The sequence below is a fragment of the Girardinichthys multiradiatus genome, chromosome 9 (assembly GCF_021462225.1).
Source record: "Girardinichthys multiradiatus isolate DD_20200921_A chromosome 9, DD_fGirMul_XY1, whole genome shotgun sequence".
NCBI lineage: Eukaryota > Metazoa > Chordata > Actinopteri > Cyprinodontiformes > Goodeidae > Girardinichthys > Girardinichthys multiradiatus.
In genome coordinates this window covers 5417962-5478909 of record NC_061802.1, presented here as the reverse complement: position 1 = coordinate 5478909, position 60948 = coordinate 5417962, and the positions used below count along the sequence as shown (strand labels likewise).

General features: G+C 39.2%; 3 protein-coding genes across 8 annotated transcripts; 1 reads left to right on the top strand and 2 right to left on the bottom strand.

Moving 5' to 3' along the window:
• Nucleotides 1-1107: 1107 nt before the first annotated feature.
• slc25a24 (solute carrier family 25 member 24) lies at nucleotides 1108-21623 on the bottom strand. 2 transcript variants are annotated; one of them, XM_047373929.1, is made up of 11 exons: nucleotides 21509-21623; nucleotides 21231-21397; nucleotides 18502-18628; nucleotides 18336-18423; nucleotides 10214-10325; nucleotides 6157-6315; nucleotides 5906-6058; nucleotides 5699-5806; nucleotides 3647-3814; nucleotides 3368-3518; nucleotides 1108-2034 (listed from the first exon to the last, which is right to left on the bottom strand). In XM_047373929.1, coding segments are annotated over exons 1-11 (1416 nt in total). In that variant the 5' UTR covers nucleotides 21510-21623; the 3' UTR covers nucleotides 1108-1852. The 2 variants fall into 2 exon arrangements, with proteins under 2 accessions (XP_047229885.1, XP_047229884.1); XM_047373928.1 differs by lacking the exon at nucleotides 21509-21623 and having other exon boundaries at nucleotides 21231-21410.
• A 66-nt stretch (nucleotides 21624-21689) lies between these two features.
• On the top strand, nucleotides 21690-46728 carry fam102bb (family with sequence similarity 102 member Bb). 5 transcript variants are annotated; one of them, XM_047373933.1, is made up of 11 exons: nucleotides 21690-21828; nucleotides 30611-30731; nucleotides 31017-31046; nucleotides 31684-31800; nucleotides 31943-31989; nucleotides 32715-32809; nucleotides 37871-37972; nucleotides 40167-40395; nucleotides 42643-42779; nucleotides 43080-43213; nucleotides 43652-46728. In XM_047373933.1, exons 2-11 carry the CDS (start codon nucleotides 30669-30671, stop codon nucleotides 43685-43687), a joined length of 990 nt encoding a protein of 329 aa, XP_047229889.1. In that variant the 5' UTR covers nucleotides 21690-21828; nucleotides 30611-30668; the 3' UTR covers nucleotides 43688-46728. The 5 variants fall into 5 exon arrangements, 3 of the variants coding, with proteins under 3 accessions (XP_047229889.1, XP_047229887.1, XP_047229888.1); XR_007039505.1 differs by lacking the exons at nucleotides 21690-21828; nucleotides 43652-46728 and adding exons at nucleotides 23651-23945; nucleotides 41269-41314 and having other exon boundaries at nucleotides 43080-43211; XR_007039504.1 differs by lacking the exons at nucleotides 21690-21828; nucleotides 43652-46728 and adding exons at nucleotides 23652-23945; nucleotides 41269-41314 and having other exon boundaries at nucleotides 43144-43217.
• Nucleotides 46729-46785: 57 nt separating this feature from the next.
• On the bottom strand, nucleotides 46786-59362 carry henmt1 (HEN methyltransferase 1). The gene is made up of 9 exons (XM_047373930.1): nucleotides 59206-59362; nucleotides 58870-58982; nucleotides 55626-55760; nucleotides 55355-55537; nucleotides 52269-52455; nucleotides 51593-51794; nucleotides 51403-51523; nucleotides 49735-49892; nucleotides 46786-47111 (listed from the first exon to the last, which is right to left on the bottom strand). Exons 1-9 carry the CDS (start codon nucleotides 59287-59289, stop codon nucleotides 47008-47010), a joined length of 1287 nt encoding a protein of 428 aa, XP_047229886.1. The 5' UTR covers nucleotides 59290-59362; the 3' UTR covers nucleotides 46786-47007.
• Nucleotides 59363-60948: the final 1586 nt, after the last annotated feature.

The window sequence follows — 60948 nt, the reverse complement described above, 5'->3', positions numbered from 1 at the left end:
CTTTTCTTTTATTGGTCGGATGAAATATGCTAATTTTGTGAGATAGGAATTTTGGGTTTTCATGAGCTGTATGCCAAAATCATCCGTATTAAGACAATAAAAGACCTGAAATATTTCAGTTAGTGTGCAATGAATCTAAAATATATGAATGTTAAATTTTCATCATTACATTATGGAAAATAATGAACTTTATCACAATATGCTAATATTTTGAGAAGGACCTGTACAGTGCCTTGCAAAATTATTTCCACCCCTTGTACGTTTTCACATTTTACATTACAACCACACACCTTGTTGTATTTTATTAACATTTTATGTGTTAGACAAACACAAATTAGTGCATCACTGTAAAGTGGAAGAAAAATTATAAATTATTTCTGGATTACCCTGCATGGTCTGCTTCCCTGTACCTGTTGGGAAAAAAAAAATATTCCCACAGCATGATGCTGTCACCACTATGGATTTCTTTTAATCCCCGTTTCCCTTGCTGGTCTTTTATAAAACCCAGATTTGTGGAGACAGATTGTCCCACCTGAGCTGTGGATCACTGCAACTCCTCCAAGGTTACAATGGTCCCTCTGGGCTGTTTCTCTGATTATTGCTCCCAATGGTGTCTTGATAGATGAAGCTGTCACCCTTTCTATTTTTGGATGACTGTTTAAACAATCCTGTGATATTTTCCAAGTGTGGGGTATTGTTTTATCACCCAAGCCTACTTTAATTTTAGTCCTGACCTTTCTGCTGTAATCCTTGGTCTTAATGATGCCGTTTCTTCACTAATGAACCTCCAAAGCCTTCACAAAAACAGCTGTAATCATACTGAGATAAAATGACACACGGACTCTAATAAGGATATTTCTGAAGACAGGCCGTTGCACTGGATTTTAATTTAGTAGTATCAGAATAAAGGGGACTTAATACAAATGAACACTACACATTTTATTTTTAAATGTAAAACATTTTAAACAGAATGCACCTTTTTGCTTCCACTTTTCAATTAGGAAATAATTGGCACTGGTCTGTCACATCAAACCCAATAAATCACAAAGTTTTGCACGGCACTGTATTTCAGGATTTATTTTAAGAATAAAACATAGTCACAAGTTATTTTATGTTAATCAGATGTTTTATTGTAAACATTAACATCTATGAACCAAATGTTGGGAATAAAGGCAAGAGAAAAACAGAAGATACAGAATCAACAGATCTGAGAAAAAAAAACACATAAGGCACATTTAGTTTCCTTTTACTAAAGGTGCAGCAATATCCTGAATTTTAACTCTTTAGTAAACAATAGTATGAAATCCACACCTAAAAGGACAACGTTTTTCACGTTAATATTTCTCAGATTTCTGAGTGACACCTTGCAAAGCTGTGTGGGTGTTTGCATTGTGACTTTTCTGTCTTTCACCACAGCAGGTGATGGCTCGGACTTCTGATAAGGGTCGAAACTGGCGGGTAAAAGTGCTTCTTGATTAAACGTGAAAGAAATGATTGATGCATGTATGTTACATGCCATGGGGCTGCATATAAAACTATGGGTTTTCCATTGAAATCGACAGTTAAATTAAAAACAAAAATATTCTTTGAGTGATTTAAAGCCATTTGACCCAAAGTGTGTCAGTGCACGTAGAGTCGTGGGTACATCGTAAACAACCCGCAAGTTGAAACTCTGTTAGTGCTGCAGGATTTTAAAGTGGTCTAGCCAAGTCCTGCTGTCACTTTAAAACCTGTATAGTTTCATCTGCATACATCCAGCCTATGGTGACCTCCAGGTAAACAACTTAATAAAGAAAGGGAAGTGTATTTCAATTAAAAACTTCAAACTGCTGCAGGTAGCGGGTTCTTCAGCTTACTTTTGGATACCCAAGCCAGAGCGCATGTTCTCGTACACCACGTAGCTGATGCTCACTGCCGGGATGACCTTCATGAAATTGGGGAGGATGCCACGGTAAAGTCCAAAGAAGCCGTCCTTCTCCAGGATTTTCTTCACCATGCGGCCCATTGGTAGTTGCTCAGAGCCCTCCAGAGAAGCTGAGAAGAGAGAGTTCATGTCATGATGGAGAACCAAGCTCAACAAGATTTTAAAAATACAGAGAAAAATACCTCCTATGTGTTATTTTACCCAATATATTTTATAAATCCAGAGGTCTTTATAAAAAAGTAGCATTTGTAAAATAATCCCACATCAAGCACTCCTGATTATGGTTCTCAGACTTATGTTCTTTTAGCATTTCAATCAAAAATATACACAAAACGAAATACATCAGTAAATGCAGAAATTTTAAAAAGTAAATAATATCAGTGCTAAATTTTTAAGATATAGGTAGATGTTAATTAGCCCAATGTAGTGCTGTTTAAATTGCTCAATGGAAAAAAATGATAATGCAAAGTAAAAATGATTTATATTTCTTATTATTCTTATTAGTTTATTCATTTTTCCAAGATGGAGGTGGATAATACAAAAACATACCTCAATATATTTCTGCTGTTTGCATGTACAAATTAGGAATGGGTAGGACATTTTTGTTCAGTCATCATCCTTATAAAACTGTTTAATCTTAGTTTCCAATTTTAAGATTAAAAAAAAAAAGCATAAGAAAACTCCATGAGAAACTCTAAATTCATTTTAGGAAACTAAAAGAAGAAGAGATACTTATTAACCTATTATCAGCACTGGATTTGTTGCACAACATGGCGTGATATTAAAACCCATTAAGAACCAGCTCTGTTCCATGACACTAAAAAAAAACCCGAGTTGAAGCTCAGGTTACTTCACTAAGACACTAATCCTTATTTGAAGCACAGTTTTTGGATCGTGAGAACATTTTGATCTTCTAGAAGCTTTCACAGATCCAAATTACTGGAAAGACAACCTCTTCAAGAAGGCTGCATATCCAGCATCATATGTCAGCTAACATCTATTAACTTGTAGCTTCTAATAATTTAATTAGCTAAATTTAAATTGCATTTTAAATAAAGCACTTTTTTGCTTTGTTACGGCGATTATATTAAGGTGTGAGAGTTTGTGATAAAAAAAAAGGGGTTTTAATCCTTTTAACATGTTAAACTGGCTGAAGATTTCCAACTGAACCACTGAAATTAAGTTGTGGATTCCGCTTCAGAGGTTTAGTGTACATGTTCTGGCAAGATAAAGATACATTTTCAGTTCCGATCAGGATCTAGTTTAATCCAACATCAGCTGCTGTTTCATTTTTCATAAATTTGCATGCTTCTGCAAAAATAAAAACCAACTGCTTAGTTGTGCCTAGTCTGGTTTTAGTACATCTTCCTCTCTGCAACAAGTTTTTCTACCCAAAAAAGAGATGCTGTGACAAACAGACACAGAGCAGAACAAGTTCCTTACCTTGTGCCTGCATGCGGGTGCGGATCAGTGCCAGGGGGTAACTGGCCAACTGACCACAGGTGCTGGAGATGGTACCGCACCCCAGTAGCACCAGAACACCTGGGTTTGCTGTGTCCTTGGCGTATTTCGACAGCCAGAGGTTCTTTAAAGTCTGTGAGGAGTGTTTGAGCAAAAATCACAGCTGTTTGTTATTTGTAGATTATGATTGTGCTTTGATTCACTCTCTAGTATTTAATGTCTTTGAATTTAGCCAGATAGGCAGAACTTATCCCCACACACCTCATACACTGCCAGATCTATCCCAGCGTAGGGGATAATGCCCAGAATATTGGGAATGTAGCCCTTGTAAAATGCCTTAACTCCCTCCCTCTTCAGGATTTTCTTGGCACAGTCGAACATCCCTGAGTACTGTCCCGTTTTTCTCAGCGTCAGTCGGGTTTTCATCACCTGAAGATACAGATCAAAGCAATCAATCAGCAAAGCAGCTCTTCTTTTAACCCCTTTGTCACAGCCAGCAGTTAGGGTAAACAATCCGAGCTGCTGAAACACGAGACGTCCAATTCAGTTTAATTCTTAAGCTTCAGTGTCTGATAAATGGAATGAATTCTCATTTTAGATTTAAAGAGACAATTCAGTGGTGTAATTTATTTATTTTTTCAACACCTTCTCTCCTGCAGGATGTCACAAAATGCACAATGAAGAAAAAGCTGCTATATTTTTTGGTTATTTTTCATTTTGCGTCAATATAGAATTCAAAAAAATGCTTTCCTTCTCTTTTCATAACGGTCTGTATAGAAATCAATGATCTATCTTTTTTTCACAAGAGTCATGCAGTGTTTGCGGCTCTAGACAGCCATTATGTAGCAGGATGGAGGGTAAAAAATGTCTTTCTGGATTGGAAAACATTTATTCTGACTCGAAAATCACATTAACGGAAAGCATCAGCCCGGCCGCAGGGTTTTCATAACAACTTGTCTTCAAATAATGGCAGAAGATCTCTGGTAATGATTAAAGGCATTCCAGTCCTATACCCTTTTGCTTCTTTACATACAACAAGTAAGCACCTTTTGATTTCGATTAAAAACAGATGAATAAAGACAAAAAAAACCAAAACAAGCAAAAATACAAACTGTGATACTCAAAAAGCAACATCAGTTAATTTATTCCTTCAGTGATGCCAGCAGAAGAAAGCTTGTTTATTGGATGGTAGATCTTATCAGGAATAAAAAAGTGCTACAGCAAAATAGCAAAAACAAAAACAGACCATGACATTTTGTTCTACAGGAGACAAACTATATCCGAGGTGATATCCCAATAAAGTTCATTGTGTTTGTATACAATATAGTCTTTAGGTTCTTTTGTTATTAGACATGTGACTTCTTTGTACCCAGGGACATACCTAACATACGTGTTAATATAATGACACACTGACACTGCCTCAGGGAACAACAGCTGATTTTGACATGTCACGTACCGTCTAGTGACACCTCTGACGAAGATGGAAGTCTCAGTTGAAACATGTCAGGTATGTCACTAGGGGCAAAAAACATGCATGTCTAAAACAAAAGAACTTAAAGACTATATCTGAGGTAAGTTAGATTGATTTGACAAAAAATGGTAGGCAAGTAGCTTTAAATAACTGAATAATTACCTCTTGTTTGGATAAATATTTATTCATATATAAATAAAATGTGGGCAAAAAAACAAAGTTAGGTGTTTGACTGTGATCTTGTCTTTGCAAATTTCTATGGGACTTCCACGTATTCTACTATATTAACGGCCAGGAACATAAAACTTGTCTACCTTTTGGACACTTTTCAAAGTTTTCTACGCAACTTTGAAAAAAAGACAATAATTCAATTTCAAAAAGCAAATAATGTTACAAATAAAAGTTTCTGTTCAAATTTAAAAGTATGTCTTCAGATTTCTGATTGAACGATCATCAGATTGAATTATTGTAGATGACATCGTTCAGTCACTGAAACCGTTTACTTTTACGTTGGTTGTTCAGCAGCTTAAGGTGAAAAGGCAGGGATGGGAACCTCTGAGATATAAGGGGTGATGGTTGGGGGGGCTGATTCATTGTCTCAGCTGTCATTTAAATATCTTGATGAGTCTTGTTCACATATAGCCAAAGAATAAAGATGGAAATGTAGATTGTAGATGACTTCAGCAAACCAACACAATTTGCAACGGTGATAAAAAGAAAAGATTGAGTCAAATTGTGGATCTTTTTTATTTACTGGTAATGTAAGAGCTGGAAATGTGCTCCTTCAGGCAAACGGATTCTTCATGTTTTCGCTATATTGGAAAAGTTACATCTTGGCCTACCTCCATGGGATAGATGGCAGTTTGTGCCGTGGCTCCGGCCATCGATCCCGCCATGAACCTCTCGTGGGTCTGGACTTTCCCTGGTTCACTGGCCAGCAGCTTCTTATACTGAGGAGACAGTCAAACATGTACATGACCCCAGGAAGTATTCAGACTAATCTAAAACATGCAAAAGGAAAGATTGTTTCAAATTCTAAAAGTAAATACCTGTTCATACGCCATGAACTTAATGGCCGTCTCTGGAGCGATCTTAAGGACGTTAGTACCATTTCCTCTCCACAGAGATGTCACCCCTCCTTCTTTTAACATCTGCTTAAAGCCTCCCACCAAGCTGATTTTGTTGCTCTTCGAACCATGCACCTGCAGAAAAAACAAATTGCAGTATTCAGCGAATCCCCTAACAGAAGCTGCACACTATGTGCACCAAGATCACAACCATAAAATAACTTTTGACCAACCTGCATGAAGACCTTCAGTCTGTCCAGCGGCGCGGTTCCTGTACGGGACACAGCTCCCGCTATGGCCCCCGCCATCAGCTGCTTCCACCACACACCTGTCGTCTTCTCCTCCTCTGTGAACTCATCTGGGATGGTCAAGCTGTCCCCAATATCCAGAACCTGGAGGCAACATATTCGCTCATTCATTTTTCTCATATGCTTTGTGGATAAGGTGAATATAGCCTACACCTGCTGTCATAAGGAGTAAGTCAAGATTTTCAGTCAAATAAAAGAGATTTTGAAAATGCTGGGTCAAAGTTTATGTGAAAGACACGAATAATAGCTTAAAGAAACTGGAAAAGAGAATTATGTCCCCATCCAAAAGCCTGCATAATTACAGCGTAATGCCGGAGCATTTGTTACATCACAGCAGGTCACTAATGATCTTATTCCAAAAGGGAAACAGGTTTTTTTCTTGTCAGTAATACTTTGCGTCATCTGCAGTTTAATGTCACTTGTTGCAAGTTTTCTGGGGAATTTATGGCTTCTCCTAGTCTCAGCAACACGTGGTCCCTCCAGCAACAGTTGTGTTTGGCTGCAGGGACCACATGTTGCTGCATGTCAGTATTACATGTTTGTCATTTGATGAAACAAAAAAAGACTTCTTTAAACAAGAGTAATATTACATAAACCATATATAATAAACTTCAATCTTCAAGACAGTATACATTTCTATTACTTCATGTATTTCAGCTGTAATTTGTTTTGCATCCTAACTGACCTAATATACTGAGCCCAAACCAAGAGAAAAAAAGCATATTAAAGCTTGTTCAATAATAATAATGTTTATCTTCAAAATGTTCTGAAGAAAATGTTTTAGGAAATGTATATTAATTTGCCACCAAAATTGCCATTTTGTATCATCTCATGTAAGATTGTTAACCAATTTTCATGTGAGAACCTACCACATCCACCTCATAGACCCCTCCTCCGTCTTCAAATTCGAGGAAAAACCAGTTAGTCTGTTGCTGCTGCTGAGGCTGCATTAGAGCCATGGCCATCCAAAGCCTTCAACACAGCTGCAGGGGCTCCACTTCACAAACTGAGGAGGATTCTTCACACAAGAACCTATGCTGACGTCTTGCAGAGCTAAATGCTGTATCCAGAGCGCCCAGCTGCAAGCACCTTGAACACTGGAGGTGGTGGAAACTTCTAAGTGCCATAAATGTTGCTGTCAGCGTCCTCACCAGTGCCTTAACCTAACTCTCTGCTTCTCACCCTGAGCTGCTCTAGACACTCTTCCTTTCAACCAAATCCCCATGATGGGCTAATCTGCAAATAGGTCAGACTGAAATTAGCTCATCTCAGCTGGGTTTAGAAAGCAGGAGGTAATTTATCCACAAAGGCTGAGCCAGCCAACAGAGAAGGCAAACGTCAGAGATTAGCCACAGCCTGGGACTGCTTCTAGAACCCAGAGAGCAATTCCTGTATATAAGCAAAATAAATTCAGGAGTGGAATATGTAAAATACATCAGGCCTGGGGGCAGGGATCGGTACCACGATAAATCAAGTTTTTAAAAGTCAGTTTCAAAATCGCTAACATATTTCCATCATAGGGTTAAATTAGATCCCACAAAAAGTGCTGGAATTGCCAGAATTTTCTCTGTCTGTAATCAAAATCAATTAACACAGTGTACCCCTCCCTCACCTGTTCCTGCACACTGCTGGTCAGCTGGCAGAAAGAAGGCTAAGATATTGTTTTCTTTCTTACACGAAAGTACATTTTCATAGAATCTTTCTTTATCCAGGCGAATAACAAAAACCTCGCCAAAAAACCGACAAACTATTTTACACCACAACACAAAAGAGCAACAACAAAAAAATTGTTGCCATTTCAACATAATAACAGTAAAAGCAACCCCCAGGCAGTCATTTTGTGGAAAAATAATGCCGCACATCACATCACTCTTATTAAATACGTTATTACAGATTTTTTGAAGTGAAGTTATTCTGTGTCTAGATTTGGCAATCAATGAGCAGCATGTCTGTTAAGCAGATGACTGGGAGCTGACCACCTGAGCTGGTCGGATGACTAATTAACCAGGTAATATCAGCTTGTCATACTCCCAGTGTTACTCATTGACAACCAGGATGGAATAACACATAATATTCTGTGCAATAAGCATTTGTGGACTAATTCTAATTTTGGATATTTGTTTTACAAATAAATGTTACAAGGATGCTTTAAATATAATAATCAACATGTGCTTATTTAGCAGCAGTAGGAATAACTGTTGCTATTCTAATTAAAACTTTTTTGTGTGTTTACATTACGATACCGTGGGATTTTGTAGTCATGGTAATCATGCGGTGAGAATCTCACACTGGTGCATGCCCAATGTGCATCTTGATTTTACTCTAAAATCTTTAAAATTAGACAAGAAAAACACAAATTTTGTTGTTTATACATCTGCAAACTTGCATTAGAAGCTTCATGTCCAACATAAAATATACAGGTGTTGGACAATGAAACTGAATCACCTGTCATTTTAGTGTGGGAAGTTTCATGGCTAAATTGGACCAGCCTGGTAGCCAGTCTTCATTGATTGCACATTGCACCAGTAAGAGCAGAGTGTGAAGGTTCAATTAGCAGGGTAAGAGCACAGTTTTGCTCAAAATATTGAAATGCACACAACATTATGGGTGACATACCAGAGTTCAAAAGAGGACAAATTGTTGGTGCACGTCTTGCTGGCGCATCTGTGACCAAGACAGCAAGTCTTTGTGATGTATCAAGAGCCACGGTATCCAGGGTAATGTCAGCATACCACCAAGAAGGACGAACCACATCCAACAGGATTAACTGTGGATGCAAGTGGAAGCTGTCTGAAAGGAATGTTCAGGTGCTAACCCGGATTGTATCCAAAAAACATAAAACCACGGCAGCCCAAATCACGGCAGAATTAAATGTGCACCTCAACTCTCCTATTTCCACCAGAACTGTCCGTCGGGAGCTCCACAGGGTCAATATACACGGCCGGGCTGCTATAGCCAAACCTTTGGTCACTCATGCCAATGCCAAACGCTGGTTTCAATGGTGCAAGGAGCACAAATCTTGGGCTGTGGACAATGTGAAGCATGTATTGTTCTCTGATGAGTCCACCTGTACTGTTTTCCCCACATCCAGGAGAGTTACGGTGTGGAGAAGACCCAAAGAAGTGTACCACCCAGACTGTTGCATGCCCAGAGTGAAGCATGGGGGTGGATCAGTGATGGTTTGGGCTGCCATATCATGGCATTCCCTTGGCCCAATACTTGTGCTAGATGGGCGCGTCACTGCCAAGGACTACCTAACCATTCTTGAGGACCATGTGCATCCAATGGTTCAAACATTGTATCCTGAAGGCGGTGCCGTGTATCAGGATGACAATGCACCAATACGCACAGCAAGACTGGTGAAAGATTGGTTTGATGAACATGAAAGTGAAGTTGAACATCTCCCATGGCCTGCACAGTCACCAGATCTAAATATTATTGAGCCACTTTGGGTGTTTTGGAGGAGCGAGTCAGGAAACGTTTTCCTCCACCAGTATCACGTAGTGACCTGGCCACTATCCTGCAAGAAGAATGGCTTAAAATCCCTCTGACCACTGTGCAGGACTTGTATATGTCATTCCCAAGACGAACTGATGCTGTATTGGCCGCAAAAGGAGGCCCTACACCATACTAATAAATTATTGTGGTCTAAAACCAGGTGTTTCAGTTTCATTGCCCAACCCCTGTATATATATATTTTTTTTTCAGTTTGTTTTTTGATGTCAAAAAAATCCAGTTTTATATGTTTTCCCTTTTATTTTATTTACATTTCTATGCAAAGGAATCCATTTCATTATTTCAGCCCTGTAAATACTCTGCTTTTTAATGTAAAGTTTATGTAAATGAAAACAGCAGATTTCACTGGCTCTATTCATGCGTAATTGCGTTATTGACTAAAAAAAAAGGTTAAAAATGCTCATTGTTTTGAATCTATTAACTAGATCTCTGAAATTTATTTGCCACCAGGTGCTCCTCCTCTTACCGTGCTGTGCTTCCAGTAGCGAATGATCTCCTGCAGGCTGGTTGCTGGGTTAAACAGGAAGTGTTCCCTCCATTCATTCCAGTCCACAGACATGGTGCCGTCAACATCAATACTGGAGCACAGAGAGAAACATTTTCATTTAAAGTCTTCATTTCTAGTGAGAAAAAGAACTTTGAGTGTAACAAAGAATGCAGTGCCGACTCCTTGACAAAAAACTACACAAGTATGAAATTGCTTCTTTATACTTTAGGTGGAATCTCTAATAAATAATTAATAATTGGCTGTAATTAACATATTTATGTGCCATATTTCTTATTAAATTCAATGACAGTTTACAAGAAATGGAAAAACTGCAGGGATATAAACACTTATGAAGTTTGTTGTGAGTAGTGATGGTTAAAAAGTCTAACAGCTGCTGGGAAGAAGGACCTGTGATAATGCTGCTTTGTGCACCAATGATGTAACAGTTAAGTAACTGAAGGAGCTCTCCAGTTCTGCCACAGCTTCATGCATGGGATGGGAAACATTGTCCAACTGCTATGTTAATTTTGCTACAGTTTCTACTAACTGCACTGGGTGGAGGAGGCATCCTAGAACAGAGCTGGCCTTTTGTTGAGCTTATCTAGCCGTTTCCTCTCAGCTGTAGATAAGCTGCTGCTCCAACTGCTCCAACATACTACACTATAGAAGATGACTGATGCTACCACGGAGTCAAAAAGGATCTTCAGGGGCGACACCTGCACTCAAAAAGACATCAGTTTCCTCAGAAATTAAATCTTTAAAGTATTTCATTGGGATTTTAGGTGATAGACCAAGATAATTGTGTAGTGGAAGGACAACACAAGGCACTGTTCTATCATTCAACTTGTTAGGAATAACCTTTATTAATATGCTTATAGCTGTTTTTCCCTTTTATACAATAGTGAAGTAAAGTATAAGTTCTAATGTTTCCATTTTGTTACAATAGGATAAGAAGCTCATAGACATACAGTACAAGGATAAATGGCCCAAGGTTTTTTATAAATTACCTGAAGCTGGGGCACTGGGTTTGATGGTGGAGCAGCCAGTATAACTGGTTTGATTAGAAAGCCACAGCACACAATCTAACAGATAGACACCACAATGGTGACACATAGTCTACTGATAATCACTGAGGGAGTGCACACCTATTGATTGCATCAGAGAACCAGATATAAAACTACATGTGACTTTCTATCGAGGCTCTTCATCATCCTCTAACAGACGGCGACGGTCCGAGACGGGAGCCTCAGCGCTGATCTCTGTAATCATTCCTCTGCCTTAATTTAGATTAAAAGAGCTAAAAGTTAGAAACTGGTTGAGATTCGTTCATTTTAAGAGTCTTTAGATATAATGGTGACTGTTTCCGGGGTTCCAAAGGACCGGAGGGGCTCCGAGGCGTCTGACCGCCAACAGGATGCGGTAGCTCGGACAAACTGATGATGGAAAGAATATGGCACTACTGCAAACCTGCAAAGACATGATTGCCCACCATAACTGGCAGGTCAGGCAAGGAGAGCATTAACCAGGGAAGCCGACAAGACGTGCAAGGAGGAGCTGCAGAGATCAACAATTCGTGTGAAAAGCCTTTGACAGGACAACTATTATTCATGAACTCAACAACTCTGGCATTCCTGAAGGAGTGGCAAAAAGAAAGTCATTGTTAAAAGAAAGACATAAGACGTCCCATTTAAGGTTTGCCTCAGGGAGACATAGCACACATGTGGAAGAAGGTGCTCTGGTCAGATTAAACCAACACTAATGTTTTTTCCCTTCATGTTTTTCACTATGTGTCAAAAAATTAACAGATCACCCTGAACAGACAATGTTCACAGACGCCCCCCATTCAATCTGGCTAAGCTTGAGCTTTTTCACATAAAAAGAATACTGAACATTTTAGTCTCTACATCTGCAAAAACCTGGCAGGTGGTTCTACAAAGTATTGACTCAGCGGGCTTGATAAAAATGTTTGCCACACTTTTCAGATTTTTATTTTGAAAAAACTAGTGAAAACCGTGTATCATTTTCCTTCTACTTGACAATTATGTGCTACAATGTGCTGGTCCATGACATAAAATCCCCCCAAAAATACACTGAAGTTGGTGGTCATAAAATGATAAAATGTGAAAAAGTTCAAGGGTTGTCAATACTTGTGACAGGGACTCTTATGGCTATCCGATCAAAGATCAGGTACAAGAAACTGTTTAAAAAAAAAACAGAAATACAGATGTTACAGCTAAGCTCAGTCCCCATCAACTCAGCTTCCATTTAAACTTGTAACATAAATAAAAGTCAAAGTAACTTCAACAAGCAACTCACGTTTAACTGTCAAGTAAACTATGAAATAATGCAGTAGGCCATGGTGATTTTCCTGTAACACTAATGAATTACTGCATCAGCCACAGCACTAACAATTACTTTTAAATACTGTTCAGTTTCTAGATTTGAGAAAAAAAGTGCATTACTTGTATAAAATCTAATTAACAGAGTACTGTGGCTAAACATGTAAATATATGTGATCCTACAACATGAAGACCTGAGATTTACCATCTTCTATCAAAACAGAAGAAAGTAAAAGAAAATCAAGCTCCCCTGTTTTTTTTTTTTTTTTACTTTCTTTGTGTCTGCCTAGTTGACTGACAACCCCCCATTGGTATGGTTTTCAAATCAAACATGTCTGACTCACACCAACACACACCCTGTTTTACTTGTCACCTCATGTTTTCTCTGTGTAACTACAGAGTCTTATAAAAATATTCACTTTTCACCATTTTTTCATGTTGAAACCACAAACTTCAATGTGTTTTACTGGGATCTTCTGAGATAGACCAAGAAACAATAATGGAGGAGGAAAAGGAAAGGTAAAAGTTATTTTTTTTTAAACTGAAAAGTGTGGTGTGCATTTGTATTCCTCCTCTTTCCCCCCTGATACCAGAGATATCCCAAGCTTTAAAGCTCACAGAGACCACCATCTGAACATGGACAGCATGAAGCATTGCTCCACACTTACCAGACGTGACAATGCAATGATGCCAACAAGGCCAGCACCAAGAGCAATAATCAGAGAAGTCGCCAAGAGTGCCAGGTTAACTCTGGTGGAGCTGCAGATGATCCACAGCTCAGGTGGAAGACACTTTTAACACCACGGCTCTTAGTCATGAAATCCACAAATTTGCCTTTTATAGAAGAATGGCAAGAAGAAAGCCATTGTTGAATGAAAGCCATACAGAGTTACCATTAAAGCTTGCCACAAGCCATGTAGAAGAAACAGCAAACATATGGGAGAAGTAGCTTCGGTCAAATGAAACCAGTACTAAACTTTATGGCCAACATGCAACTAAACACTGTACATCATTCTTAACATACCAATGCAAAGCAAGAGTGGCAACATCATGATGTGCGAAAGCTTTTCTTTAGATGGTCACAGTCAAAGGGTAGACAGATGAAGCTGAATAAAGGGCTGTGGAAGACAACAATCCTAACCATGCCGCACAGGTCCCCAACCCTGTGGAAAAGATTGAAGACACAAGCCTAAATCCAAATGAGAAGGTGTGTCAACTGATCTGGAGTTGAAACTGATTTGAAGTTTAACTGGGACATTTAAACACGTGAATACCGTTCCCAACCGTCCACCGTAGAGCATGATTGTAATGTTTCCCTGCTCCAGTGCACCTTCACGAGTGCTCTGTGAGATGTTAAAAGCTTAGGACCTCAGCATTCAGTAAAGCTCGGCATAAAGACATTAATGATTCATTCACTTAAAACATGTATGTGGGAACAGAGAAACATCTGAAATATGCTGAACCGTAAGCCCTAAAGACCAGGGTTGTGAACCACAGATCTAAACTGTTCTATTGCAGCTGCTTTACATTTAGTTTTCTTTTCCTGCTGAAAAATGAACCTATACCCTATTTTAAAGTCTTTTCAGCCTTTAATGGGCTTTCCTTCACGATCGCTCAGTATTTGGCTCCATCCCTCTTTCCACCGAGTGACCATCTTTTCCTGTGTCAGCTGATAAAAGTATTCCCAAATAATGATCCTGCCACTACCATGTCTAACCATGAGGAGGATGTGTTTAGAGCGGCCTGCAGTGTATTAAGCCTATGTATTAATTTGAATGTAGGCAAAAAAGAAACCAAAAAGTCCAAATTTGACCACAGCACCTTGTTCCACATGGTTGCTGTTCCTCCTACATGATCTGTAGGGGGTGTAGAATATAAACTATTTATGTGTGTAATATTAACTATCTCTGTGTGTAAATGGCATGTGTACATAGAGCATAGGGGGGGTCAAGCATAGGGAGTGAAGCATAGAAAGTGCAAGGTCCTTGGGGAGGGAAGTAGAGAGTCCAAAGTCATAAATTAGTGAAGGACAAGGAATCACTGATGGGGGAGAAGAAGACAGGGGAGAACAGCGCACAGAGAGGGCAAGGTCATAAATTGGGCCAGACACGATACGTTTGTTATAAGAGAAGAACCAGAAGATATGATGTTATATGGTTGCTGGGGAGATATCCACAGATAGAATGATTGTGTATGTGTACTGCATAGCAGCGAGGGGTAAATAAAGGTATTTGTGGCCCCTCCAAAACGGACAACACACAGACGTTTCTAGGTACCAGTGTAAGTGTGTGTCCCCTCTCTGAATTCAGATTGGTTTTTTTATAAACTTGTGGAAGCGTACAACTGATCTCTGACTGAGGATTGTCCTTTGGGTGCCAAATAAAAGAGTTGGGGAGAGGTGAGGAGTAATGTAAGAGTTAACTGACGGCCAGTAAAGTTTTCCTACCTCAACAGGGGACACATCAGCAAAGGGCCTAAGGCTTTCTTTCAACAACAACTTCCTTACTGCTACTCTTCCATATTTATGATGTGCATGATTAATAGTTGCCATATCAACAGATTACAACACCTGAGCAGGGGATTTCTGTTGGGACCCAGCCATGGATTTCAACGTTAAAACTACGGTACACACTTTTCTGAAACTTTCAAAATAAATTGCATTTAACTGACTTCCAGCAACTGAGGAAAGGGGGGTAGCAGCAGACTTCCCATGATGCCACTGTCTGAATAAGAGCACCCCCTCTCCAACAAGCCGATCTCTTCCACACGGCCTTCGAAAGGGACTGGATAGGGAAGACAAGCGCGCTGATGTCTCTTTGCTGGCAAACAGACATAAACTCTTCAACTGGATCCAAGGATGTCATACGATCATCGATCATATACACAAGTTAAGTATGAGTGAATAACTGTTTGTGTACCCAGTATTCATTCATAAAAACGTGAATTAAGGTACACGCCTGGCTTGACTTTCTCTCTGAGGCCTGCAGAAGAAAACTGTGTCCCAGAGAAGTCCCTGCTGAGACGCTGTCTCTTCAAGCCGAGTGAAGCGGTTTTCCTTGCCTGAGAGGAGGACAAACGAGTGGCGGCATTACGGCAGTTAACATGCAGTGTGGTCAGTGGACAGAATGAGCCGTCTTCCAGCCAGAGCTACGGAGGTTAGCTGGAAGCTAACCCTTTGTTCACAGAGCTCTCTTCAAACATCATCGTCGCCCGGACAGCTTTTCCTCAGCACAGTTCATACGAGGTTAGGTTAGGGCAGAGCAGAATAATATAGAAGTGATTTAGATTGAAATGATCTAAACGTTTTTCATTTGATGAAGTTTGGTTTTGTTTGTGTTGAACTCAGCTATCTTGGTGCTAGCAGGCTATCTGCAGCACACATGTTCAGTTTTGTGTTTTTAAAGTTAAGACAAACTTTATTAAAGGGTGATTTTAAACAGACGATTGATCATAATGCGCCGTCCGCACTCATGCATTTTAACCCTGTTATTGACGGTATTTTTAAGGTGTGTGTTTGAATCTGGTGCTAAGCTATCAGCTCCTTTGTTAGCTTCACTGCTAACAGCTAAGGACACATGCTTGCTGCTAAATAATATTTACCCAGAAAGGTTTAGTTTACAATCCAGTAAATGTGTCCCTAACATCATTTTACTAAATTTGATAACTAAGTAAACACCATTAAGCCCCATTTCTCCAGAAAGATTTGGCTCTTTTCCAAAATATTCCCTTAATAATATTTCTTCAAATATTATTTCAATAAATAAAGGCAGCTAATTAGACACCGTTGAGAATTCATCCAGAAGGTTGGTTTTATTCAGCAGATCATTCTTAAAACATTATTTTATTAAAATAATATTTTATCTGATCTTGCATTGTGAATGGTTGTCTAAAGGTATGTTGATTTTTGCCTAAGTTAGTTCCAAGACTAACTTAACTTCATTTCCAGATTCTTCAAGATAATCATTGGTTCTCAGACATAAACATTACATGGTAATGTTGCATCACTCTTTTTGTCATGATTTTCAATCATCTCTCATCAACTTGTTTATATTGTACATAGCCCATTAGTCTTCCCTATTCTTTAATTCTGCTTGGTAGTTAGTTGGATTGTTTTAGCATAGTAAAGAGTTTGTTGATTGAAATATGTTTGACTTTGAGTTGACTTATTTTTGTTAATAAATTCTTGTATTTTAAGAAATTGTGTGAATTCATTCCATATATGTGCAGAGTTCATGCTGTTCAATAATGTCAGAGCTCGTCTCACACCTTTCGATTTTGTCCAAATACCATCACCTTACTGGGCTGGTATTCACAGGACAACCCTTAACAGACTGAAATATTATTTGATAAAATATTAAAATTAAATAATATTCTCAGATTCATAATCCTAACATTTCTGTTGCTCCTCCAGAGGTCCATGGACCTCTTGGCTGCTTCTTTAATTAGTGTTCTCCTTGACCCGGCTGTTGGTTTATGTGGACAGCCTTATCTTGGTAGGTTTGCAGTTGTGCCGTATATGTTCTGTATGTCTCTATATGTTCTGATGATGGCTTGAACAGAGCTCTGTGAGATGTTAAAATCTTTATTGTTTTAAAACCTAACCCTTCTTTAAACCTCTCTTCCACTTTCTCCCTGACCTTTCTGCTGCATTCCCTGGTCTCCATGATGCCGTTTGTTCACCAATGTTCTCTAACGCACCTCTGAGCCCTTCACAGAAGAGCTGGATTTATACTGACATTAAAATACACACAGATGGACTCTGTTTATTATTATCTTAACTTCTGAAGACAACTGGTTGCACAGTATTTTATTTAGCTGTGTCAGAGTAAAAGGGGCCCTGAACTCAACAGTATACCACATTTTAGATCTTTATTAAATAAATATTTGTATAAAAAAAGCAACATAGCATTTATTTCACTTTACAATAATGCACTAATTATCACAACTAAATACATTGAAGTGGTTGTGGTTATAGGAAGACAAAATGTGAAAGTAATTGTGCTACAGATTATGGATCAGTGGGGAGAGTACCAGTAGTTGTCTTGAAATGGGAAAAAAGTCTGTTTTGATTCTAGCTTCCTCCTCTGCCACGAGTCAATGTGTCCCTGGGCAAGGCACTGAAGCCCAAGTTGACCACCAATCTGTGAATAAAGGTGTGCGTGTGTGAGTGCGGCTGGTTGAATGCATTTTAAGAGGGAGGTATGACTAGAAAAGCTCTACTGTCCAAATTTGCTGACTCAACCAGCAAATTTGGTTGCCCAAACAGAAAGTGATAGAACACGAGTTGTTTTGTACCTGGTAAGCAAACAGAAGTCAGCAGAAATCAGCTCATGTTACTCTAGAATTGTTTTTCACAAATATGAATCTTCTATATGCATTTATTGCTTTAAAATCCAACTTAAATCTGTATGCAAGTCATTATTATATATTTTTTGTGTTTTTAGGCATTAACAAAGTTGATCAAACCTGACATCATCATTAATAATTCACTAAAGCTATGTGTTTATATAACTACCCTCAACAATGTGTTTTTATGTCAGTCTTCTTTCTCAAACCTCTCACCAGCTATTTATCATGTGACAATCCCACCACCACTCCCTGGTTATCAGCCCCTCACACTGGTCCCCACCTTCCACGTCTTCTGCTTTCTTTAAACTTTCATTACAAGTTGAACTTTTTTTGCATCTAGAAATTCCCAAAAGGCCGTAACAGATCCGCTTAAACAACCAAGACCACAAGATTAAAGGTACAAGCTGAAATACCTCTGAAGGATCTTCTCTGCGTCCTCCTTGCTGATGTCCAGACCCAGATCAGTGAAGGACTGTTTTATCTCCATGTAGTCTATCTGACCTGTACGAATAAATGAACACAGTGAAGCAGATAAACAAACAAAGCTAAAAATCTCAACTTTGTGACTTTTCTCTGTACCATCTTTGTTTTTGTCCAAGCTCTTGAAAGTCAAACGCAGCTTCTTCTCATGGTCCTTCAGGTACTTGGTGAACTCCTTGAAGTCCAGCCTATCATCATGGTCCCTGTCGCCGGAGGAAACGATTTTCTACATAGGAAAAAAACAACACAGAATATGACCAGTCCACATTCTTCACAGGCCTTTCCGGACGTGTTTGCTGGGTTTCTGACCTCCTTGCTGGGTGAAGGGAGAGCTTTGACCTCTGAAGAGAATTGAGGTGACGCTACCATCGCTCACACAAGGAGCAGCTACCCTACTCTGCCAGTTGGGGGCAGAATAAGGCAAAGATAAGCTTCCTGACTGTTTCTGAGCTCAGTTCCTCTGTGCACTCCTCTGTGCTTTGGACTCGTAGATCAGGAACATGCTGACTTCATGTGGCTTTACCTAAATTAAATATTTTCTACTTCTTATTTTCTTACATCAACATTGATTTTCTACATACTTTTCAGAAATCTTAGGAAATAATCCTTTAAATGAAATTTCTTAAAGTCCTGGGACAATATGAAAGCAACCAGTGTGGAAATTTATTACTGCTTATCATATCACTGACAGCTATTTTGTTTATTTTACAGCGCTGAGTCACACACAACAGTGGCCTCTCCCTAACTTAAACCTTGAAAATTCACTTCTGACTGACTAAAAAGGGATCCTTCCTCTCACAGCCAACAGCACTTCGGGAGATTTTATCTGCAGCTTGAACTGTAAAGACAGATTTCCTGAAGACTTTTTTTCAGTCCATTGCTGTGCTTTTTACCAGCCTGGAGCTGTGGCTTTTTGTGCAGAGAAACCTGAGAGACCCGATATCTAGATGGTTCTGATTGTTGAGATAAACATGTTTTTTCTGATTTGTTTTTTTTAAAGCAATAATAAATGTACAAGAATGCAAAACAGATTGAAAGGTTCTGAAAATACCTCATGTTTACTGCAGATATGGTTAGCTATGCATTCCTGTTTGTTAATTTTACTCTGCACTTTGCTTGCTTTAGATGAAGACTCTGCTTAGCTTAAGGCTGTTGTGCACACACACCCCTCAGATTAGACCTTTCATCTACATTATCTGCTTTTTCTAGGTCACTTCAAAATGTTCTAGCTGTGATTTTACATCAAGCCAAAAATAACCTTTTATTCCACACAGGCTGTGGCCAAAAATCTCAAGCCTGACAATATATGGTGAAGAAACCTTCATGTAAATAATGTTAGTTTGCGAACATAGAAACTCAGGTTCCTTTCCTGGGTTCCTGACTTTGGATCCTGGTAAGACTGACCCAGGTTCCAGCTCTGTCTCAGGAACCCATCAAGAAACCCTACATTTTTTTTCATTTTTCTTTTGATGTGATACTTAAATTTTACCATCACCGTTTTAAAATATTTGGCTATATTTTTATTTTAAATGCAATTTTTTCAATCTCGGTTTGTTCAATTTTCCTGAAAACAGAATAATAGAATAACATTTTGTATGACTAGTTGTATAAAAAATTTCCCTTGCATGATCGGATGTGAACCTGGCTTGAACATCTTGTCAAATCGAATGCTTCTGTTTTAAATCACACCACCACTTTCATGCATTTGTTCCTAAATACCTGCCCGTCTCAGAGATCCTTAGAAAACAGAACCACTGTTGGTGCAGAAAAGCTGGCTATCCCTATAGCTGAGAGGGACAGAGATGGTAAATCTCAACTGCCTGAGGAAAAAACACAAGTTGGTTCCATAAAAGTGAGTATCTGATCCAGTTAAGCGCTCTTTTCCTGTTCGATTAGGGTGTTTCAGGTGTTAAAAACTGATGGATCGAGGTGATTCAGAGACTTTGAATTTATCTTCCATTTCCTTTTTTTTCCTTCTCAGATTAACATAAATTATAACTAATAATTAGGCCACAAACCCATTTCCTTTGACCCGAAAGAGATTGATAAACTCCTTTTAAAAGTTAGAACAATCATTTAGATTGTTCATAATGTATTGCCAGTATGCTAACATAATGCAATAAACTATTTATAGTAGAGATGCACCAATCAGGGATTGCATTTTCCCTTGATCGGATCAAAAATTAAAAAAGCCTGGGAGATTCTGGCTCCTATTCTGTAAAAGGACCTACATTAACAGTTTCCATCGTTTTGTCTATATATGCATCAACCGACATTATAAATTCTGATCAGTTTCTTGAGCAAAAATAGTTGCTTGACTAAAAATAACTACCTGTCTCAAACAGCCTGCAGAACATCTTTTTCTTTTATTATGTGGTATAGTCATTCTAATATATATATATATATATATATATATATATATATATATATATATATATATATATCTGTCTAAATTGGAATCGGCAGGTCAGACCTAAAAGAAAACCAGAAGTCCGTATCGGCCTGGAAAAGACCTATCAGTTCATCTCTAGAATGATGTAGTAGTTTTAAAAGTAAATTAATTAAAACTGATCAAACTAAAAGTGCATGTAATATAATTTTTTCATTAGGGTAACATCTAAATACTTTAAAATATACATTAATGTTTTATGTTTCTTAATATTTTTCATAAAGAAAAAATAAGTTTTTTCTTTTCTTTTAGAATAACTAAAATGACAAATTGTTAGAAGAATTAGACAAAAACATCTAATATTGATGTTATCGTAAAATATTGTACACTGAAACGTTTCATAGGATATTATTCTGAGGTGTACACATTGCTGCTCTACCTGAGCAGCCGCATTCCCGGTTTGGATGCCCATTGCAGCCAGGCCTGCCCTGAGCTCGGAAACATCCACTTTCCCATCCTTGTTGGTGTCCAGCTTGGCGAACAGCTCCTCGTAGGTCTTTGATGGCTCCCTGGCGCACTGACAGTCCGTAAAAAACAGCTTCCTCACTGCTGAATACATGGTTTAAACGTACAGTAAAAAAAAAAAAAAAAAAACCAATGAGGCCTGCACAGCTCCACACACTCAAACTAAGCAGTTACAGCGATTAGGAAACGAACTCAAATCGACTCCTGTGGTTTCCACTTCTGGTTTCAAGCAGAAATATAGTTCCCGTCTGACTTCCACAAGATGTCCGCGGTGCAACCTGAAGAAGACGTCGCGGCAGATCTTCACAGGACGCTGGAGTGGGAAACCCAGAAAGAAGACAAATTAAAATGTTCATATAAAAAAAGACGTGAGCGGATGAGGTAGGCTGGCCTGGAGAAGGGTGGAGAAACACTTAACTGGAAAGGCCTCCTTCTTTTACTACGTGAACATATGACAGAGACACACCCATCTGAAAACCAGCAACTCCGCTGTTACAGCATGATTTCTACAGGTAAACTCAAAACGTCTTCAATCATGCTCTGATTTTAAACTTTATAGTTGATTTGACACCCAACATAACAGCCACACATTGTTGTGGTATGTGTGCAATATCACCGACACCGATAGTCGGCTCTATAGTACAAAGTTGATAAGACCGATCCGCTTCAGATCAGTGTGTTATACCCAAAAGAATCCGGCAGGTGTCGGTAACTCGAGTGGACAATGAAGCCCAATCGGCAGTTATTTTAGAAAAACCTGCATTCGCCTTAATAAAATATCTTATTAACAATATCCATACTCAAAACGACGTATTTATTTATGTATTTATTTGATGGGATGGAAAATATGAGAGCATTGTAGTGCCTACTTTGAACCACGAGGTGGAGACAAAGTACTAGACCGTGCGAGCCGGTTTCGCTTTGTTCATATTTGGCTCATGAGTGCTGCTGTTTTCCGGCTGACCGCCAGGGGATGTTCATTAAGAGGCGGGCTTTATTTTGAAACTCATTTTGTTTAAAGTTGTCACCGTTGTGTTTCCGTTTAGTTAAGCGGTACTTCAAAGTCAAAGAACACACGGTTAGAATAAATTATGAAAATAGTTTCGGAATAAACACGTAATTGAAACCTAAAAATATATTTTTTATATATTTTTTTAGCCGTGCAAATATAATATGTAGTATAAATCTCTCAAGCAGAACTTAATTTTGTAACCACTAAAATGAGCTGAAAGTTTTAGGTCAAAACTTATAGCTGTTTGTTAGAAGAAAACAAAAAAAGATAAAAAGAGATTTTATTTTTCTGCATCACTGTTTAGTCATTCTACAAAATCAACAAAAGAATGACTTAAAACGAGAAAAAAATGTATTTTTGGAATGGCCTTGCCAGTGTCCAAAACTGAATCTGACATTAAAATCTGTGGGGTCATTTTGGGCAAACATTGCCTAGTGAGGACTATGGGATGGATGGATGGATATATGGATGGATAGATAGGGTTAAACAAAGTAATAATACAGTTGTGGTAATTAGGAAAGGAAATCATAGAGTAATTTATGAAAAAAAGTGTAAAAATTGAATTTTGTATGCAAAAATTCAAGTTATAATTACCAAGTTGTACTGAAGAGCAACAAAATTTGTTTCAACATCTGTGATCAATCCACATGTTAATAGTCAGTCAGTCATTTTCTACCGCTTATTCCATAGTGGGTCGTGGGGAGCTGGTGCCTATCTCCAGCAGTCTATGGGCGAGAGGCGGGTACACCCTGGACAGGTCGCCAGTCCATTGCAGGGCAACACACAAACAACCACACACACACTCATTCATACACCTAAGGGCAATTTAGAGTTACCAATTAACCTAACAGGCATGTCTTTGGACTGTGGGAGGAAGCCGGAGTACCCGGTGAGAACCCACACATGCACGGGGAGAACATGCAAACTCCATGCAGAAAGACCCCCGGCCGGGAATTGAACCCAGGACCTTCTTGCTGCAAGGCAACAGTGCTACCAACTGCGCCACCGTGCAGCCCCATGTTAATAGTGTGCAGCCCCATGTTAATAGTGACAAGTGAAAATCGGATTTTGCATTCTAAGATCAAGTGATGAGGTAAAATGTGAGCCCGTCTTGATAAAATCAAGCATTTTACATTGTGAAGTTTTTGATGAAGAGAAAGTTAAAAGAGACATACATTTGAAAAACTAACATATTCGCATATTCTTCATTTCGACAAGTGAAAGTGTAAAAGTCAGCAGAAAGTGCTGGTGGTAAGGTTGGGACATTTTTCTCACACGCTTTTATTTTGAAAGCGGCAGCCGGAAGCCCATCTGTTTGGGCCTTGAGCTCGTGCCACCGACGGTCTGTTGTCATCCGTAGCTTCACCATCCTCACACAACAACACCAGTGAACCCGAAGCAGCGCACACAATGGGGCTGTAATGTTAAGACGCCTGGGATCAGAGCATCTCCTCGCAACCACAGACTGTGTATGGATTTAATGATGATGAAGAAGAAGAAATTCAAGTTCAGGGTGGATTTTGAGCTGGATGAGCTGTCGTCGGTCCCCGTCGTTAACGGCGTCCTTTTCTGTAAAGTCAGGCTGCTGGATGGCGGCTTCTCCGAGGAGTCTTCAAGGTAAATAAATGAATACTTTAAATGGAGACGCTGTAGTTAAACCTGTAGTCATTAGTAAGCATTTCCCTCCGTGGCTTTAAACCCGTCAGAAACGTTAAGAGATAGTTAGCTAAAAAGCTACAAGACTAATGTTATAAATGAGCCATTTAGTCAATTGAAATGTTTGTTTTTGGTAATAGTTGTAACATTTGTCAAAAACGACCCCCTTGTAACATATTTATGTTAAATCCCACCAAATGTGTAGACAAGAAAAACGCGGGAGCTGTCATTTTATCCCCGATTTAATAGTAGATTGGTGCTCTAACTTGAACTAACTCTGCCTCAGAAACCATCAAGCCAAAAACCTCTTTTAGCTTTAAGTCATGAAGTTAATTTGTCTGTCTATATCAGAGAACAAAGTTCGCACAGTGTTCCAGTCATTCACGGCACCATAATGGTGTCTAAATGAATATCCTACAGTAATTATTATACACTTGTTTGCAGTCTAGCTGGAAGTGAAGCACACTTTTAAGGGTCCTCTTGGACCAATTGCGTTTAATCTACAACTGTTACATAGCTTCCATAAGAGTCTCAACCATAAAATTGTATTAAATACACCGGAGCCCTTTTTGTAATAGGTATGTTAAAAAAATCTCTCAACATGGCCCAAAGATTGTGGATCTATGCTTAAAATATTAATAAAAATGTGCTGGCGGTGCTGACATATCAGATGTATTGATGCATCAATTAGTTGGCTAATGTTTCCTTAATCAGCAGGTCAAACTCTGACTTTTTATTCCCTGATCATTAAAAGCATCAAAACTGTAAACTTTTTTTCAGTCTATAAACACATCAACAGTCAGGATGTTTGTTTGATGCACGTTTCTTTGAAAATTAGTAAAAATCAGATAAAGGTTTGTGAGATATGCTTTCATGCATAAATGATGATAATCTGAATAATATTTTCATTTTCCTCTGTTTTATACCGCTGCCAATAGACTCCAGCTCAATTCATCGCTTCACCAATGGCTACTCCCATTTCGCACCCAGAACCATCAGTTTATTTCCCACGGTAGTTAAGGAGCCTAATGAAATATCGAGATAAATAAGCATAAAAATGCTCAAATCAAACAGATAACATAACTTTTAAATGTAAGTCATAATATACCTTCCTAAGTGCTTGAGGAAAAGGCAGCTGGGCTTCTTTTCTTGTTTCTTGAAGATGTTCCGGCTGTCTATGTGATGATTTAAACTAAATTAATTGAATAAATGTCTGTCTTGTAAACACAAAATTTTGTACATGAAAAAAAATCCTTTTAATCTATATTTGGTGAGGTTTCCTAATTTGTTCGATTTTTTTCTGTGGAGAACCTGTGTGTAACAATTTAAAAAAAAACGATGATGTCATAGCCCTGGGGTTGCCACTAAAATTTCACTCGACACCGATACTAAGAAAAATGCTCCATACTCAAGGTTTTTTTTTTTTTTTATTACAATAAGACAATATTTCCTTAATTAGGGAAAAACAATAAATAGGTGGCATTTTAGGCTTTGTTTAGAAAAATCTATCATTTAAAAGTGTCACTTATCTGTTTGGCAAAACAGTAGACAAGATTACAGATAACAAAATAACATTTAGTATAAGTGTTACTACCCTTTATGGAACAGTCTACCTTTGATTCAGCCATGTAATTATTTTATTTTATGTTATTATAATTGCCTATTTTTCCTGTGCCACTGCATGCCTCCATTTTCCTGTCAATTTGATGTTAACACAATTAAATGTTACTACTGAGGGCAAAATAAAGGATCATTCCATACTAAAATAATTTGTGTTTGAAAACCAACATGGATCTGGTGCATACAGAACATTTTTTACAGTGCATCTGGTCCATGCAAATGTATTCAGCAGCAGCCTTGTACAATTTCAGTTTTTGTGGCGATTTTGCACAATATTTTCTTTAGTGATCAACTAAAGCAACAGGGTAAGAAAGGCCAAACACTTCTGATGCATTGAGTTGGGTGTAGCCCTGGTAAAAAGAAAGCCCACTCTCTCTGTCAGCTCCAGAGTGAGATGGTCCTTTTTAAAAGTTGTTCGAATCAAACCTTGAGGTGTATGAAGATACACACCACAGCGATGATTGCTTCTTTAACACAAACAGTCCCCGATAAATCCAAAATGAACAATTTTGTTTAAAACGAACTAATGCCTCATTAACACAATTTTTACCATGATTGTACCCGTCTACCTTGATCATCCCATGTTTGGTCTAAGTTGTGACTGAGCATGGCTCTGATGAGATTAGATAATATCCTTTCCCATCAGGAAGATGAAACAATAAATTAGTTTTAGTCAAAAAATGTTCATGTGCTTTTACTCAGAGAAAACAGTTCAAGTAGCTTCTTTAACTTGTAACTAACGTTCTACAGTGCAGACCAAAAGTTTGGACACACCTTCTCATTCAAAGAGTTTTCTTTATTTTCATGACTATGAATATTGTAGCTTCACACTGAAGGCATCAAAACTATGAATTAACACATGTGGAATTATATACTGAACAAAAAAGTGTGAAACAAATGAAAATATGTCTTATATTCTAGGTTCTTCAAAGTAGCCACCTTTTGCTTTGATTACTGCTCCTCACACTCTTGGCATTCTGTTGATGAGCTTCAAGAGGTCGTCACCTGAAATGGTTTTCCAACAGTCTTGAAGGAGTTCCCAGAGATGCTTAGCACTTGTTGGCCCTTTTGCCTTCACTCTGCGGTCCAGCTCACCCCAAATCATCTCAATTGGATTCAGGTCCGGTGACTGTGGAGGCAAGGTCATCTGGCGCAGCACCCCATCATTCTCCTTCTTGGTCAAATAGCCCTTACACAGCCTGGAGGTGTGTTTGGGGTCATTGTCCTGTTGAAAAATAAATGATGGTCCAACTAAACACAAACCGGATGGAATAGCATGCCACTGCAAGATGCTGTGGTAGCCATGCTGGTTCAGTAGGCCTTCAATTTTGAATAAATCCCCAACAGGGTCACCAGCAAAGCACCCCCACACCATCACACCTCCTCCTCCATGCTTCACGGTGGGAACCAGGCATGTAGACTCCATCCGTTCACCTCTTCTGCGCCGCACAAAGACACGGTGGTTGGAACCAAAGATCTCAAACTTGGACTCATCAGACCAAAGCACAGATTTCCACTGGTCTAATGTCCATTCCTTGTGTTCTTTAGCCCAAACAAGTCTCTTCTGCTTGTTGCCTGTCCTCAGCAGTGGTTTCCTAGCAGCTATTTTACCATGAAGGCCTGATTCACACAGTCTCCTCTTAACAGTTGATCTAGAGATGTGTCTGCTGCTAGAACTCTGTGAGGCATTGACCTGTTCTCTAATCTGAGCTGCTGTTAACCTGCGATTTCTGAGGCTGGTAACTCAGATGAACTTATCGCCCGCAGCAGAGGTGACTCTTGGTCTTCCTTTCCTGGGGCGGTCCTCATGTTTCTTTGTAGCGCTTGATGGTTTTTGCGACGGCACTTGGGGACACTTTAAAAGTTTTCCCAACTGTTCAGACTGACTGACCTTCATTTCTTAAAGTAATAATGGCCACTTGTTTTTCTTTACTTAGCTGCTTTTTTCTTGCCATAATACAAATTCTAACAGTCTATTCAGTAGGACTATCAGCTGTGTACTGTATCCACCTCCTGCACAACACAACTGATGGTCCCAACCCCATTTATAAGGCTTGAAATCCCACTTATTAAACCTGACAGGGCACACCTGTGAAGTGAAAACCATTTCAGGTGACTACCTCTTGAAGCTCATCAACAGAATACCAAGAGTGTGCGGAGCAGTAATCAAAGTAAAAGGTGGCTACTTTGAAGAACCTAGAATATAAGACATATTTTCAGTTGTTTCACACTTTTTTGTTCAGTATATAATTCCACATGTGTTAATTCATAGTTTTGATGTCTTCAGTGTGAAACTACAATATTCATAGTCATGAAAATAAAGAAAACTCTTTGAATGAGAAGGTGTGTCCAAACGTTTGGTCTGTACTGTATGTGTGCAAAGTTTGCTATTAATGTTCATTTGAAATACATTTTCATTTACAGATATTTCCAGTGATTGCTATGAGCACCACTAGTTAATTCCTGAGGATCAGTGTCATTTTCTCATTGGTTTAACAGCGGGAAACCTATCCTGAGTATTTTGTTTTTGACAGTCATTGTATCACATGCTGCAAATATGTGTGATCTTGGAAAGGAACAGTGAAATAAGGATGTTTATGTACATCAACTATGACCTAATGAAAAAAAAATGAACGTAAAAAGTAGAGTAGCTGACTTTGCTCCGTCAGGGTCATGGGACATTTAAAAAGCAACTGTAAAGCTGTGAACAAAATATCATCCTGTGTTAACAAACTGTAAAACTAAAGTGCTAGATGACATCCCAGCCAGAAGAATGACCTATATCCTTTCTTCACTCTAACCCTGGAGTAACTGACTCATGTTTATGCTCTTATTCCTGACCTGATGGCGTAAGCAGAGTCCAGTGGGTGACGCTGTCTAGTAAATGAAATCGGTTTTAACGCTGACCAGGAGGAGAAGCATTGTTTTGCGCGGCGGCTTTAAGGATAATATGGTTAATGATGCAATATCCCCCCGAACCTTTGCACAAAAAGTGGTTTGAATAAAAAAAGCAGGATCATTTGTGCTGGATAATTTATTCAGGACGTTAATAGGGTTGTGGTTTTAAAGCTTACCCTTATATGTAGATGTTTACTTTGTTCGCCTTTATTTCTGTTGGTGCAGCTTACATCGGTTGTTTTTTTCCTCCTTATATTTAATTAGATGCACCAATCATGCTTTTCCTGCCCAATCCTGATTTCTGAACGTATTTCTTTTTTTTGTAGATCTGACCTGATGATTGCTGTTTTTATTTTTAAGTCTAAGGGCTATAAAGGAGAAAACACGTCTGCAGGTTCCTTGATAGAGGTCGTTTTCATTCCAGCAGAAAATTAAAGAAGTCATCTCTATATTTATGCAACAAAACTTTAACTTTACCTAATTTCTATTAAGCTTTTGTAGGACATTTGTAGACCAAATATATTATGAATTCATAGTTTTAATGCATGCAATAGGGGGAAACATTTTTTCCGGTATTTGAGTGAAATACTGACTGGAAAAATTGTCTGATTCCAATCTCTGACCCATTGGTTCATAATTTGCAATCAAGGTCTGATTTCATGAAATTGCTGCTCAAACACAACATGAAATGTAGACTATATGCTGTTTTTATGTGTTTCTGTTTTAAAGTGAAACCATTTGGCTGTAGTTGTCTTTAAATAGAGAACAGCTGTAGTTAATTAAGACATCTGAACCATGCAAAGAAACAAGGGGGGATGGCCTCTGCTCGTGCTTTAACCCAGACCTACTCACACTGGCTAATAGGATTTTTGCTGCGCAGAGAAACGCTTCCAGCCGTAGAGCATGAATCATGAACACGAGCCAGAATTCCCGAAGCACACGATGTCCAGGCAGCTGGGAGTCCCCTCTCCGACTCTGAGAGTTCACTCTCAGAAAACTATTCACCTCGGGTTGAAGTCAGCATATTAGTCACACATCTGCTGTTTTTTATTTGTAGTTAGGCATTGATGCTGTGCAGAGCACAAGCTGGTATCCTCAGTCACATTTAACCGTCTTCATGAGGATCTGCACACAGTGCCAATTCTAAACCTTAGTTTCAGAATATCTTTAACTCCATTTTTTGTGCCTTCTACAAGCTGCGTTTCTTTGAAAATTTCCCACACTCAAGGCAGCAACCTTTACCGTGGTTAGTCTTTAGATCCAGCACCATACGAGATAATTTACGGCTTGTAGGCTGTATGAACAGATTGGAGTTGGTGATGTGAGTGGGAGAGGAGAGGAGAGGAGAGGAGAGGAGAGGAGAGGAGAGGAGAGGAGAGGAGAGGAGAGGAGAGGAGAGGAGAGGAGAGGAGAGGAGAGCCATCTGTGGTATAGTAATTCTGCCCACGCACACAGTCTTTCTCTTTCACTTCATCTCATCCGTTTTCCTGAGAGCCGACTGAAACTCACGTGCAGCCTAACCTCATAACAGACCCGGGAGCCATTTTTCTGCCATTTCAGCACAAGGATTCACATTACATGAATCAATAACCCAAAACAAGACAACAAATAATCAGCTTGTTTATCAAGAAAAATTAGAGGATAATTATATCAGCTTGTATTGGCTGGAACCAGTGCCTTTTAAACAGGCGATATATGTGGGAAATGTGGATCTTGTTTTCAACTTTGTGTTAGTGGGTTTATTTGTTGTCTAGGAGGGGAAATCAAATTCTCTAACAGCAAATGAATCGAATCGAAATCAGCAGGTTAGACCTTTAAAAGAAAAAAAAAAAATAGGTATTGGCCAAAAAACATGACTGGTGCATCTGTAATTTGCACAAAGTTATTTCAGCAAAAACAGCAAAACCTTTTTTATCCATGTTTCTATTCAAATTATCTTTGTACTGTACAAATCTGTCTTCATAAAATGTTGCTGCACCAATCATCTGTGGCTTCCTCAACATTCAGTTGGAGTTTGGCCTTTAAGATGCAGCACGCAACCCATGCACAAACTATCTGACCTTACAGTGCTTAAAGGCGATCTAATTCCTTGTGACTTCCTGTTACAGGGAGCCAGTACAGGCCAACTGCGTTCGATGGAGGAAGCGCTTCTCTTTCCCGTGCAAGATGAGCGCCAGTGCAGGGACAGGTGTACTGGACCCCTGCATATGCCGCGTGTCTGTGAGAAAGGTGTAGTATTTCGCACCGTTGAATGTTTTAAAAGTTCTGTGTGGGTTGTGTTGAGCTGAAACCTCAGAGTTTGATGTGAAACCTGATGTAACATTTGCTAAATGGAGAACTTAGTGATTTATTTGTTACTTTTAATATTCGTCATCTGACATTTCAGGGATAGGAATTAACAGTTTCTAACACTCAATAAACTAGTTTCTAACAGCATCTTTGTGTTAGAAACTAGCTGATAAACTGTTGTATATTTTCATTGTCCTTAAATATCTTTCTGCTTCCCTTCTTCAGGAGCTGAAGGGCGGAAAGGCGTATGCAAAGGTAATTCTTATCTACTTACAGGGTGCTCCAGAAATATTGGCACCTCCAGTAAAGACGTTTACCAATATAAACTGCTGTATAGAGACTTCAGTGATCACAGTTTAATAGCAGACAGCTTTAGATGTTGTTTCTTTTACTTTCTTTACAGTCGTCACAGTGTGGGTCTTGGCAGGATAAACGTGGCTCTTTGTCCGGCCTTATTTGTAACAGTTCTACTTTTTTGGTTGTTTTTTGGTCTTTTATCATTGCTTACTGTAGCTATGAGAAAGTGTGTGCGAGTAGCTATTGTCTTGTTGCCATCTACAGGCTTATGAAGATCAACACTTAGCGGCTTTTCTTCAGTGTTATGTGCCCTTGTCTTTCCGATTTGGAGCAGCAGCTAAAAAATATGCTGGCCTCTGTTTCCATTGTTTTCACACAGCAGGATAACAGGAAGTGTTGGCTATTTAAAATTTCCTCTAGGATGGCAGTCGACTTATTAAGGAAAAATGAGCCTTAATATTTCTTTTACTCTGTTCTGTTCATGTCTCTGTGTGCATCTAAATGTTGTCATAGCGCTGACGGGGAAAACAATCAGTCCTTTCAGACAGGACAGGGAAATCAAGACATCACCCTGTTTTGTTTTTGTCTCCTTCAGCTCGGTTTTGCAGACCTAAATTTAGCAGAGTTTGCCGGCTCAGGAAACACAACTCGGAGGTGTCTTCTGGAAGGCTACGATACCAAAAATACTCGGCAGGATAACTCTATTCTCAAGGTAATGTTCGTGCACCAACAGGAGAATCAATTAGTTCCCCTGGATGTAAGGAAGACAATCCTGATGTTAACTTACGACTTTGAATACAAGGTGATAAGAATTACTGCAAGTGAAACAATTGACCTTTTAATATTCTCATTAGGTTATCATCGGTACACAGCTCATGTCAGGGGATCCCTGTTTCAAAACGTAAGTTTAATGAACATGTTTCTACTGTCCAATTATAAATGTGATGGCTAGTCAGGGTCGACTCCACTAGTCTGCTTTAATAAGGGATTAACCCTGTAATCATAATTATTTTAGATAATCACTTTATTTTTTGCTTCATGATTATACAAGTATCTCGATCTTCTTTAACATTTTAAAAACTGACTGAAACCAAACAGAAATGCCACATTCCTGTATTTTATCACTATGGGTAACTTGTTGATAATCTCTTCATATTGCAGCCTGATCTGCTGGGGACATGTTACATCTGTTATGTGCAGTCAGGGACAGTCTAATCCTTGTTGAATTTTAATGAATGGTTTTTATTTTCAGTTATCCTTGGCAGCTTTAAATGATTAATAGGCTTATAGTATAATAGTGACTTAAAAATGAACAGAGCAGAACATTAAATGATTGATGAAAATACTTGGTTATATTTACAACTGCTGTTTTAAATAGCATTTAGAAAGAAATGTTTCTCTACCTATGGGTACATTTTGACCTAAATTTGTCCATACTTGCGTATAACTCTGAGCTTCATGGTTTGTGATCTATTGTGTCTTGCTTAAAAATAATCCACACTCAAAAGCTTATATCGGGCATCTTTGCTTTGGTTTCTTTTTTTTTTTTTTGAAACAACTGAAATAATGGATTCATTGAAACAGAAAGGAGGAAATAAAGCCACATTGTCCCTCTACTGTCATCAGGCCTCCTTCCACAGCCACAGTGATTGGGATCCAGAGTGATGGAGAGAGCCTGCTGGAGGAGAGGAGGGGAGGAGACTCACAGAAAGGCTACTCTGGTGAGACTAATCACTCCACATCATCACACTCCTCAACTTCTCGACATCATCCATTTTTGTTTGTTGAAACATCCGCAGGTATATTTTACAGTCCCTTAAAAACGTAGTTGAGCTCTTTCATGTTTTGTTATGTAACAACCATAAACGTCAGCTGCCTTTACACAGATACCCCTAAATAAAACCCAGTTCAACAAACTGCTTTTAGAAGTCACCCAATCAGTAAATAGTGTGCCAGTGTGTGACTTCATTTTGATTTAAATCCAGTTGTTCTGTGAAGGCCTTAGAGGTTGTTCAGAGAACTTTGGTGAACACAGCAGAGAGGACCGGGATGAAGTTGTGGAGATGTTTAAGGCAGGATTAGGTTATAACACAGTGTCTCGAGCTTTGGACATCTCAGTCAGCTAAATGGAAGGAGTAGGGCACAAATGCAAGCCTACCAAGACATGGCTGTCCATCTAAACCGACAGGCCGGACAAGTAGAGTATTTATTTAGTGGAGAAGCCTAGAGGTTCACGGTAACTCTGGAGGAGTTGCAGAAATTTGCTGCTCAGGTGGGTGAACCTGTGAGTCGTGCTCTCCACAAGTCCTGGCCTTTATAGAAAGGTGGCAAGAAAAAAGCCGCAAGAAGTCCAGTTCACAGCTTGCAACACGGCCTGTAGGGCAAATTAGACTAAAATGGAGCATTTATATACATAAGTGTATGTGGAGAAAAATGAAAACTGCACATCACCCTGAACAAATGTATCCCACAGGGAAATATGGAGAAGGCAGCATCATGCTGGAGCAATGTTTCCCTTCAGTAGGAACATGGAAGCTGGCCAGGAGTGATGGGAAGATGGATCGAACTAAAAACTGACCGTTCCGGGCTGCAAGACTTAAAACTGGGGCGAAGGTTAGATGTGCAAAGTCTGTAGAGACATACCCTAACGGATGTAAAGCCGGTTCCACAGAGTTCACTCAGGTGGACTGAATACGTAAACTTACTTTTCAAGTTTGTATATTTGTAAAAATGTTTAAAAGTATGGACCTTTTTTCTTCCACTTCACAGTTATATGCAACTTTGTGTTGGTCTATCACAGAAAATCATGATGAAAAGGACTGAAGTTCAAGGCTGCAAAGAGAAAATATGGAAATGTTCATGTTGTATGAATACTTTTGCAGGTTTAACCGTGTGCCACATCATGCAGTACTTAAGTCTTCTATCTGCATGACATAAAAAAACACATTTGGTTAGTTAAGGTAGTCCGATTGAGTCATTTAGACACAGGTCACTTAATCCAACACAGCAGGGCTAAGTCTTAATTCTGCACATGATCTGCTTTACAGAGCAACCTACAAAATTGTGTCAGTGAATAAGAGGACTGCCTAAACTGATAATCCATGGATTTCCCTCCAGTCATCAGCTGCAGCGCCGGAGCATTTTATCACAGCAGCTGAACCAAATGGTTCTGTGTAGCAAACCATCTGGCGGGTCAAGTCTGACTTTATTGTGCTCTGTTGCTGTAGATTCACTTAAGACATTTTCCTAAAGCAGCAATTAATAAATCTATAACTAACTGAAACTGTTTTGGTCAAACGTAATATTTCATGTGAGGTTTTGTCTGGCATGAACGTTTCTTTTCCCCCAAACTTTCTTCAGCAGATGACATTATAAGACATTAAAAGTGTCCTATCTTATTTGTGAGAGGATTTATACTTTTCCTACCCTGAAAACATCTATGTATTTGTGTTATTTTAGTGGTTGTTTCTGCAGCTTTATGCAATTTTGCTTTTTATCCCTCATTCCTGTTTACATCATACTCTGTCCCCTTCTGCAAGCCGTCTCTTACTCTCGTCCCTTTAGCTCTGTGTGTCTTCATGTGTGAACACATTGCAGGGTTGAATGCTTGCAACTAGAAGAGTTCCTTCATGTTTAATTCAAACGAAACTCTTTCAGATTAACCACAATCTGTTCTGACCTGTGGGCTTTCACATGGTTAAAAATAGGACTGTGTTCATGTCTGTACGGGTCGGGGCGTGGGGTGGGGGGGGTTCTGTGTGTTGGTCTAATGATGATGCCCTTTTATTTCCATTTATCTGCTGGTGGGTGTGTGTGCAACATCATTGCAGTACACACCATAGTTTTCACTTTGGGGGTTTTGACTAAAATAATAAATATTTTAAATATTAAATGTCTTTATGCTGGGAAACAATAATCTTCCAAAGAATCCAGCCTTTAATCTGAGTATAAATATTTAGTGGAAAACAATCCCATGTATGACAGCCATTAACCAACAGGACAGAACCGGATCATGACCCACTTTCAGTTTTCTGGTCTAACAGAACTTTTATTTCAAATGTCCTGGTATTTTAGAGTTCATGATGCCACAGACCATGGAATCTGCATCACAGATCCTTCACTATACTCAACAGTGGGCGTGAGGTGCCTTTTCACTTCCTTTGTTTTAACCAAAACCTCCTTGGTTCCAGTTAAAGCCCCAGTATCATTTAGCAACTCCACATCTGAATGTTTGTGATGGTGGGACAGGAAATGCTTTTCTTCTGGCTTTCCTTCCAAAAACCGAGTTGGTATGTAGATGATGTCTGATCGTTGTCATGGAGACTTGTGACCCCCAAGATGCCACTCTGCAGCACAAAATCCCAAAACAGTGTAATATATCATTGCTTTTGGTCTATATTTGTATCCTAGGTGGAACCAAATTTACATCTCATGCACATTTTATTTAATATTAGTCTCTGTAGTCATTTTGATCATATTCTGTGGCTAGGATGGATCAGAAATGAGTACATGAGAACTGCCAGGCAGGAGGCCTAGAGGAACGCCAAAGAGGAGATGTATGGATTGAGTGAAAGAAGACATGAAGGTAGGGGATGTGATAAAAGATGCAGAAGATGGGGTTAGATGGAGACAGCTGACTCACTGTGGCGACCGCCCAAAGAAAAATAAGTTATTTTGATATTAGTCTAGTTTCAGCTGATTACATTTTAGTCAATGAAATTTTGAGAACATTTTGTCAACTAAAGTATTAAGTTATAAAGCAATGCGTTTTGCTTTAATCTTTAGAGAAAATCAACTTTAAAAAGAAAGTCTTCATTTTGTGTTTCAAAACAACATTAGATCACTGGCTATTTTTCTAGCTTGTACCACCTTTCCAGATGACTAAAATATTAATTTTCATCAAAGTTATAGTGATTCTGCAGGAGTTTCTATTTAGCTTTTGTTTGTAAATAAAGTTTATTGGAAACTAAGGTATGAATTGGCAAGAATGTGGCGATACAATATGTGTCACGATACGATTTATCCTGATATATCCCAATACATTAACAAAGACAATATATTGTGATTTGTAAAAAACCTCATCTGTACATAAATACACCTTCCACACAAAGAATACTGTATGAAATACATTTATTTGTTAGAACAATGTCACTGCAAATGTGACATACAAACAAGTTTTTAAGCAACAATCTCTAGTGCTTGCAGGATTTTCTTTTTAAATAAAACATAAATTACTTTGTCAATCTGCCTCTTAAAGCAACTATTATAAACATAAGTGTAAAACATTTGTTGAATTTAACAAATGACTATGCCTGAACATAAATGAGGGAAACAACCAATTAAACGTTTTCATGAGTACTGTTATTACATCAGTGCTTATCTATTTTTTTATTTTTTTATCTTAAGATTCTTGTGTGAGAACTCAAGCTGATCTATGTGTCCAGCCTTTAGAACACTTCTTTTAGCAGACACAATGTCTCCTGCAGTGGAGAAAACTCTCCGCAGAGACAACTGCACCAGGGATGCAGAGGAAACACTTTGCTACTCTACCTATATAAGGGTAATCTGCAGTATGCTTCCTCCACCAGTCGAGAGGGTCACCATTAAGAGGCAAATGAGTTTCATCCCTAAACCTTCCAACCTCAGTTGTTGCAATCTCAGGTTCCACTTTTTTGCAGCAGCGTCCTTTGAAAAGGGAAACGTATCAAGCAGGTCAACCAAAGCAAATGATGCTTGTGGTCTATTCAATGGTGGCTGAAGGTTGGTCTCTGGTTGATTGTCTTCATTATCTTGCTCTTTGTCCTCCACTCCTCCTTGCTGCTGAAAATCAAAAACAAGCTAGGATTAATCATCAGTAATTGTAAGATATAAACAAAATGTTTAAATCAATCAGTATTGCACTATTTTGCTTTGGTATCTCAGCCACCACAGCTTCAGTCAGTCTTCTGTAGATGTCAGCAGCCTCTGCCTCAGAGAGGAGAGGTAGATTCTTGAACCGAGGGTCAACAGCTGTCGCCATGTACAGGGTCCTACTTATTTGTAAAGCAATGTCTGTGATGTGTTGTCAGGAGGTTATGGCGTAACGGGCCTCTAATTCGTTCACCATACTCTGAAAGCCTTCGTTCTCCACCACACTAAGAGGCCGCAATATAGGACAGTCTGTGTCTTATTGATGTTGCACGAATCAAGCCTGGTGAAAACTTCACTGCATTAGCTTGTTTAAGACTCATTTGAGACGTGGAGTTAGCAGCTTCTTTTACATCCATTACCATCGTGCTCACTGTGGGGGTAAAATAAACATGTCTCCTCGTCCGGCCTAGTGGCCAATAGCTAAAGGAAATGGGCTTCTAGTCACACATGATTGTTTCAGGGTAAAAAGGGGGGTGCTGTGTTGCAGACTTCTGCTTGGTTTTTGCTGCTTGTTTCTTTCCAATGCCATTTCTCCACTCATTTGGGGGTCAATACAAGTGAGTAGCTATTTAGCTCTAGTCATTCTTCGTCATTTGCACATTTGCCAACTGAGGCCTGAGCCAACACTCAGGGGTTGATATGATGAAGGCATGAAGAGGAGTTCTCTGGTTGTTTCTTTTGAAAGTTGCTCAGTCCTTGTTGAAGGTAGGTTTATTTCTGTAGCACTTTGCTTACACAAGGTAACTCATCATGCTTAGTAAGTTAAGTTGGAGATGATCTGGTCCAATGCTTGGACTGAATAATTTGACTGAATAGATGTTTTATTGTAAAGCATTCAGTTTTCACCATCTACTTTGTCCTTTGTCATCCAGGTGAAAGCCGAGAAGGGAAGTGTCCTGTTATGTCAGACGATCTGGGGGGCTGTGGCCACTCTCGAACATCCAGCTATGCCAGCCAGCAGTCCAAACTTTCAGGTAGAGAGATCTCACATTCTGAAAACCATATCTTTTCTTTATCTCCTGTTGTTTAGTGAGGCAAATAAAACAAAATGTAACCTTCAGTTCTGGGAGGATAGAGGCAGTGAAATCAATTTCCAGGGACACTCCACGGGTCCTGTTCAAAGCAGGGGGCTCAAGTTTCCACCACAGGCGGATCAAATGACACTAATAAATGATTAGAGGAAGTGGAGATGCAGAGATAAGCTGTAATGGCTCCCTTCTGAAGGGTTGAAATGTGTTTTTTTCCTGCCTCGTGCATCTGTATAAGATTTATTCAAACCTCAGATTGGTTTGCAGGAAGTCGTCTCTTTCATCTCAGCGGTCTGATGCTCTCCAACGTTTTTCGCTTTTAACTGGCTTCCTGCAGACACGAATAACTCATGAGTTTGAAGCCTTTGTTGCTAAATTATTGATCATTACAAGTGCAAAATCAGCTACTTTTATGTGCTGCTTCATACATATAGCCAGATCAGTCATTTACAATATCATTGAGAAAGTTTAGTAACTCAAGTTAAAACGCTGTAGTCTGGTTCCAGGTTTTCTACCTAAGGAAACCCCGTGACTGACTTTGCAGCAATCCCTTCTTCAGGATGAACATGTCGCGACAGCAGACAGTTGATTGCACCGAGTCATTAACTTCCCAGCAATCCCTCATACTTGGCATGATGGGTTGGGGCTCCTTTTGCATGAATTACTGCATCATCAACATGACATGGGATGAAGAGATCAGCTTGTGGCACTGCTGAAATGTTAAAGAAGCCCAGGCTGCTTTAACAGTGTCTTCCAGCTCTTCTGCATTGTTAGGTCCAGAATCTCTCATCTTCCTCTTGATAATACTCCAATACTACACTAGATTCTTAAGGCATTAAGGTCAGGCCAGTTTGCTGGCCAATTAAACACTCTTCTTCCACACACTGGAACCTTGATTTCCAATTCATATTGAATTTTAGTTTTCGTCTAAGAGGACTTTGGACCTCTGAGAAGGAAGTTTTTTTTTTTTTCTTCTAAGCCCAAGTAAGACACATTTGACATTGTTTCTGGTACAGGAATGGCTTAACACATGGAAGTTAACAGTAGCAAACCATGGCTAGATGACCAAGGCTCTCAGGCTCTCTCTTGTATGTAATAAAAAACAAAATCAAAGGGAGATTCTTGGTAAACACCATTATTTACCCAGAAACTGTTTAATCCAACACAAAATAGCAATAAGAAGACACAGAAGGCCAGCTACCTAAACTGCACAACATAACCAAGAACCGGACACTTGGAGAGACAAAATGACCAGCAGTGAAACAGCAGTTTATCAAATCCAAAGAACATTTTGTAGGAACTCTGGTCAGTTTGGTTTATTTAAAGCAAAGATAAACATCACACATTAATTTACCAGAGACTTGGTGAGTAGTAAAAGCTTATTATTGTAAAATGAATTGTGAAATAAGCAAGTCAGAGTTGCAGAGACCAAACTAACAGTAGCACACAATGATTACCATTTGATGACAAAGGAAAGTGATAAAAACCTTGTCCCTTCATTTTATCTATGAACCAATAAGCATCTCTGTAAGCCTCTTGATGGCCACTGGGTTCACAGCTGCTTTTTTTACAGACATGTAATGCAGACTGCTTTCTGTAGCATCCAGACAAACAGTACTTTTAGCTATAAAACGTTTGGGGTCCTGCTGGTTCACCTCTGGTTGTAACCCATGTCGTGGATACATACGTGTCTGGTGGCTCTTGAAGCACTGACTGTAGCTGCAGTCCAGACTGTGTGGATCTCCCCATCTAACTGTTGAATGGGCTTTGCTTCAGAATTCTCTCAAGGCTGCAACTATTTCCACAAAAAAATGTTTTCCTCTACTCAACTGTCCTTTAGTATGCATCCATACAGCACTTTTGCCTAGTTTTCTGGGAAACAGAATTTTTGGGGTTTAACTGCAAGTTGTAACCAGCCAAATTAGCAGAAATAAATGCTTGACATATCTCACTGCGTGTAATAAATCTGTCAGTTACTTTAACTGAATTACTGAAATAAATTCGCTCTTCACTTGCTCTGATTTATTGAAATTCACTTGTAAATACAAAATGTTTAGGGAGACAAGGTTTAGAAAATGTCCAAAGGATCCCCCTAGGCAAAATACTACGGTGCACTCACATAAAGGTTTGTCTCTCTAAGGCTACAGCACAGGTCACTCCCGCTCGTCCAGCATGTCGGAGTCCTGCCACCGGAGAAATCACTCTGTGGGCAGTGCCTCAACAGGAATCGGAAGTATCCCAGAGCCGAGCGAGGAGCGAGAGTCCAAACCCTGTCCTGCTCTGCCCGAACACCCAGCTCCTGCAGCCACCGCAAGCAATACACCGGGAACGCCAGTGCGGAGTGCCTCATCCTGCGAGCGGCTGAACAGGTCAGTTTATCGCTAGCTTTCCATGTGGAGGAGCGCAGAGATATACAGAGATGATTTACCAAAAATAACTGAAAATATTGGAACTGTTGGGTTTTATTAAGAAACTTTGATGAAAGCGGAACCAAAAAAGCTAAACAACTCGTCTAAAAGAGTGATTTTTGTGCAAGTTAACATTTCTTCTGAAACATCACACCTTACAGCTCCGCAGCAAAGCAGCGGAAGCTTATCTGTGGTTTCATTATGTGTCACAGAGCTCTCAAAAATCACCACTGGTTGCTATGAAACCTCAGTGACAACCAGGCAACATGAAACAGGAAGTGACAGGATGTGCTGCATTAAACCAGTCACAGTCTGGTTTCAATCCATGCGTCACTTCAAACTTTGGTTCCAGACGAAGATTAAATTTACCTTAATCTGATAGTGATAGTTGTGGTGGTACCAAAGATTACCATAAACTCAAAAGTATGTCCCAAGAACGTGGTCACAGACATAGAAATGTAGCAGTTAAAAAAAAAAAGAGAAGTGGTAACAACCAAAACATTTTCATGTTTTTAAAATACATTTTGCCATTTTAAAATCTCTCATCTGACTGAAATGTGCCAGTTTATGGCCGAGGAAGCTGAGTTGGTTGTACCTTCTTCCTCAAAGTGATGTTTCTATCCAGCCCTGACTTCTGTTTACTGCAGGGTGGTTTATACCACAGCCTGCTGTCAGTACTACATGTCCTGGTTTATTAGCCAGTTATTGCAGACAGACCAGGTTTGTAGTTTTTATAGGGCAAACTTTCAAACGTTGACCTCAAATTCATATTTTAACACCATTTGTTAAAAATGCACAGCCTGTGGAGGTTAAATATGATTCTTCTTTTTGCAGTGTGTCTTCAGCAAAGCACAGTGAAATCACAGAAAATGGATCTCAGGTTTGTGTTTTATGCACAACAGAGTGAACAGTCTGGAAAAGTTGGGAATTTCATTTATAGTTCTGGAGGATTGAAAAATATTTATATTACCAGACATATTACCTAGAAGATGGAGTGAATGTAACACACATAAATGTTGACTGCATCTATTTGCCCATCTGCTTGTAGTATCTGAGACTTTTCCAGGCCTCATCCTTAAAGCCCGAGCTTATTTTCTGACTTGGAAAGCATGTAGTTACCCTCGTGGTGTGTATGGGTGAGAATAGTGTCCTGCTTAGAATATCTTTCTAAGTGAAGATGGTGTCCTTCTAGTTTCTTTCCCCGGGCTTTCTCTGATGAGTGCCCAGGTCGATACCATGCATAACTGCACTAATTCAACCTCGTCTTTCTCGTTAGTAAAAACTCTGTATATACTGTTGTGGGAAAAAAACATTTATCAAAGGAGATCCATGATTGTTACTCAATCAGCTTTATTAATTTAGCCTTATAAAGAAGCCCGTTTCAAGCATCAGACGTGTTACTGAGCCGAGCTGAATCTGTTCTGACCAGCCTGAAAGAAAATACCTCCTTATATCAGTATTGTAAAAACCACATGTGCCATCCAGACCCATTGGGGATGTACATCTGACTGTTATATCTGACGCTTATTTAATGTCACACAACCTCACTGAGATATGACATATTTCTCCTACAACTAAGGTAAGCATAACCGATAATAGCTAAACTAACCCTTTTAACACCTTTAGGGTTAAAAAGGTGCATCAGATAATTGGGTAAAAACACTGACTTGAACCACTTCCTATATGAGCAGCAGTAGGCAGCGCCAGTGGAAACTGGGATGTCAAAACCAAGTTGGTTTACTGAATGAAAGCTATGTTTCTCAGTATCACAGCATTTAAACAGATACTGAAAACAAATGTATAACATGGTTTATTAAAGAAAACAAAACACTCATCAAATGCAGAAGCAGTTTTCAAAAGCTTATTGCATCGAATATTATACTTTTTTTGTTGATCCGGGTTTTGGTGTCCATCTCCAGCAGTCATTGGGCAAGAGGCGGGGCACCCACTGGACGGGTCGCCAGTCCATCACAGGACAAACAACCATACACACACGCACACTCACACCGTAAAACCAACAGCCAAAGAAAACCCGTCACTCAACACTTTCTCTGGTCTCTTAATAAAAAAGGACATCAAACCGCTAAAACAGTATGACTGAAAATGTTAGCCTCATTTTTTCACACCTTGATGACGGTAACCACCTAATGCAAACTGTTTTACACGTTTGTGTTTGTGGTAAATAACATCTTTTATCCATCTCCACAGACATCCTATAAAACAGGACTCCATGGAGTCTCAGCTAAAGAGAATGGACGACACGAGGGTGGACGCCGATGATGTCGTGGAAAAGATTTTACAAAGTCAAGATTTTACGCCTAGCTTACTGGACTCCAGTGCTGAAGGTAAAAAAACATAATTAGTGTAATTATTCACGTAAATCAGATTTTTATGTTGCTGTAAGAAAGAATAAAGACATTTTACAGCCCTATTCGGGGGTACTACAATCTATTGGGTGCACAGCCAGTTTGCATAACAATAAATTAGCTTACTCCTCTGTTACCCCATGAGTCAGTTTGTGTCTGCTTTGAGGACAGCATTGTGTTTCTTTCCAAGGTCTCATTCAGCACAAAGCTAAGAAAAGAGCTGTTGTCAATACGTGATTATTTTTAGATTGCCTAGCAACTGGCTGCTCCTCATGACAGGAATTATACAGGAGGCTGTGGGTGCCTCTTGCACTGACTGTTACCACATCTGTGTCTGCTTCAGAGGAAGGCCTGCGTCTGTTTGTTGGGCCAGGAGGAAGTACAGCCCTCGGAAGCCATCATCTTCCCACCAGGTGAGCTTCGGGAACTGCCATTTTCTTAATCTTTATGTTTTATCATCAAGGTTCATCTTCAAACAATGTTAGCTGAATTGCTGATGATCTAAATTGATCTAAAGAGTCATTTCCTTGCGGGATTATTTGTTGTTAATAAAAGGTCATGTTGTATTTTGCCAATTTGACCTCATGTTCATACTGTTGTCACTAAATATGAAAATGTTCTGATGAAATCAATTTATGATTGCTTTTTTTCCCCTTTTCTTATAACAAAACTTTAAAATACATATTTTATTGGTCGGATTAATCAGTTTGCTAATTATAAAACTATTTTTCGAAGATTGGGTGCAATCTAAACATGATGATACATTGTTTGCAAAGCTAGATCACTTTTTGGGGGGATTTTCAATAAAGATAGAAATTGTGAAAGTTAATTAGGTCTTTTTATGTCCTCAGGGTTGGTGCTGGAGCGTACGAGCAGGTGGTGATTAAACGTTAGCGCTGTGATGGAATGAAGCGCATCACACTTTTAAAAAATGGTTTCCATTGGTATCTCAACTCCCACAGCACACACACCGTCCCTGATCGGCACTGTCAAGCCGGATCACTAATTTTTGTCAATATAACTAGAGCGCCCCCTTCTGTTTATTTGTGCCACATAAAATACTGTAATTCCTCAGATAATATATTCAGCAGCAAGAAGTGGTGAGATATCAGTTCAGTATAAAAACACACAGAGCTGTAGATTAAGAAATGTAAATCATTGTTTAACAAATAACTCCAGCAAATTAAAAGATGCATTTACTGTTTTATATTATTTCAGTTTCCGGAGAATCCTTTTACTCTGTTTGGGCGTAGGTATTCCTTTATGTTAATGCATTTAACATGAACTCAGATATGTTTTCTGACTTGTATGTTGATGACAGGAGGTGGAGGTCCTGTGTGCACCTTCAATGTGAGCTAAAATGAAAAGTGTTTTCGATACATTCCTGTAGTCTGCTTGTTTGGGATCCTTTAAAATAGGATGTCCTCTTGAAATTTGCCTATAAGCAGCTAAAAAGCTGAAGTTGGCACTGATAACTGTGTTTTCAAGGCGAGAATATTTTACTACAGAAACATGATGTAAGCTATTTTATGTGTGAATGTGGACTATGAGTGGGTGAGTATGTGTGGGAGCACGTTTGTTGATAGTGGCTGTGCTCCTCTTGAATGAATGAATGAATGAATGAAGGGATTGTAAGTAATCCTACGTTGAGACTGGCAGGGGAGCATAACTCGGTTTGTTTACTAAACTAGATGTTTTCTTTTTTAAGAATAAACAGCTTGTCTACTTGATTTTTAGGTAACTTTTATAGCCATAAACCCCCTGGTCAGAAATTGAACAGCCTAATTTACATTCCAATTATCTCCAATTAGCAACTCATTAATTACATTTTCCCACTTTACCTCATTAAATGAAATTGTAGCTAAACCGTGTGAGAATTAAGAGCCAAGGCTAAAAAGATGTGCATCTTTACTTAACAGCTGAGCTGCATTAATCCACGTTGGCAGGAAATGACATTAGTAAGGAAGTTAAAGTTCATGTTTGACTGATTTAACCGTTCGACTCTTGTGAATCAGATGCATATCCTGCAGTTTGCTTCTAAACAAGCTGAAGAGCAAAAAAAAAAAAAACTAGTTAAGTGATCCACTGCCAAGACGAAAATGCTTTATGTCACCTGCAGTTATGTGCAAACAGGTACATATTAGGAAATTTAAATATGATAAAAATTTGCATTTATTTAAGTAACTTAGTACAGTGAAAAGTCATTTGGGTCCATTACATAAATGTTAGATGTTTTACGTGTCTACAGCTATTGAAAACCCAAAATTCAGTTTCTAATGAAATTAAAGTATTCTTTAAAACCAATAAACAGGATTTTAAATAAATGTTATGGTCCCTACAGTCATTGTGAAAACAGCTAACCTGTCAGTAAGTGATGCCCTCAACATGGAGGGTAAGCCATAAAAGCTAGTTGTTAAAGAAGCTTTTCAGGGTGCTATATCCAAGCATTTGTTTGAGAAGTTGAGTGGAAGGAAAAAGTGTGGTAGAAAACTGCACAAGCAATAAAGATAACTGCAGGCCTGAGAGGATTGTGAAGCAAAGCCCCTATAAGAAGTTGGGGGGAAATTGCGACGTGAGGAGGTGGTGCTTCAGGAGATACCACACAGATATGTACCCAGGACATTCCTAGTGTTAAGCCACTCCTGAACCAGAGACAAAATTAGAAGCATCTGGGCTAAGGGGGAAAAGGACTAGAGGGTTGCTCAGTGGTCAAAGTCATCATTTCAGATTGTAGTGAAGTCTGTCTTTCATTTGGAAGGCAAGGTCCCAGAATCCGAAGAGTGGAGACATTTTCTGCAACAATGAATTTTGGGTTTTTAGCACCGGTGAGTCTTAAATCATCAAAATTAACAAATGTACATTTGAAAAATATCAATTAGAATCTACTCAAGTTTCAAATTTTTACAGAAAAAAATTTGAATTATATTTTAATTTATTAAACTGCACCAGTACATCAACGTTTTATACCAAAGGTTAGAACCAAGAAAAACTGCAGGGAATTATATTTAATGAGTGAATCTGTGATGTGCATTTGGACAGTTTTCATTTTCAACCCTGTTTTCCGTTCAGTGTTACAGAAGTAGCGAAATGACTCAACCCATTATTAACGGGTCTGAACCAGGCGTAGAAACTAGTGAAAACAGGCTTTGCAGAATATTGGTCTCCCTTCATAAGAGATTGTAAATGGTAGAATAAAAGCCTCCACTAGTGAAACTCATTACATTCATATCTGCACAAGTCTTTGGCGTTTTAACCATGTCCTTTTATGACGCATGATTAGAATCTACACAGCTTTGTCAGATTTTCCCATTACATTTGTCAAAGCTAGGCTCATTTTAATGTCTTGTTTTATATTGTGCCATCCATCTCCCATGTTCTAGGAATAATTTTGTTTACCTGTTTATAATCCAAGATGTTATTTTCTTTCCATTATATGCAGATATCTGCACAAGTGTTGAATCAAGTAATTGACCATCTTTTTTAAATGTGTTTTTGATCTGAAGCCCAATGTTAAAAAAAGTCACCGTCTTTGTTTTGTATTTTTTGTTGCTGTCGTAACATATTTTTAATAAATGTCTGAAAAGAAGGCGTCTTTTTAATAAACAGTTTAGTATTAAGTGTATAATCTCTGGCTCCCAGATGTCTTGGTTGGAAGGTTTTGTCTTTTTATTTGGAATAAAACGTGTTTACCTGTGTCACACAGGGCTGTTGATCTTGGTATCTAACATGTTACAAACATGGTTGCCTTTTCTCTTCTGTGAAGCTCTTGTCAAATTAAAAACTGTAAACTAATCTCTTGTAAAGTGATGTTCTGACACTGTTGAGTGTTCTGTTATGGACGTGTTTTTTGACAAACTGCTTCCCTAACGACTGTATTGAACGGCAAAATGTCTGCCCAACACTGTTGAATAAAACAGTCTAAATGCTGGATATGCCTGGATCCTATTTGAGCATTTCCATAAGGTGCAATAATGACAATAAATTGTTAGGTTTGTTATATATATATATATATATATATATATTTATTTTTTTTTTTTTTACATGACCAGCCTTCACATATTGTCCAAAATAAACTGAAAAATCCAAAATTCCTAGAGTTCAAACAGAAGTGATGCTACAAACTGTGCAGTCCAGCAGCAACAAGCAGTATTTCTTTTTTCATGCATTCTCTTTGGGTAGATTCAACTGCATTACCAACGTTTCCATATTAAACATTTGCTTCCCAGTCTTCCTCTGGTTCAGCTCTATGAGAACGCTGGACGGCCCGAAAATCCTCATCGTCTTCCAAGCCACCGTCCACCTGATCTGGGTCTGAAAACACAATGAGGGAGAGATTTGAAAACAACATTCATTCAATTAATAGGTGTTTGTTAAAACAGAAGAAGGACTTCTAGGAAGATGCATTCATGATCCTGGTAGATGCAACCAAAGGGACGGACTAAATTATTCGAGATGATCAGACTGACTCAGAATAAGTCTCTGCGCTTCAGTAAAAAGATACCTTGCACTTGCAGCTGAGGATAAATGAAGCTGAAGTGTTGCAGGAAGTCCTATAAAGTCAGTTATGCCATCTGCTGGACAACCCCTAGATTACAAGTATCTATAAAACTATATCTACAAGTTCCTTCCAGAGTGATATATTCCTGTTCATCATGATGATTATGTGTTACAGATAATGAAAACCCTAAATTGTGTTTTTTCAGAATATTTGATTACTACATTAGAGCAGTAAAAACAGTGTTTTTTAATAGAGAAATGTATACACGTGCTATACAGTATATGCACTCAAATGTGGCTCCTTCTCCAGGGAGGCAACCTGCCTGTGGCAACACCCAGGTTATGAGCGGGGGCCGAGTCCTCCTGGAAAATCAAACCAGCATCTTCACAAAGCTTATCAGCAAAAATGTCCTGGTACGGGCTGAGCTGGCTTTAGACTTGATAAAATACAGTGGACCAACTCCAGGAGATGGCATGGACCAAATCATCTCTGACTGGGAAACCTCAGTGTGGAGCTCAAGCAGCTTTGAGTTCTTTGCCTCTCCACTCTTCCTCCAGACTTTAGAACAATGATTGAACGTTTATTTTAATCTGAAAAGAGTTCGTCTGACCACTGAGCAACAGTCCCGTTCTTCTTCTCATCAGCCCATGATCGATGCATCCAACATTGTCTCTGTCTCATGACTGGCTTAACACAAGGAATGTGACATCTGTAGAGCATTTCCTGGATATGTCTGTACATGGTGGTTCTTCCCTCCTCAAACTCTTTAATGCACTTTGCTTCACAATTGTGATAAATTTCCATTAACATGTCTGGATATAGCACTGATCAGCCCACAATTTATGTCTTATTGTTTTTCGTGAAGGCTGTCACTTACTGTCAGCTGGACAACTGTTAAATCAACAGTCTTTCCCATGATCGTGGAGGCCATAACAGGATGACGGCATAACATTTCTCTTAAAAAAATGTGTTTCTTATTTTAATGAGAAACCAACTGTGACCAGCCATAATCGCCTAATTAACAGAATTAAGCACTTGAAATAAATCACTCTACGTGTAACGAATGACTGGTATTTCTTGATTTACTGAAAGAAAAATCACTTTTTGAGAGTTCCAGGCATATCAACGAGAGATAAAGACTGTGTAAAAACTTAATTATCTCTTTTTAAACCGTTATACATCACATTTTTACAATATACACATGGAACAAACCTAAGACTAAAGACAAAATGCAGAAAGAAGCACATTTACCGTATTTTCCGCACTATAGGGCGCACCGGATTATAAGGCGCATAGAATAGAAGCTACTGCAGTCAAACGTTTGACTGGGGTTGCGTTATGCATCCACTAGATGGAGCTAAAGAGAATGTCAACAAAACAGTCAGATAAGTCAGTCAGTCAAACTTTATTAATACACTACAAACCAGCGTTCTGATAACTCCATTCACTCTCATGGTAAGATCTCCTCTACATAGAATTATATTGAATAGAGCCAACCGCACGTTAGGAATGCATTGGAGTCTATGAAGTTGAAGTTGAAATCAAACGTTAGTTAAAACGTGAAAGGGAACTTTTCCTTGATTCAGTAAACACGTAAAAGAAACAGTTTGATGCACTAAATCAAACGTTAGTGCTGTTAACCTTTCCTGTTTCTGTCCCCTGACCGTAGTCTGATGACACAGGGGAGACACTTTCTCCAGGGCCGAAGTTACTAGTTTCCTCGGGGTTAACTCCCTCACTCTTACGTTGCTGAGTTGAGCATGAAGAAACAGCATCAAAACACTGAGTTGTTGACAAGATTCGGGGGTTCTTTTTAATAACTTTGCAGCACGTAAAAACACAGGGCTTACAGACTCATACACCGCTGCTCCGGTCGCCGTCTCTACCCACCCCACACACACAATAATACCGACGTCACTCCTTCACTCTTGATTCTCAGCTACGGCAGCACACAGCGCCACCTCTGTCCGGAGGAGTAATGTCAACATCTTCCATACACACACACGAAACATACACCCCACACACTGAGCTTCTAATCACATATAGTTCAGGCAATTCCTGCAACAGTACATTCAAACGTTATACACACACAAGTGGTGTTGGACTAGGAGTAAGCACAGTACAGGTGTTTACCGCTATTACTTCGGCGACGCCCCTGACTACGGTAGCCGTAATGCTGCAATTAATGGTTTTTAAGTGCGCCTTATAGTGCGGAAAATACGGTAATAAAATGTTGTGAAGAATTGTCATTCCTAGTCTGAATAACTGAAACTTTGAAAGTTCTGTAAATCAAAATGGGTTTAGTCGGCTAACAAGATTTCCTTCTGCATCAACTGGAACTACATTTTTTTTAAAATAACAATAGAGAATATGGAATACAACCATGTGTATCAAGACAGATCAGACCTTGTATGTTTAAGAGTAATCAGACGGTACCTTGTTCTTCACATTTCACAAGCAGAGACGAGCCATCCTGAGTGAGTTTAACCTGCGGATGATCCATCAGCAGATGTCTGAGATTTTCAAGACTTCCACTCAGTTCACCGATTTTAGGACAGCAGGACCACAGCACAGCCAGAGGGACTAAGACGTATCTAAATGAACAGTGAATAAATGCAACAAATGAGGGGAAGAAATCCTCCATCATCACTACAGCTACAATTTGTGGAGCTTATGCTGGAGTCCCGTCATGTACAGGTTTTAAGTTTGCTGCACTGAAATGATTTACTGTCAGGGTGCCTCAGATGCAGAAATAATGAAATGACTGTGGGAATGTCTGCAGCCCTGCTGCACCATTCTACAGTTACTATCCCGTCTGAGATACACACTGTCATAGACATAAAAACAGTTATTGCACACATCAGACACACAATGAACCGCATATAGACACACGTCTATATGCGGTTACAGGAGGGGGTATAAAAGGATGCTCAACATAAAGCAGAAAATACCTTCAACAGGAGGATTTCCTTAACCAAGATGACGGTTTACCAACCACTTCAAGAACTATTTTTTTAGAACTGTGCATGCAGGGCGACACAGTGAGGAAGCTGTGTGTTCCCTGTACCCATCCAGCTGCTGACCACAGAGGGCTTCCTAGAAACAGAGGCTCAGAGGGAGCAGGCAGACCAATCAGGACTGTTCCAGTGCAACGGAACGGTGAAACTGTGCTAATATTAATCCACCAGGCGTCCATCGAGCTCCACTAAACATCATCCTGTCTTCACAGCATCATTACTCGTCAGTGGTTCAAGTGACAAACTAAACTACAGTTTCAGAGCACTCCATCAATGCTGAGTGCCTCTGTGTTTACAGGAGCTAAATGAATAAACACAGCCTCACCCTTTCCTGTTACACTTCTGAATTCATTCAAGGATGTACAGAAATCTATGTAAGTGGTGTAAAACATTAACGGGTCAGTCGAATGAGATTTACAGTAACTATGGGGTAAGTAGGGAGATTTACACAAGTTTGCATATTTGAGGATTTTCAAGGGAGGGCTGCATGGTGGTGCAGTTGGTAGTACCGTTGCCTTGCAGCAAGATGGTTCTGGGTTCAACTCCTGGCCTGGGGTCCTGCAGAGTTTGCATGTTCTCCCTGTGCATGTGTGGGTTCTCTCCGGGTACTCTGGCTTCCTCCCACAGTCCAATAACCGGTAGGTTAATTGGTCTCTCTAAATTGCCCTTAGGTATGAATGGATGTGTGCATGGTTGTTTGTCCTGTGTGTCTGTGTTGTCCCGCAATGGACTGGCGACCTGTCCAGGTCAACCCCGCCTCTCACCCATAGACCACTGGAGATAGGCTCCAGCTCCACTGTATGGAAGCAACAGGTATAGAAAATGGATGGATGGATTTTCAAGGATGGAGTCTGGATTTAGGATGGACAAAGGAAATGTTCTTGGATACATCTGGCTGCACATCTTTATACATCTGCATATTTTTTTGAATGTGCCATTGTTTCATACATCTACGTTATGTTTATATGTACGGCCTTTTCTTGATTTGAGAATATGCTGCGGCTCAGTAGGAAATTCATGAAACTTTTTGTACACAATGACCAGCAACCAACCTCTGCACACACCTATCTTCCAAACAGAAACACACCTGTTTAATGTACCAGACTGTTGTTGTGGGTCGTTTGCCCAAAGCAACCCGGCACCCTCCTGCTCCTCAACATCACCTCTGTCACAATAATCCACGGGACAATCCAACGTTTCTGTACATGCTGACAGGAAAAAGATTTTATACAAATTATAGCAAATAAATACAATTTTAATTTAACATATTCATCTACATGTTGGTGTATGTGATTCTGAAAGCAGCTCCTCCAAGGCTCCTTGTTCAGTCTGACGGTGTGGTAAAACATCATTTGTCCTTCCAGTCTTTTCCTTCATCCACCGGTTCTTCAGGTGTTCGGCCCAATGCAACACCTCACTCACTAGGACTTTGCGCAAAGTATTGCTGTCATGCAGGCTGGGGTAGTTTACAGAGTACACCTGAAAGAGAATGTCACAAGTTAAAATATCAAAGCCCAGAAACACCAATATTAACTGCGGAAGAAACCTTAAAAGAACGAGAGATCCGACTGAGAATTCTGCAGCACCACAGCATTCGGTTACCAACCAATACAAGCGGGGTTTGGACTAAACTGACTAAATCTGTCAAAACTTCACTTATAAGGCCAGAAGTTGCAAGTAAAAAAAAAAAAAAAACTAATCAAGGTAGACGTCCTTCCTTACATTCTTCTTGGAAGTCTTTACGGCATCTTGCTAAAAGCCAGCAACATAGTCCGTTTTTTTGTGTTGATGTGATGCCTTCATGCAAATATGGTGACCTTACACTGAGTCTTTAATCGACTGCTCTTGCTAGTGCCTCAGGTACACTGCTTATATTAAGCTATGCTGCATACTGGACTTAAATACAGCAGTGATGCATGTGAGAACCAGTTCCTTATAAAGGAATACACTCACCAATGTGTACGCAAACACTTCCTCCACATCGCTGCCATGTAACACGCTGCAATGATCGTTGCCCTGGAGACGATGAAAGACGCCAATCTGGGAGCAGAAACCAATACTTTCTTGCTGGTCCTGTGGTGCTTCTCCAACACCAGTGAATTCCACCTCGTAGCCATAATCCAAACACACTTTAAGAGCCCTGCAGGATGCAAAGTGACAAAAGGGAGAATCCAAGAGCCAAAGTTGTTCGAAAGCCTGAAAAGCTTTGCTTTCCTCAAATGGCTGTCATAACTTTTTGACAAGAACAGCCACCTGGCTGTCTTCTGTTGTCATTTCAATGATTTTTAATTCATATTAACAATGCAAAGAACTTCAAAGCTTAAATTTACAAAAGTTACTCTTATCTTATGAGGCAAACTACTAAATTAATAAGGTATACCACCAAAAATGTTCAGGATACTGCTGTAGAAGCAGCATATGGTTCTAGATCAAACATCAATGCTACTGCAAAATACAGCACAATGCAAAAATATGAAAATGTTTCAAAACAATTTATTTCAGCAATTTAAATCAAAAAATGAAACATTTTTTACACAAAGAGTGACATTTCAAGCATTTATTTCTGTGCATTTAATGATCATAGTTTACAGCTAATGAAGCCCAACATTTGAAAAACTACAAAGCCACAGAAAGCTATTCCTAAAGGAGCTGGCTGTTCAAAGAGAGCTGTATCCACATGTAATAATGGAAAGCTGAGTGGAAGGAAAAAGGTCTGGTAGGCAAAGGTGTGCAAGCAACAGGGACAATTGCAAACTACTTGACATCTAGCGTGGATTTTCCACACAGTCATCTGCTGGTGTTGGTCCACTGTGTTTAATCAAGTCCAAAGTTAGCACAGTTGTCTACCAATAAATTTTAGAGCACTTCATGCTTCCCCCTGTAGCATGGTCCTATAGAAAGGTTGATTGCAATTTATCACTGCGCTTGATTGGCCTGCAAACTGGCCTGACCTAAACCCTTCGGAGAATCTATGTGGTATTATCAAGAGGAAGATGAGAGACACAAGACCCAAGAATGCACATGAGATGAAGGTCGGTATTAATGCAACCTGGGCTTCCATTACACCTTGGCAGGGCCACAGGCTGATCGCCTCCATGCCACACCGCATTGATGCAGTAATTCATGCAAAAGAATGTCTGACCAAGTGTTGACTGCATAAACAGTGCAATTAAATACTTTAAATACTTTATTCGTTTAATGTAAAAATCTGATTTTCTGAGGAACTGGATTTTGGGTCTTCAGTAGCTGTAAGCTATAATCCATCAAAAAGATAATTAAAGAACTCTTGAGATATATCACTTGGTGTGTAATGAATCTACAGGTCCTTCTCAAAATATTAGCATATTGTGATAAAGTTCATTATTTTCCATAATGTAATGATGAAAATTTAACATTCATATATTTTAGATTCATTGCACACTAACTGAAATATTTCAGGTCTTTTATTGTCTTAATACGGATGATTTTGGCATACAGCTCATGAAAACCCAAAATTCCTATCTCACAAAATTAGCATATTTCATCCGACCAATAAAAGAAAAGTGTTTTTAATACAAATAACGTCAACCTTCAAATAATCATGTACAGTTATGCACTCAATACTTGGTCGGGAATCCTTTGGCAGAAATGACTGCTTCAATGCGGCGTGGCATGGAGGCAATCAGCCTGTGGCACTGCTGAGGTCTTATGGAGGCCCAGGATGCTTCGATAGCGGCCTTTAGCTCATCCAGAGTGTTGGGTCTTGAGTCTCTCAACGTTCTCTTCACAATATCCCACAGATTCTCTATGGGGTTCAGGTCAGGAGAGTTGGCAGGCCAATTGAGCACAGTGATACCATGGTCAGTAAACCATTTACCAGTGGTTTTGGCACTGTGAGCAGGTGCCAGGTCGTGCTGAAAAATGAAATCTTCATCTCCATAAAGTTTTTGAGCAGATGGAAGCATGAAGTGCTCCAAAATCTCCTGATAGCTAGCTGCATTGATCCTGCCCTTGATAAAACACAGTGGACCAACACCAGCAGCTGACACGGCACCCCAGACCATCACTGACTGTGGGTACTTGACACTGGACTTCTGGCATTTCCTTCTCCCCAGTCTTCCTCCAGATTCTGGCACCTTGATTTCCGAATGACATGCAGAATTTGCTTTCATCCGAAAAAAGTACTTTGGACCACTGAGCAACAGTCCAGTGCTGCTTCTCTGTAGCCCAGATCAGGCGCTTCTGCTGCTGTTTCTGGTTCAAAAGTGGCTTGACCTGAGGAATGCGGCACCTGTAGCCCATTTCCTGCACACGCCTGTGCACGGTGGCTCTGGATGCTTCTACTCCAGACTCAGTCCACTGCTTCCGCAGGTCCCCCAAGGTCTGGAATCGGCCCTTCTCCACAATCTTCCTCAGGGTCTGGTCACCTCTTCTCGTTGTGCAGCGTTTTCTGCCCCACTTTTTCCTTCCCACAGACTTCCCACTGAGGTGCCTTGATACAGCACTCTGGGAACAGCCTATTCGTTCAGAAATTTCTTTCTGTGTCTTACCCTCTTGCTTGAGGGTGTCAATAGTGGCCTTCTGGACAGCAGTCAGGTCGGCAGTCTTACCCATGATTGGGGTTTTGAGTGATGAACCAGGCTGGGAGTTTTAAAGGCCTCAGGAATCTTTTGCAGGTGTTTAGAGTTAACTCGTTGATTCAGATGATTAGGTTCATAGCTCGTTTAGAGACCCTTTTAATGATATGCTAATTTTGTGAGATAGGAATTTTGGGTTTTCATGAGCTGTATGCCAAAATCATCCGTATTAAGACAATAAAAGACCTGAAATATTTCAGTTAGTGTGCAATGAATCTAAAATATATGAATGTAAAATTTTCATCATGACATTACGGAAAATAATGAACTTTATCACAATATGCTAATATTTTGAGAAGGACCTGTATATGATCAATGATGTTGATGTGACTGAATTACTCGAATAAATTAACTGTTGATGTTCTACTGTATTGCTGGGTTTGGTGTGTTTCTTTTGTGATCAAGTGAATCGCTGCACTGTACCAGGATCTGAACTCTGATCTGTTCCACTCAAACTTGTGATCACTGTGTCTGAAACCAGTCAGTCCCGGCAGAAGCGCGTTGAATTCAGAGTTTGGGGTGCTGACGATAACACTTGCCGGGATCATGTATCCAAAAACCACAGAAGCAAAGCACTCCAAATCAGTAAGAGTGAGGTGCTCTATCCTGCAGAAACACACACAAAAAACGTATAAAATGAGACATGTTTAACAAGAAACATCGCAACTGATAACATTGTCGCTCAGCTGCTTACAGTTCTATGCTGGTCACTAAATCAAATCGTCTGAGGCGACCATCCCTTTGTGTCACTGAACCTTGGTACAGCTCTACACGCAGCTGGTCATAAGTAGGCTGCAGATAGTCGGTTGACAGAGGAGCTAATCTGTGCCTGAGGGGGAGAACAAAGCCAAACTCAACCCAAAACATAAGTTTAACATGTTTATTGTCGTTTTACAACAATCATAAGTTGTATAATACAAAAGAAAAAGTTCTGCTCACTTGTAAAGAAATGAATTTATATCAAGAACAAGAAAATCAGCTAACAGCAGTTAAAGCTTTAAACTAATTTAAGTCCTACCTAGTCAGTCAGTTCCACTATGTACCACTTTACAGTGTCATCTAAGCTTACCAGGGTTAGTTATGGCGTACCACAGGGTTCTGTGCTGGGACCTTTTCTTTTTTTTGACTCTTTTTCCATTTGTTATGCAAATAAAATCATGTTCTACTATCCAAACGACTGACCACTACTGCTACATGCTCATCTAGGAGAGGTAATTGCTGCAAGTCAATGACTATAAGCAATCAGTTGCATTTCCTTAAATAGAAAACTTTTTTAATCAATTTGAATAATAAATTGAGCTTGACTGGACTGTTTGATAACTACAGGTCCTTCTCAAAATATTAGCATATTGTGATAAAGTTCATTATTTTCCATAATGTCATGATGAAAATTTAACATTCATATATTTTAGATTCATTGCACACTAATTGAAATATTTCAGGTCTTTTATTGTCTTAATACGGATGATTTTGGCATACAGCTCATGAAAACCCAAAATTCCTATCTCACAAAATTAGCATATTTCATCCGACCAATAAAAGAAAAGTGTTTTTAATACAAAAAACGTCAACCTTCAAATAATCATGTAGTTATGCACTCAATACTTGGTCGGGAATCCTTATGGAGGCCCAGGATGCTTCGATAGCGGCCTTTAGCTCATCCAGAGTGTTGGGTCTTGAGTCTCTCAACGTTCTCTTCACAATATCCCACAGATTCTCTATGGGGTTCAGGTCAGGAGAGTTGGCAGGCCAATTGAGCACAGTGATACCATGGTCAGTAAACCATTTACCAGTGGTTTTGGCACTGTGAGAAGGTGACAGGTCGTGCTGAAAAATGAAATCTTCATCTCCATAAAGCTTTTCAGCAGATGGAAGCATGAAGTGCTCCAAAATCTCCTGATAGCTAGCTGCATTGACCCTGCCCTTGATAAAACACAGTGGACCAACACCAGCAGCTGACACGGCACCCCAGACCATCACTGACTGTGGGTACTTGACACTGGACTTCTGGCATTTTGGCATTTCCTTCTCTCCCAGTCTTCCTCCAGACTCTGGCACCTTGATTTCTGAATGACATGCAGAATTTGCTTTCATCCGAAAAAAGTACTTTGGACCACTGAGCAACAGTCCAGTGCTGCTTCTCTGTAGCCCAGGTCAGGCGCTTCTGCCGCTGTTTCTGGTTCAAAAGTGGCTTGACCTGGGGAATGCGGTACCTGTAGCCCATTTCCTGCACACGCCTGTGCACGGTGGTTCTGGATGTTTCTACTCCAGACTCAGTCCACTGCTTCCGCAGGTCCCCCAAGTTCTGGAATCGGCCCTTCTCCACAATCTTCCTCAGGGTCCGGTCACCTCTTCTCAGTTGTGCAGCGTTTTCTGCCACACTTTTTCCTTCCCACAGACTTCCCACTGAGGTGCCTTGATACAGCACTCTGGGAACAGCCTATTCGTTCAGAAATTTCTTTCTGTGTCTTACCCTCTTGCTTGAGGGTGTCAATAGTGGCCTTCTGGACAGCAGTCAGGTCGGCAGTCTTACCCATGATTGGGGTTTTGAGTGATGAACCAGGCTGGGAGTTTTAAAGGCCTCAGGAATCTTTTGCAGGTGTTTAGAGTTAACTCGTTGATTCAGATGATTAGGTTCATAGCTCGTTTAGAGACCCTTTTAATGATATGCTAATTTTGTGAGATAGGAATTTTGGGTTTTCATGAGCTGTATGCCAAAATCATCCGTATTAAGACAATAAAAGACCTGAAATATTTCAATTAGTGTGCAATGAATCTAAAATATATGAATGTTAAATTTTCATCATGACATTATGGAAAATAATGAACTTTATCACAATATGCTAATATTTTGAGAAGGACCTGTATGTATGTACCTGACTTCATACAGAAATCTGTCTGTCTCTATGATTGGATTAAATGTGAATTGGTGCTATATAAATAAACTGAACTGAAACTGAATTAAACTGAAGCCACAAAACTCGAAAAACTAATTAATTGTGGAAATTGCAGACCTATACGGCAGGTCTACAGTTATGGTTAACAATTAACTTCCCTTTTTTTAATTTAATAGTAAGAAACAAGGTAGGTCCCAGAGACTTAGAAGAGACTTAGAAATCACCTCCAACATGCCATATTTTTACTAAAGTCTAAATAAAAACTGATTTTTTTTTTTTTATTTATACTTTCCTTTACATGTTTTCATGATCTGCTGAGAGATGTCTGTATCATTTCCTTATCAGAAGCAACCCTCTTGGTTGAATGAAATTAATTTTAAATCTAAACTCAGAAAGGACATGTATAATTTGGACACAACTGTACCTCTGTCACTCAATTCTAAATGGGGTCAAAGTTTTATCCTTAAAAACAGGATTACTAACTGTTCCGCATTTCCCCAAAGCTGCCGTCCCTACATTGGTTTCCTGTTTCGAAACCTTTATTGTTAGACACTTTTCATGACAAAATTTCATATTTTACCAAACTAACTTTCAGAGTTCTCAGTACAACTTTTGTCTATTTTCAAATCTTAAATATGGAGATTTGTTCTAGATGCACAACCAATATTTTTTTTCCAGGTACAGTTTGGGAATGATGTTCTGTTCCCCTCTACTTTTAAGACTAATGATCCTTATAATGAGGCCTATATTTAACTTGTTTTGTTACAACTTGCTTCATATGTTGTTTTTTTCTAACTTTGTATAACAACATTCTTTTTGTAATTTAAATAAATGAAACTTCTGCACAGTCTTGCAGAAAGATGGCCCTGGGTTCAAATCCCAGCCCGGGCTCTTTCTGTATTGCCTCTAGGCATGAATGTGGTTTGTAATTTTACAGTTAACTTATGGAAAACCTGTAAGCTATTTAACCGTGTGAGATAACTATGAATAAAACAAATCTGCCCTGAAAGCCGTGTCTGTGCTGCATCTTAGTTCACTTACCTCATTTTCTTGATTTTTGCGCCATTGCTGTCCACGCCGACCAGCAGTTCAATGTTCCGGTGAAACTTGAGCTGTTTCAGGAGCTTACCCTCACCGCAGCCCAAGTCGGCTACCTGGTGGGAGAAGAAAAACAAGCAACATGACAAGCAACATTGCAATAAATGGAGCGAAAACGTTCACAACAACTAGTAAAACTGATTAATGCAGAGAAGCCTGAAGTAGCTAATATCGTTAACTGATTTGCTACAACGAGGCGTTAATTGCTGCTAGCAAACGTTGGCTTCGAAGCCAGAGTTCAGAATAGTTGAAATGTTGAATAATTTATACAGCAACAACCTGTTTAGGTTTGTTTTTTCTGACAAAATCGATGACAAACTGATGTCTTTGAATGTGAAGCGAAGGACTGAAAATGGGATTCATTTTTCTCCAACAACACTAATTCTATCTATTAACCCGCCTGGCTGTAGAGGGCGCTGTTGAAATGTGCGACGCTGCGGTGCTACCAGAGGGCTGCGAGCATAATAGAATAGAATCATATCCAATAAATTAGAATATTATTAAAAAGTTGATTTCAGCAACTCATTTCACTCAGCAAAAACATTTTATAGAGACAGAGACTAAGGTTTTTAAGTCAATTAATTTTAAGTTAATTATCAGCTAATGAAAACAAGTCATTAAAATTAGAATATTACATCAGACCAGAAAAAAAAAAAACATTTTTAATGCAAAACTGTGGGCCTAATAAAAAGTATGTCACCTGCTTAAATGTTATTTTCAAAAGGTAGGCCTACTTTAAATCTGACCAACGAGCCTAATATGAACGCTAATTCTAAGTTGACTGTAGAATACAATACAATACAATACAAAAAACTCTATTATTTCCATCTTAGAACAGAAAACTAATCTTTGGACTGGAGTGCGTGATTAATTTTTTTAAGTTTGGCTGGACAATTAATTTCTAATATAATTTTTTTTTATATTTCCCAATTAGAATTAAATATTTAATTTAGGAGCATTTTTACCCTCTGCTCAAAATGTAAAATGTTCGGTGTATTTTAATAAGGCCCTTTTTTTAAACTGTTTTTTGGCTCTCAAATAGTACACATTCTGTTGTATACTATTGTGTAAGTGTTTTTTTGCGTTTTTGTTTATAATGTTGTGTAAATGCAAACAAAGTTTAAAAAAAATAGTGTTGCAGCTCATGTGTAGTGTGTCCCCAGCTTTGGGAAACAATAACTGTCTGTATAAATGATCCAAATCTACAGTCCTTGGTCATATTTAAATACAGTACTGTGCAAATGTTTAAGCCAGTTTGCATAAATGCTGTAAACCTTAAAAATGCTTTCAAAATAGAAGTGTTATAAGTTTATTTTCATTGTTAACAAGATGCATCAAGTTGTTCCGAGTAAAACCTGTTTTTTAATGTCTCGGACAAATTTTATTCATTTAGGCACAATCAGTTACCCACTTTGCTTGAAGAAATGTTTGAACACTGAAAAAAGTAAATCCGATCTATGTGTAGACACTCTACTTTTCTTGTCAGTCTGTCTCAAGTTAATGCACTACTTAAGTACTTTGTTTTCATCACAGTTTTTAGCTGTGTCGCACCTTAAATATTTCACATCATACATCCTCCTCTTCACACATGGCATGTTACACAGGACCTGAAAACTGATCAAACCTCTTTTAAAGAAGCCTAATCTAGATGCCTCAATAGTCACTTATTACAATCTAACTTAACATTTCGAAAAAGGTTACTCCAAAGGTGGTTTATCAATAAAGCACAAATCTTTGATGAAAAACAATATCTTTCGTGCTTTCCAGGCAGGTTTTTTTGACCAAAGCGCTGAGACTACTTTGGTAAAAGATTTAACTGACGTGGAGCTTACCAGCGTTACCAACATGAGAAACGTCTTTGTAAAACAGGATCTGAGGACTGCATTTGACAAAAGGAATCTTAACCTACTGGTTGATAAACTGTAACTGTGCTTCCAATCTTATTTGGTACTGAGCAAAACTGTTCTCTAATCTTATTGGGCAGACCAGGGCCATTTTGTGTCATCTCAGTTATAAATCTGA

Bases quoted from the DNA above. Each gene is read 5' to 3' on its own strand.
- henmt1 (XM_047373930.1), bottom strand. From the start codon at position 59,289: ATGAATCCCATTTTCAGTCCTTCGCTTCACATTCAAAGACATCAGTTT. The intron at 51,795-52,268 runs GTGAGTGTATTC...ATTCTCTTTCAG, and splicing joins AAGTGTTTGCGTACACATTG to GTGTACTCTGTAAACTACCC. The intron at 49,893-51,402 runs GTGTGTTTCTGT...CTGTTCATTTAG, and splicing joins CAGTCTGGTACATTAAACAG to ATACGTCTTAGTCCCTCTGG.
- fam102bb (XM_047373931.1), top strand. From the start codon at position 23,800: ATGGATTTAATGATGATGAAGAAGAAGAAATTCAAGTTCAGGGTGGAT. The intron at 23,946-30,610 runs GTAAATAAATGA...TTCCTGTTACAG, and splicing joins TTCTCCGAGGAGTCTTCAAG to GGAGCCAGTACAGGCCAACT. The intron at 40,396-42,642 runs GTCAGTTTATCG...CCATCTCCACAG, and splicing joins TCCTGCGAGCGGCTGAACAG to ACATCCTATAAAACAGGACT.
- slc25a24 (XM_047373928.1), bottom strand. From the start codon at position 21,410: ATGTATTCAGCAGTGAGGAAGCTGTTTTTTACGGACTGTCAGTGCGCC. The intron at 18,629-21,230 runs GTAGAGCAGCAA...TTTCCTATGTAG, and splicing joins CCGGGAATGCGGCTGCTCAG to AAAATCGTTTCCTCCGGCGA. The intron at 18,424-18,501 runs GTACAGAGAAAA...TTATTCGTACAG, and splicing joins CTTGGACAAAAACAAAGATG to GTCAGATAGACTACATGGAG.